The sequence below is a fragment of the Pinus tabuliformis genome, chromosome 8, assembly GCF_031772625.1.
Source record: "Pinus tabuliformis cultivar Carrire ecotype Pingquan chromosome 8, CPIR1, whole genome shotgun sequence".
Taxonomy (NCBI): Eukaryota; Viridiplantae; Streptophyta; class Pinopsida; order Pinales; family Pinaceae; genus Pinus; species Pinus tabuliformis.
This window is the reverse complement of record NC_142294.1, coordinates 1,565,031,408-1,565,103,496: the sequence shown is the minus strand read 5'-3', so window position 1 is coordinate 1,565,103,496 and position 72,089 is coordinate 1,565,031,408. Positions and strand designations below refer to the sequence as shown.

Here is a 72,089-nt window from a genome sequence, read left to right as displayed (position 1 = left end):
GACCAAAATCTTGCTCTCGGGGTGTTTGTCTATTTTTTGATTTTCCATCCCCCAAGAGCAGCTCCATCACTTGTCTCAGTTAAAGTTTGATGGTCGCGCCAAGCAATGGTGCCACACATTGTCGGTGGCTTCCATTCATTTGTTTGAGCAACTCGTCGGTAAGCTCCAACAAGCATTTGACAGGTACGATTTTCAAGATGTGTTAAAGAGGATAAATGAGCTTAGGATGAAACTTGAAGAATCTTTAGAGGATTTTTCTTTCAGATATGTGCATATTTGCTTTGAATTTCCTGAAAGTGATGTCAACTGGGTGTATTTGAATATAAATTTTCAACGATTGGTTCTCGTTTCTTTACAACATTTTCAATTAGAAACAAGTCTTGTTTCGCATGATTATCATCATAATTTGCAGATGACAAAGTGTCCAGATTCTACCCGTAATTTTGTTTTTCCTATCCCTCTGAATCTGGAACAACCTCGACCCCCCGAGGAAGAGATTATTGTTGGTGGGATTTCTCATCCTCCTCTTGACTTGTTACATAATAAGATTGTGGTCATAAATAGTTGAAGCGATGAACAGTGCTCGCTGGGAAATCAATCTCATGGTCTCGCCTCTAAATCCCTTGTACATATTTTGGATCTTGAATTTAAAAATTACATAACATCTCTTCCTGTTGATGGAACCTCGATCGAGTCCATTCAACATACGTCTCACTATATCCTAGGATCTCATTCACCTGCACATGATGGCTTTGGTCTTATCTCAGGTAAAGTTGACTGTCCTATCAAATCCACGGACCACATCAGGCCTGCAAATCCGTCTTTCTCTTTGGTGAACATAAATGGACTGAATGTGGGTCCAGGGCCAATCGATTCCCCTTCATTTGACCCTGCACATCCATTCTACCCTAATTTAGTCCATGGGTCTACTGCACCAACGGTTCCTTTAGATCATTCACATCTTTATCTTGCTCACATTGATTGCAATCATGTACATGGGGGTGATGTTTCACAGTCAAGGGATGCAGAGTCTGAATCCCTTATGCCTGATCTTTGTCACTCGCAGTCTTTAATAGGTGAAGGAGAGGGCCATGCATCTTGCCCAGCTCAAGTTGTTTCTCTCATTAATCCCTTTTCGCTCCTAATCCAAGAAAAGCCTTATGTGTCAGATACCCAACTTGATCAAACTGGTGATTTCAGAAATTCTCATTTTACCGGGAATATATTCACTCACACCTCTGGTGATTATCCTACTTATCTGTCTATTGATCCTACAAAGCCACCAGAATTTGCTGACCCACCTTTCGAACGTTTAGGGACTCATCAAGAAGTTGAGGCACTTCAGCTTTCACTGATGGTTATGTCAGGTTCTCACATTCCTGATGAGACCCCTGAACCAAGTCGAATTAGGGTTTCTGCACATCACGCTCCTCTCAACATCACCTCGCCGGATGCAAGCTCATCTTGCAAACCTCTTATTCAAGCAATGTCTCTCTGAGAAAATCTTTCCATCACCTTTCGACTGATGCACATCAACCTCTATATCCTAATTTGTTTATTGAAGGGGGTGCTCTGACCATTGTCACGAATATTTTTTGTTGTCTCCCAACCAATAAAGTCTGTCAACATACACAATCAAATGATGTCTTACAATCCCTTATAGGGGAAGGGGAAAATATCCTGACCTCCCCTCTACCTGAGACTCTTTCGATTGATTCAGTTCATTTTTGGGAATCTAAAGAATCTGATCTGTCGAGCTGCCGATTTATTCATATTCAGACGATGAATCCAATCCACAATATTTTCACTGATAGTTATCTGGTCACAACCAACAATAACCGTATACACCCATCTACAAACCTTGCAAAGATACCAATATTGGATGGCGTGTTGTTTGAAGGTTCAGAGGTTGGCCAGGACGATGAGGCACTTCAGCTTCCACTGATGGTTATGTCAGGTCCTCACGTCCTTGATGAAGTCCATGAACAATTTCAAACTAGGGTTTCTGAAATTAGGGTTTCTGTGTTTGAATCCTCAGGGATCTCAGTTACACTCGACAAAGGCCCCTCTTTTCAGGGTTATCAAGTTGATCATCCTCTTCATCATGATAGGGTTGCTGATTGGATTAATCTGGCAGATTCCTTTATTAGCCGGCAGCATCTTGCCTTACTTGCATTGGATTTAGGGTTAAGCATAAATGAATGTATGTTATGGTTGGATGACTATAAATTTCACGCTTGTGGTTTGGTTTACCAGGATTGGGTTGCAGTTTTCCCTGAAAGGTCTTCTCTAACACATTTCCCTGTAGGTGGACAAGATGTTCTTGTTGTTGTGCATGATTTACAAGTAAAATTTTTACGTTTTGCACAACTCTTTTCAAAAATTCTAATTGTTGTCATCTTTGTTTTTGCAAGTTGGGAATTGTTGCGGTGGCTGCATTGGAAGTTTGATTTCACATAACCCGACCTATGCTTTGGTTAAATTAGGATTTAGGGTTTTAGACTAGCTAGGTTTTAGTTTTGCTTATTAGTTGGCTGATTGGAATTTGATTTATGATTTAAATTTGTCATGCTTCATTTTCTTTACTATAGGTAGGTAGTTCCCTGCATGTTTATTTTGCACTCATGTCCTTGCATTTTCTTATTATTACATGGAATCTATGAAACCTCTGCATATGCATTGCATTGGTCTTTTAATTGCAATTTTATTATCTCTTTTGTACATAGCATTACATTGCATCATAAGCCATGTCTGTTGCATTACATCATACATCTTTTTCTTGCTTAACAAACACTTGCCTTGGACATAACCTGGAAATTCCCTCTATTTCGCATACCACCTAATTGAGCCTCCACAAGCCTGAAGCTTTCGAACCATTGGTACTGTGAATATATTTTTTTCACTTGCTCAAGCCTTAAACTGTGTTACTTCGACCTCTTAGCACATGTTGAAACCCTAGGAGATCTTCCCTGGTCATCAGAAACCCTAGAATTAAAGCCCGAGCCCTAATGATTGTGTGAAGTTGTGATGGTCATGCCAATGGGTAGCTTCTCTTACAACCAGCCATCAAAATTGCCTCCTGGATATCTTTCCTACAAGTCTAATTTACTTACAAGGAATATAATAATAGATTGCTCGTGGGGAACCCGAATCAATTTGAATGACCTATACCCTTAACCTGAACCTTGTCCTCACCATGGTCGTGACTGTTTTAATGACTTGTTTTGTTTGTTCACTTGTTAACTGGGGATGAGATGTGGAAGCTTGACATGAAGGCAAACCTAAATCAGGATATCTTTTAGTTTCTGTCAAACAAGAAACAACCTCTCTTGCTCGTTAATCGAAATGGATCCTAGAAAATACTCTAAGTATTCAAAGTCTTCAAACACTCAAAACTATCGCATAAGAAGAACTTGTTAAAAAATTGGATTACACTATCGGGAGGCAAAAACATGAAGAATTCAGTGAAAACAGGCTTATCATAGGCTTAAAGCAACTTTTCATAGGAGTCGTCAGATTTGGCCGATCAACGATCCAGATCCGATCGGAAAATCGCGATCGGTGATGGCAAGCAGAGGCTATTGGAGGTTACTACATGGGAAATGCGACAACGATCAGTGGGGTCAACGAGGACCGTCGATCAAGCGTGCAGATCGACGGCCCACGTTGCATCGCAATATCATGTCAGCAAACCACAGTGGAGTGATTATAATCAGCCCGGGGTATGTGTGATATGCGATTGCGATCGCAATATCGCATCAGAAATATGAAAGGGATCGGGGCCGATAATAACTATGACTACGATAGCCAGACCCGATAAATATTATGAATGATGTTTGATATAATTTGAGATCCGAAAAACAAGGTTTTCCTTTGTAAATCACATTTTCGTTAATAAAATGAAAAACAAAAAAAAATGCGCTAATGCGATGAAACCAGAACCGAAAGGGTTTATCAATGCTGTTATATATTATTTCAAGTCCGATAAAGCCATTTTACGGGGTTTTTCAATGTTTTAATGCATTTTTAAATACAAAGGGAAATCACGATATAAGCAGGATTTCGGGGGGGCAAAACGAGGTAAATGGTTTGGGCCAGGTTCTGCCCGATCCCATACAGTGGCTACCACGTGTCCAGGCTAAGGAGAGAAAAAACCACTCTCATCGGGCGATTAACTCCTGTACGAAAGAGCCGCCCGAAATAGATCTCAACCGTTGGATCAAGACCTCTCAGATCAACGGTGGAGATGCGGTAAGCGGTATAAAGGCGTACCCGATAGGAGTTTTAAGGCAGAATGTATAACATTTCAAATCTGAAAAACGGCAGATTGGCGAATTTTCACGGTTTTTACTGTGTAAACAGAGAACGCTAATTTTGGGAATTCCAAAGGCCCAATGACCCATTCCGTTACATAACAGTGGCCACCATCCATAAAAGCGTTAGAAATGATTGATAACACTCAGAGGGGGATCTGAGCGGACAAAGGTCGAGAAGCTAGAGAGCTCGAGAAGAGGAAACGAACAGGCAGCGCATTGGCTTTAAAGCCACAGATTGACAGAAAACAAAACAAGCAGTGCTGAGACAGAGTAACAAAGACAGAGAGTCAGTGAGGAGAGTCTGTGTACTCAGAAGAGACTTGGGGGATCCAAGTAAAGCCTTATTGTGTTGAATTTGTTGTGTGAGGCTCAAATTGAGCTCACTGTTGTAAAACTCTATTTTGAAGACATAATAGAGAGGTCACCGCTGAAGGCTGGACCAGGAGATGTAGCCCAGGAGTGTTGGGTGAAATCCTTCTTAAACTTGATGTGTTTAAGTTTGTTGTCTATTATGTTTCTTTTACTGCTTCATTGTCTATGTATTTCGCAATCTTATCGATCCATTACACAAAGTAACATAGGCATATCCATGCACATGAGTCTGTAATACCTTAATAATTTTCTTAGATCTCATTATCAAATCAAGTGTTATCAGATCTTTAGGTTGCTAAGTTAGACAAGCTTGTGCTGGATTGTTGAATGCTAACTAGGTCTAAGATCAAATTAGGAGAAGGAGAATTGGTTGAGACTAACCCAAAATATGAAGAGTCTATCCTAGGAGGAAAATGGCAGAAGAAATCCCCTTGGAATCAAACTCTCAGTTCATGGACAGTTTCATGACCATGAGAGCCATGGTAGAAGAGATGTATTGAGAATTTAAGAAAGGTCAAGATGAAGATACTTCAACCTCCAAATAAGACAAAGGAATAGAGGAACCTCTTCTAGATGGCCATTCATAAGGCAAAGGGAAGGGAAAATAACCTCCTCTATTGTTATATACCTAGGGGGGATAATATGGGGTACCAAGGGAGGTACCCAAGGTAATAATGTAATAATGGGATGGGCCATAGTAATAAATAAGGTGGTTAACCCATGTCATGTAAGGGACCACAAGTAGTTAATAATAATGTAATGGACCCATGGTATTAGTTGATGGTATGAGGGAACCATGGTAATGACCCATGGTATTGTATGTATGAGGCCTATATAGAGGCTAGAGACTCCACTTGGGAGATAGAGAAGGATTATTATATGAACAGGCATATGGCTTGTGGAGTGTTCTCCTCCCTTAAGGAGTGAATGTATGGTGTTGCCCTACCTTAAGGGTGTTGATCAATAAAGAATCATTTCATATTATTTATGGGTTTCTTTGCATTATCTTATATTTTCATATCAGATCTATAGTATTTCTGGGTTAGATCTACAAAAATTGGTATCAGAGCTACAACAATTGGTATCAGAGCTCCTTCTTGGGCACAAAAGTGGAGTTTTTTCTTTTTATTATTTTTTGTAGGATTTCGGGGGCGGCGACTTTGCAGGTCAGATTTGTACATTTTGGTACAATATCTGTAAAATATAATTACAGATATGGATTCTTTGTGCAAAAATAGTCGAATTCAAAAAAAAATTCAGTTGAATCGGAGTCCGGATGAAGGAGATATCACTGATCTAAAAATCAGTGGGGTTGTAGACAATTTTTAGGGCAGCGATTTTGCGGCGCAGATCTAGACGTCCTGGTACAAGATCTGCAAAATCTAATTGCAGATCTGGATTCTTTGGAAAAAATACCCAATTTCAAAAAAGAAAATCAGTCAAATCGGAGTCCGGATGAGGGAGATATCGCTGATTTAAAATCAGCTCTTTTTGCAGAAATTTTGGTGACGGCGGGAGAGTAGCAGCACAGATCTGAAATTCAAGTGCTTGGATCAAGATTTCTACCACATGGGCAGATGCAGAATGATTGTTCCATTTCTAAATACAAGTTATAATAGAGATTCTGAGCAATATTGACGAAACGGTGACAATTTCAAATTTTCGCCAAAGTAAGTGAATTTTTTTCAAACCCTCTTCATGGAAGATTTTACTGGAAAAGATGATAGCCCTACTATTGAAGAATTCATACAAAACCTAAAGAAAATATTTGAGAAGACATGGAAGTTTATGGTACCACTTTTTTTGAAAGAAGAGGCCACCATATGGTGGAACTCACTGGACCATATAGCCTTGTCCAAATTCTCGAATGAAGAAATGGAAAAACTCGTTATGGACAAATGGTCTCAGACTAGAAAACAAGATAAGGGGAAACATGTGGGGTTATTTCCTACTGGTATATCTTTATTGCAGGTTCATGGATTGATTCAGAAAGAGAAAATCATTGTTTCTATAAATCCTAGTTGCAAGCATAATTTCATCAATGTTAATTTGGCAAACAAATTGCAAGTTCCAGCTAAACAAATTGAAAGTACACAGGTTGATGATGAGGTTGTTCAAATTTATAAGGATTTGAAGCTTTCTATGGATAAGTATGTGTTGCATGGTGATTTTTATACTTCAGAGATGGATAATATGGATGTTGTTTTGGGATATCCTTGGATGGAATCTGCGGGTACTCTCAATATTAATGTGCAGAAGAAATTCCTAAAGCTCTGGTATAAAAAGAAGAAAATTACATTACAGGATATTTCCATTAATAAGCAGGTAGAGTCCAAGGAGGTTGACGCAGAAGATGTTCCAGGAACTGACATATCAGATGATGAGCAGTTGATGGTCGACAATCAAACACAAACAGAGGCTGAAGCCGAAAAGGTAACAGGTGCTGACACATCTGATGAGGGTTCAGTGGTTGAAGTCATATTGGAAAAGAAGACACAACAACAGGCACCACAACAGGGTGAATTAAAGAAAAAGACATCGTGGGTTAAAACTTGAACATATCATCACCCACATCACCCCGCAAGACAACCATCAAGATGGAAACCAAGTAGTCACATGACGGATAGTGAGGAGAGAAGATCCACCCACTACACATTAACACAGAAGAGCTGCCACGGTCAACTTCCATCTCAAGCGAGCGAGGCACCAGCGAGATCGAGGGTTCACCTTTCTCTTGGACGGCTAGATGCACGTGCATGGTACCAGTGGACTACTCTTTTGAGTAGATCTTATTATTTATGTTCTTCCCATGTTTCGGGGACGAAACATGCTTAGGGGGTGGAATGTTATATACCTAGGGGGGATAATATGGGGTACCACGGGAGGTACCCAAGGTAATAATGTAATAATGGGATGGGCCATAGTAATAAATAAGGTGGTTAACCCATATCATGTAAGGGACCACAAGTAGTTAATAATAATGTAATGGGCCCATGGTATTAGTTGATGGTATGAAGGAACCATGGTAATGACCCATGGTATTGTATGTATGAGGCCTATATAGAGGCTAGAGACTCCACATGGAGAGAGTGAAGGATTATTGTATGAACAGGCATATGGCTTGTGGAGTGTTCTCCTTCCTTAAGGAGTGAATGTATGGTGTTGCCTTACCTTAAGGGTTTTGATAATAAAGAAGAATTTCTATCTGTTTCAATCTTATTATTCTTGGGTTTATTTCTGTTATCATATATTTCTGGGTTAGATCTACAACAAGTGGTATCGGAGGGGGTTTATTTGCATTGTCTTATATTTTTGTATTGGTATATGATACCAATTGTTGTAGATCTAACCCAGAAATATATGATAACAGAAATAAACCCAAGAATAATAAGATTGAAGTAGATAGAAATTCTTCTTTATTATCAAAACCCTTAAGGTAGGGCAACACCATACATTCACTCCTTAAGGAAGGAGAACACTCCACAAGCCATATGCATGTTCATACAATAATCCTTCACTCTCTCCATGTGGAGTCTTTAGCCTCTATATAGGCCTCATACATACAATACCATGGGTCATTACCATGGTTCCCTCATACCATCAACTAATACCATGGACCCATTACATTATTATTAACTACTTGTGGTCCCTTACATGATATGGGTTAACCACCTTATTTATTACTATGGCCCATCCCATTATTACATTATTACCTTGGGTACCTCCCTTGGTACCCCATATTATCCCGCCTAGGTATATAACATTTATCAACACCTCTTTCTAGCCCTTTGATTAAATTATATGTAAAATTTGATTTGCCAATATATGATGGAGAATTAAATGCAGAAAAGCTAGATAACTGGATTAGACATATTGATGTATATTGCAGGGTGCAAAACATCGATTCAGAAAGGAGAAAGATTCAGCTGGCCAGCCTTCGCCTTGGAGGAACTTCCCTAGTGTGGTGGGAAGGCAAGACACAAGCTGATTTGAAGAAGCATGGTAAAATTCTTTCTACCTGGAGTGAATTTGATTTTCCCATTAAAAAACAATTCTATCCACTAACTTATATGCAGCAAGCGATGATGAGTTGGAAAACTCTTCGCCAATTAAAGGGGCAAAGTTTACAAATCTATACCCGGGAATTTAGAAAAAGAGCTTTAATTCTAGGCATTTCTCTAGACTCACCTGAAACTTTGTTGAAGTATATAGGTGGTCTACACAGCTATTTGAGGCACACCATTCTCATGTTTAACCCTACAAGCATATATGAGGTATCAGTTCAGACTACACATCTAGAGGCTAGAGGCAAGAATGTGAACCCAGAGATTGGGGGATCATCAAAACCCACTACAAGCAAGAACAAGGAAAAGAGAAAGCAAAAATGGAAAGAGAGGAGGGAAAACGCTATACAGAAAGACAAACCTTCATGCACTCACTACAAGAAGGATTGACATGATGATGAACACTGCTGGTCTTTGCATTCGGAGCTGAAACCCAAGAAGTTCGACAACAAGAAGAAGAAGACTACTGCTGCTATCCAGAAAGATTTGGGGTCAGACTCAGGTGATGAAACAACAGTCACAACTGCAGGTATAAAAGGTTATCCACTTTAGAGAATGCAGAGATCAAGAAGCAGGTATAGGAGCTGCTCGAGAAAGGGTTCATAAGACCAAGCACATCACCATGCGGATCTCCAATCGTGTTGGTGAGAAAGAAATATGGTTCGTGGAGGATGTGCATTGATTACAGGTCAGAGTTACAGAACAAGATGCATGGAAGATTGCTTTCAAAACAAAGCAAGGGCTGTATGAATGGCTAGTTATGCCTTTTGGCTTAACTAATGCTCCTGCCACTTTCATGAGAGTTATGAATGATGTACTCCGACCATTTATTGATGATTTTGTAATTGTAGATTTAGATGACATTCTTGTTTTTAGTAAAACATGGGAAGAACATTTGAAGCATGTAAAGCAAACTCTAGATGTTTTGAAAAAAGAAAATCTCTATGTTAAATTATCAAAATGTGAATTTGGTAAAACATCTTTGAATTATTTGGGTCATATTGTAGGGGGTGGTGAATTGAATATAGATCCCTCTAAGGTTGAAGTCATTGTGAACTAGCCTAAACCCAAATCCGCTACAGAAGTTAGGAGCTTCCTAGGAGCAGCACAATATCGGAGAAAATTTATTGCTAACTTTTCCTTGATTGCAGCTCTCTTACATGCTTTAACAGGATTGAACAAGGTGTTTCAATGGGGATGCAAACAACAGAAAGCCTTCGACACCTTGAAATAAAAGATTAGTACAGCACCAGTACTAGCATTGCCAGATCTTCAAATACCATTTGAGATTAAAACAAATGCCAATGACTATGCCATGGGAGAAGTGTTGATGCAACATGGTAAACCCATATGTTATCATTCTGAGACATTTAATTCTGTAGCAGTTAATTATCCCACATATGATAAAGAATTGTATGCATTAGTATAGAGTGTGAAAAAGTGGAAACATTACCTATTGGGCAAATAAACAATTATATATACTAATCATCAACCACTTCAATATTTACACTCACAAACTAAGTTGCAACAATCAAGACACTATAGGTGGATGGGTTTTCTACAACAGTTTCATCTTGTCATCAGATATAAGAAAGGCATACACAATAAGGTTGCAGATATGTTATCCAGACCAATCATAAATGCATCTACTATACTTAAGCATAATTCAGTATTGCATGAAAGCTACATTGAACAATATGCTCAAGATGTAGATTTTAAAGATGTATATGCAACTTTAAGTCATGGCAAACAAGTAGAAGAATTGGATTATCATGTTAAGGACCAACTCTTGTATCATTTGGGAAAGTTATGCATTCCTCAAACTGAAAGAGTTAACATAATCCGAGAAGCACATACTTCTCTAATATCAGGTCATTTTGGTGTAAGTAAAACAGTTTCACAGCTGCAAAGGTTCTGTTATTGGCCAAGAATGCATGAAACAATTTCTAGATATATTAGAGGGTGTACCATGTGTGCTAAAAGCAAGCCCAGCAATAGAAAACTAGGCTTGTACACTCCACTTCCAGTTCCTTCTCATCTTGGGGAAAGTGTTTCCATGGACTTTGTTGGGGGATTTCAAAAATCTAGAAAAGGTCATGACTATTTATATGTTATTGTGGACAGGTTCATCAAAATGTGTATTTTAATACCTTGTAACAAGCAGATTACAGCTGAAAAAACAGCAAAGTTGTTCTTTCAGCATGTATGGGTTCATTTTGGATTACCCACTCCCATTGTATCTGATCGAGATTCCCGATTTGTTGGGAAGTTTTGGTCAAGTCTGTGGGAATTGATGGACACCAGACTAAAGAAGAGCACAACCTTTCATCCACAAATAGATGGCCAAACAGAGGTGGTCAACAGGACAGTGATCGAGTTGCTCAGGGGCTATTGCAACAAGCATACCAAGCTTTGGGATGAACATTTATGTTATGTGCAACATGCTTACAAATGTGCTAAACATTCTTCTACACAAAGATCTCCTTTTGAGACTTGTTTTGGTTTTACACCAAGGTCTCCCTTGGATTTTGTCTTTAGTAAAGACATAGCAGTTGATGGACACAGTGATGTGGACAAAGCAACCAAGTTCATTGAACAAATCCAAGAAATTCACCAGGCAGTGCAGGAACAGTTGGAAAAGAGCCAAGCCAAGTATAAGGCAAGGCATGATAAGCATCAAATTGAGCATAGCTTCCAAGTTGGTGATCAAGTCTGGTTGTACATCAAAAAAGACAGAATGCAAGGTGAAGGTAAGAAGCTGAAGCCAATAAGGTATGGGCCTTTCAAGATACTTGAGAAAATTGGTGAGAATGCTTTTCACCTTGATTTGCCAGCTTACATGCACATCTATTCAGTAGTTAATGCAGAGAACTTGAGACTATTTGAACCTTCATTGATTGAAGATCCCAAAGAGCAAAGTCTGTTGCCTTCTATTCATGATATGTTGCCTGAATATCTCGATGAGTTGTAAGAAGATACAGTTCTGGACAGGAGGTGAGAACTACGTGCAGAGGGGATGTTGAGTACCTCAGAGTCGGACTCAAAGGTTCAAAACCAAGCAGTGCAATATGGATAGAGATTGGACAAGTGAAGAAGTTGTACCCTCACTTGATTGATGCTTAAAAACAAACTTTTGTTGGTCCAAAATCTTTTTCAGTGGGAAGGCGTGATCCAAATAGATCCTAGAAAACCCTCCAAGTCTTCAAAGTCTTCAAACACTCGAAACTATCACATAAGAAGAACTTGTTAAAAAATCATATTACACTATCGGGAGGCAAAAACATGAAGAAATCAGTGAAAACAGGTTTATCGGAGGCTTAAAGCAACTTTGCATAAGAGCTGTTAGATCTGGCCGGTCAACGGTCCAGATCCAATTGGCAAATCGCAATTGGCGATGGCAAGCAGAGGCTATCGGAGGTTACTACATGGGAAATGTGATAGCAATTAGCAGGGTCAACAAGGACCATCGATCAAGCACGCAGATCGACGGCCCAGTTGCATCACAATATCACATCGGCAAACCACAATGGAGCGATTATAATCAGCCCGGGGTATGTGCGATATGTGATTGCGATCGCAATATCGCATCGGAACTATGCAAAGGATCGGGGCCAATAATAACTATGACTACGATAGCCGGACCCGATAAAGATTATGAATGATGTTTGATATAATTTGAGATCCGGAAAACAACGTTTTCCTTTGTAAATCACATTTTCGTTAATAAAACGAAAAAGAAAAGAAAATGCGTCGATGCGATGAAACCGGACCCGAAAGGGTTTATCAATGCTGCTATATATGATTTCAATTCCGATAAATCCATTTTACGGGGTTTTTCAATGTTTTAATGCATTTTTAAATACAAAGGGAAATCACGTTATAAGCACAATTTCGGGGGGACCAAAGGCGGTAAATGGTTTGGGCCGGGCTCCGCTCAATCCCATACAGTGGCTGCCACATGTCCAGGCTAAGGAGAGAGAAAACCACAAAAGAGCCGCCCAAAATAGATCTCAACCTTTGGATCAAGACCTCTCAGATCAACGGTGGAGATGCGATAAGCGGTATAAAGGCAGACCCGATATGAGTTATAAGGCGAAATGTATAACATTTCAAATCCAAAAAACGACAGATTGGAGAATTTTCACAATTTTTAGTGTATTTCTCTGTGTAAACAGAGAACGCTAATTTTGGGAATTCCAAAGGCCCAATGACCCATTCTATTACAGAATAGGTGGCCACCATCCCTGAAAGCGTTATCAATGATTGCTAACCCTCAGAAGGGGATCTGAGCAAACAGAGGTCAGGAAGCCAGAGAGCCCGAGAAGAGGAAACGAACATGCAGCGTCGATTGCCTTTAAAGCCACAGATTGACAGGAAACAAAACAAGCATTGCTGAGACAGAGAGTTAGTGAGGAGAGTTTGTGTACTCATAAGAGACTTGGGGGGACCAAGTAAAGCTTTATTGTGTTGTATCTGTTGTGTGAGGCTCAAATTGATCTCATTGTTGTAAAACTTTGTTTTGAAGACATAATAGAGAGGTCACCACTGAAGGCTGGACCAGGAGATGTAGCCCAGGAGCGTTGGGTGAACTCCTTATTAAACTCGCTGTGTTTAAGTGTGTTGTCTATTATGTTTCTTTTACTGCTTCATTGTCAATGTATTTTGCAATCTTATCGACCCATTGCACAAAGTAACATACGCATATCCATGCACATGATTCTGTAATACCTTAATAATTGTCTTAAATCTCATTATCAGATCACTCGTAAAATAAGGCGAGATCCCTCATCCGCCCTAGCAATAAGTGTAAATTTACACATAAAAGAAAATGAAGTTAAATAAAGGGTAAAGGATCAAGAAAGGCTTCATGCGCAGAGATAATGGAACGACTCCGCCGGGGTACTGTCTAGGCTCACTGGCAGTGGAGCAACGTTTGTGATTTTTGGAGTGACTCCATTGGGGTACTGTCCAGGACTGCTGATAATGGAGCAACACCATAAACTTATTTTAAAATTCTGAATATTATATTCCCTCTACCTCATTCTTTGCATCATCATTGACTATTGGCACATGTGAACTCCTAATTGGATGTTTACTGACTAACAGGACCTGAATGAGACACAAAGAGAAGGCATATCTATAAAGGTCAAGGTAACAGGTACCCCTAGTAACTGTTCAATATTCCCTTGCATCGTTATCTATACTCGAACTATTGTAGGGATGTGGGCCGAGATGCTGAATTCTACCAGTGAATTGCCAATTTTTGTAGTCGGGAAACCCCAGAAAAGTCTATAAAATATTCACGTCTCTTTCATAAGCCAAATCAAGTTGCACAAGTCGCACAGGTCGCAAGGTCGCACATGTCGCATAGGTTGCAAGTCACATAGGTCGCATAGATCGCACAAGTCGCATAGGTCGCACATGTAGGAATTTACAGGGTAAGTTCCTCAGAAAGAACACCAAAAGGACACCGCTCACAACCAGATCACAGATCAATACACCAGTATTTTTGACGTGGTTAAAACCCTCAAAGAGGGAAACAGTCCACGGCCTGCGCCAACGTGGCTACTACAGGCAATTTATTAATCAAAGAATGAAAATTTACATAAGCTTCTCTCATGCACGGATTACCCAAACAATGACCCTCCATGCGCTTTAAATAGAACTCATGGACCAATCGGGTGTCAAGCCACGGATCAAGTGTCGGTAATACCGAGGAGAGAATGAACCGTCGGATCACTACATATCGTGACCGTCGGATTGTAAGTTACAAAATGTACAACGGTAAAGAAACACACTTTACCTAACTCTATACCTAACTCTAAACTAGACCAAGTTGTACTTAACTATTTCCTATGTCGGAATATCCTAACATCCCCCCTTAAGAACAACTTGGGATAGGATTGAAGGATTTACAAATATGACACAATAGGAGAAGGAAGGAGGCACTAGAGCCTATCCCCCCTTAGTGACAACTTCCTGAACTCCAAGCATATATCGAAGTTTAGTGAACTTCGCCTCTGTGAGAGCCTTTGTGAAGATGTTTGCAACCTGATCATCTGTTGAACAATATTGCACTTCAAGAACATGGTCATGAATGAGCTTTCTGATGAAGTGCATGTGTAGTTCAATGTGTTTGCTGCGCTGATGTTGGACTGGATCTTTGCATAGCTGAATGGCACTTTGATTATCACACCAAAGTGTGGTTGGATGCTGCTGCTCAAAGCCAAACTCTGATAGGATCTGACGAAGCCACAAGGCTTCCTTACTAGCTTCCACGGCACCACGATACTCTGCTTCTGCTGACGAAAGAGAAATGGCAGCCTGTTTCTTACAAGCCCATGTAATAGGTCCTGAACCAAGAGTGAAGACATAACCGGCATTAGACTTCCGATTATTAGGGTCACCAGCCCAATCAGAATCAATGAAACCAACTAATAGAGGAGCTGCTTTGGCACTGTAATGAATCCCAAACTGTACTGTACCTCGAACATAACGAAGTATTCTTTTAGCTGCTTTCCAATGACTTTCACGGGGGTTTTGCATAAAACGAGCAACAAGGCCAACAGCAAAGGAAAGGTCAGGACGAGTATGGGTTAAATACCAGAGTTTTCCTACAAGTTGACGGTATAAGGTAGCATCAACTTCAGGAGAAGTACAAGAGACTGAAAGTTTGACTCCAGACTGAAAGGGAGAAGGGGCTGGCTTACAGTCTTCCATGTGAAAATGACGAAGAATATCACAAGCATACTTGGACTGGGAAAGGAAAATACCCTCCTTGGATTGCAAGACTTGAAGACCAAGAAAATAGTGTAAGTGTCCTAAGTCTGTCATTTCAAATTTCTTTTTAAGGCTGGACTTCACATGGTTTATAAGGTTGGGATCACTACCAGTAAGAATAAGATCATCAACATAAAGAACAAGGATGATAAGAGAGTTGCCCACTTTCTTGGTGTAGACAGTATTGTCAGAATAACACCTAGAAAAGCCAGATTCTAAAAGAAAGCTATCCATTTTGGCATACCAAGCCCGAGGAGCTTGCTTGAGACCATAAAGGGATTTCTTAAGTCGACAAACAAGGCTGGAGTCTGTTTGTATGAAGCCAATGGGTTGTTCCATATAGATTTCCTCCTGCAAGTCCCCATGCAAGAAGGCAGATTTAACATCCATCTGATGGACTTCCCATTTTAAAGAGGCAGCAAGGGAAAGAACAAGGCGGATAGAGTTCATTTTGGCAACAGGGGAGAAGGTTTCAGTGTAGTCAATGCCTTCAACCTGTGAAAAGCCCTTAGCAACAAGACGAGCTTTATGTTTATCAACTTTCCCATCTGGTCCATACTTGGTTCTGTAAACCCATTTACATCTAACAAGTTTGCGTCCCTTTGGTAGAGGAACAAGATCCCATGTATCATTTGCCAACAATGAATGATATTCTTCATTCATAGCTGCTTCCCAATGTGGATGGCCTGAAGCTTCTGCAAAAGTGTCAGGATCATGATTTACTGGAGCTTGAGCCAGTAAAGAAGAGGCTCTTTCAAACTGAGAACGTGTACGTCGCTGATCTGTAGGATCACCGGCAAGATCACCTGCTGCATCCCGAGTAGCACGGACCCATCTTGGAAGTTGAGGATCCTGAGAAGGTGGGGGAGGATTATCATCCTCACTTTCATCATCTGAAGAAGAAATGTTTTCAAAAGTAGAAGAGATAGGAAGAGGTGGCACATCCGCCGGACTAGGCTCGCAGGCCGATTTATTTTCATCAAATTTTACATCTCTTCTAATGATAACATTTTTGGACTTAAATGGAATAAGTCTATAACCTTTTACATCTTCAGAATATCCAACAAAAGTACATTTCTCACTCTTAGGTTCTAAAGCTTTATGCTTTTCATCTGGAATATGGGCCCATGCTTCACTTCCAAAAACACGAAAGTGACTTACATCTGGTTTAATGGAACTCCAAGCTTCTTCTAGAGTGATATTCTCTAGAACCTTAGTAGGAGTGCGATTGATTATATAATTTGCACAATTAACTCCTTCGGCCCAAAAACTAAGACTGAGTCCTTTAGATTGCAGCATACAATTAGCCATTTCCTTTAAGGTGCGATTTTTCCTTTCAGCTACACCATTTTGTTGTGGAGTGTATGGAACAGTATGTTGCATTTGAATTCCATTTTCGGTGCAAAAGTTGATGAATGTGTTTTTAACATATTCTCCACCATTATCAGTTCTTAGCTTAAGAATTTGATGTCCAGATTGTTTTTCAACAAAGGCTTTGAAGGCCAAAAATGTGTTAAATACTTCGCTCTTGAGTTTTAAGAAGTATACCCAAGTGCGTCTGGAGAAATCATCAATGAAAGTTAAGAAATACTTGCAGCCAGAGAATGAAGCAACAGGAAGTGGACCACATAAATCACTGTGCACAAGCTGTAAAGGGGCTGAGGCGTGCCAAGAGGCACGTTTGTCAAAACTGTGCCGATGATGTTTTCCGAGTACACATCCGGAACAAACACCATCTCTGCAAGATACCATAGGAAGCCCTGTCACCATATTTTTTTTACATAGATGCTGAAGGGAGCGATAGTTTAAGTGACCAAATCGCTCATGCCAAAGTTTGCTCACTTCATCATTATGAGCAACAAATACTGAGGGAAGATTTGATGACCCAAAGTTGTGAAACTTATACAACCTTGTGGAATCATCAGCAATACCAGTAGCTAGAATCTGTTTAGGATCTCTTAGATCCTTGATTACAACATCATGAGGTGAAAATTCAACAATTTTACCTTCACCTGAATGAGTTATCTGATATACAGATAGAAGGTTGCAGGATAAGGTTGGAACACATAATACATCATTAAACTGACCATTGTCTAGATGAACAGTTCCAGTCCCGACAACATTAAGAGATCTATCATCACCAACATATATATTTTTGGTGTTACAATCATTTAAAGAAGAAAACATGGCTTGGTTTTTGGCCATGTGATAAGAGGCTCCAGAATCAATGAGCCACTCATGAGAAGGAGAGGAAGAAGATACATTTAATGCATAACCAGACTGAGATGATTGACAACGACATGCAGAAAGTGCCATTCCGGAAGTTGAAGTTGAAGTATGCTCCACATGGATGTTATGTTTCTTCATTGCGGCTTCCAAGGCTTCCATCTTCTTAAAGCATTTAGATTCTAAGTGGCCATCTCGATTACAAAAGTTACAATGTCTATCAGTCTTCTTCCATTTGTTTTTATTGGTCTTATCATTTTGCTGAAATGATCTTTCATTTTGAGGCTGAGTTGGTTTAGGACCATTCTTTTGAGGATATGACTTCTTAGGATTCTTTGAATTTGGTTGCTGCTGGGCGGCTAACGCTTTCGTGGAAGAGTTTCCAAGATTAAGAAGACCAAGGTGTAAGAGTTTTTCTTGTTCTCTTATTAAAGAATCACAAAAAGAGTCAAAGGAAGGGGCCTTGTAGTCTTTTCCTTGACAAATGAAAGCTTCCCTTGTAGAATGGAAGGTGGAAACAAATACAGAGTAGGCTGGTCCCAACTTAGTAAGGATGGAATAAATAAGGTTACTATCTTCTTTCTTAACCTTAACACCTTCCAAAAGATATCTAAGGGTCTTGAATTTGGACAAGAAATCTTCAATGCAAGAAAAATTATTAGGATCCAATGTAAGTAACTCATTTTCAAGTTGATGGGCTCTAATTTCATTTTTAATCCCAAAAACTTTAGTGAGTTTTTCCAATGCTTCATGAGGAGTCTCAAGTTCTGCAATATGGAATCTAAGATCAGGAGAAATAGACATCCCTATCAAACCACGTGCTTGATCTTGTCTATTTTCCCATTTTGCAGCCTTGTCTTCATCTTTTGGTTTCTTCTCTTGGTCTGTGGCTATTCTGTAGAGACCTTTACTTCTAAGTAAATCTTCCATGTAGGCTATCCATTGGAAGTAGTTAGTGCTGTCAAGAATGACTTGGCATGGAATTTCCATTTTTTTTTAAAACTGAAGCTGAAGATGCTGAAAGTAAGTGTTCCAATGGATAGATCTCGAAAAATTAGGCTGTTTAAAAAAAAACGGCTCTGAAAAAGGCTTCCGGATGAAGAAGTTATGGCTTTTTGAAAAACAATTGTTGAAGTTGCCGGCAAAGTGCGCGAATGTGCGGGAATGAAAAAATCCGCCCCCACAAAATGGAGACTTGAACCCAAGACCTCTACTCTCTTAAAATAGCTTTGAACCAATTGATCTATACAAAAAATTTGAGAGAGAGAGAGAGAGAGAGGGGGGGGGCCTTGGTTTGCGTGCTTGCCTTGAGAAAGCTCTTTTTCCCTACAAAACATAAAACACAAAACCCAACACAAATATGCAAAGAAAAACGAACCTTGTGGCTCGAAGTTAGCTTTAGCCAAAAACTAGATATATTAAATAAAATGAACCTTGGGGCTCAAAGCTAGCTTTAGCCGAAAAACTAAATATTTTTCTCAATGTTTCTGATTTTCCGAGATCACACTAAGGTGCAGGGAAAAGAGCATACGCATGAGAAAAATCCTTCCTTTCTGTTTCTGATTTGCCCAGATCGCACAGAGTCGCAGGGCAAAGAGCATACGCAGAAATGAAAGGTATAGATCCGGTTAAAAAAAGGCTAAATAAACCGAAACCGAAATAAGCAGAGAGAAAATAACAGTAAACTGCAAATAAACACTGTATACCTCCCGATCTGAAAAATGACGCAGCTAGGGCTACCGGAAACCTTTTCGCGTGCAAGGAAAGGGGTTCCTCACTGGAACAGATGCTCCGAACGCAACAGAGCAGTCCTCTCGGCCCGAAAGTAGTCAGAAACAGCAGATCTAGGAAACGACAGTCGGATGCAGTTCTACCGGCTTCAGATTTGGATCACCAACGGACGCGACCCTCAAATAGCTCTGATACCATGTAGGAATTTACAGGGTAAGTTCCTCAGAAAGAACACCAAAAGGACACCGCTCACAATCAGATCACAGATCAATACACCAGTATTTTTGACGTGGTTAAAACCCTCAAAGAGGGAAACAGTCCACGACCTGCGCCAACGTGGCTACTACAGGCAATTTATTAATCAAAGAATGAAAATTTACATAAGCTTCTCTCATGCACGGATTACCCGAACAATGACCCTCCATGCGCTTTAAATAGAACTCATGGACCAATCGGGTGTCAAGCCACGGATCAAGTGTCGGTAATACCGAGGAGAGAATGAACCGTCGGATCACTACATATCGTGACCGTCGGATTGTAAGTTACAAAATGTACAACGGTAAAGAAACACACTTTACCTAACTCTATACCTAACTCTAAACTAGACCAAGTTGTACTTAACTATTTCCTATGTGTCGGAATATCCTAACAGCACAGGTTGCAAAGGTCGCATAGGTCACACAGGTCGCAAAGGTCGCATAGGTAGAACAAGTCGCATAGCTTGCAAAGGTCGCAAGGTCGCAAAAGTCGCAGAGGTCGCAAAGGTCACATAGGTCGCACAAGTCGCACAGGTCGCAAAGGTCGCACAGGTCGAACAGGTCGCATAGGTCACAAAGGTTTCATAGGTCACACAGGCTGCAAAGATTGCACAAGTCCCAAAGATCGCACAGGTCGCAAAGGTCGCATACGTCGCACAGGTCGCATAGGTCGCACAGGTAGCAAAGGTCGCATAGATCGTACAAGTCGCAAGGTCGCAAAAGTCGCACAGGCTACACAGGTCATAAAGGTCCCACACGTCGCAAAGGTCGCACAGGTAGCACAGGTCGCAAAGGTCGCACAAGTCGCATAGGTCGGAAAGGTCGCAAGGTCGCACAGGTCGCAAAGATCGCACAGATCGCACAGGTAGCACAGGTCACATAGGTCGCATGGGTCACAAAGGTCACAAACTAACCTATATCAGGGCCTGCGACCCATGCGACCCCACATGCACGACCTAATAAACCGATCATTTACTTAGCACCTTTGCAAATGTTTAAAAACAACACAATGCAAAAATGCCCAACATGTACGACGAGGATGAAAAGGAGCATGAAAGGTGATATAAAAATTATAATCTAACCCCTCAAGGAAAGAAACGATGGATTTCAAGACATGGAACGTATCAGCGCACAGATTTGTGACCATGAAATTGCAAGACATGTCAAGGCTAAGAATTCTAGCTCGTTATTAATTGTGATATTTATATCTTATATTTCATCAAAGTACATTTTTTCTTGATGATTAATTTATGATTTTGTACATGTGTAGGATTGAAGTGGCGAAGCCAAGTCCCTATCATTTATGCAGACACTTGAGCTCAAATTTTTGCTAAAATGACCCAAGGGATCGTTGTTGCAGAAATGCATAATCTTGGTCAACAACAGATATTGAAGTCAAGCTAGCTCCAAGGCAGAAGGAAGGTAGAAAGATATTGCCATCTTCTGCAGTAGCATAGAACATGTTTGTGAATATGAAAGGTCATGTGGAATACCAAAAGTCACCAGGTAGATCAAAAGTCATGAGGAAGTTCAAGTGTCAAGGGTAGTCCAAGAGTCACTCTCACCCTATAAATGTACCCTCATGCCTCATTTGTCAGGGAGGGATTTTTCTAAGGACTCTTTTGGAGATATATACATTGCTTAAGAGAATTTATGTCCTTCTAATTGATACAAGGAGTGATTGTACGTTTCCACTATTGGATTCTTCATATCTTTTATGTTCTAATGCCATGAGTATTTTCTTCACTTGATGGATCGAATGTTCCTGAAAGCTCTTTGATGTGCGGTTTCCTCAAATGTTGTCTCATACTCCAAACTTTGTGTTGCTTCGTATGAATGGTATTTGATTCACTAACTCTATGCTAATGCCAGTGAACTATTTCTTTGGTATTGGTATAATATGTTTGACTGCACCTTTGTTTATGCTCATAAATGTTTGATCATTGTGAACTAATTTACAATTACTAAGTATTTTATCTTGGCAAACATGAGTCTTATTTGAAGCTTAGTAACAGTAACTTTACATAAGATTTATGTTGTTTATAGTCTGGCTATTCATGGTTTATTTGGCATAAAATATTTGTCAATTATTTCCTTGTATTTGTTGAGGTACATGCTTTCAATTGAGTTCATATTCTGCCTCCTTCCGAAGCAAGCTCAACAAAACTGAACGGCAGTCGGGCCTACATACCAGAAGGGACCCCTATCACAAACGGTGCCGGCTGTAGTTGGGAACCTACACCGGGGAGGTCCCCCTTGCTGTTGGCGGAGAATTCCAGCTCGTCAACAGTTCCATAGAACTTAATTCTATTTTGATTCCCTTCATGTGCAATAATTGATGAATTTGTCAATTATGGCTCAATGATTTTCTTTGTACCTTTATAGATTTGTTAATTGGAAATTCACTTTGATGCAGTATGTATAGAGTAGAAACTTATCTCAAGAGTCATTTGGAAGTACTCTAGAATTTAAAGAGAATGAGGTTGCACAATATGAATATTTAGTGCCAAATCCGATCACATCATTGTTGTTTGGATACTCAATATGCATATATAAACCTTAATACAATTTATTACAAAATTATTAAACTATGACTTTGGATTACTTGCAAAGACTAACAGTTGTGTTTAAAGATAAAAAAGAAAGTGTTTACAGAGTGGAAATTTCATGATTGCAAGAAAAGGGACTTTCCAAGTTAGCTAACAAGAAGCTTGAAAATTGCTCTGCACACTTAATTTCACCTTCTCGACATGGTCAAATCCTCTGAGCTACCACTATAACGCCCAATTTTTACAAGTGAAACCTGCAAACATGCACTGGGGTTAGACAAGATTTGAACTGGGGCAGGTGGCGTTAACGCTATGATTCCCGACCACTTGGTCTATCCCTGACAGGATTTTTTTATTATATATTATAATTATATTAATGATATAATTTTGTATGTTGCATCATCCTTGATTATATCTGGTTGAAACAACAAGTATTTTTTCAATTCAACCAGTGTATTTGTCTGTAGTTTTGAAGTTGCATAGTATTTGTTCATCGGGTTAGAAATAACTTTTCAAAGTTTTGTATTATGTTTTTTTAATAAGGTTACAAGCTTTTCTACAAAGACAATAATTTGACATTGTCCTTATATTTTCATTGTCTATTTTGTTTTGATAGGAATTGATTGCAAATGAAGGTGAAGGGGAGGCACCTCTTGAGGGATCAATTCCAGATATGACATCTTTAACTAAGTGAGCAGATTTTTAAAGTTCCACTCTTATAGAAATATGAAGAAAGACTGTAGACTAAAGTTGAATGCTCTGCAAAATATTTATTTAAGATGAAAACAAGCATGATTCCTTGATATTATGACTGCACCTAGGTTGGAAAATGTTAATGTTAAATAATAATCATAATAATAATCGTCTAATTTACAATAACAACATTGACATGTGAGAGCCCTTTGTTTATAACTGCAAATATGACTATTTTTTTTTATAGGTATTACATAATCTTACAAAATATCTACCAAGAGAAGGTTGAGGCATATTTCTTGTCTTTTGAGCATAGAGTAAGAAGTCTCCTAAAGAATATTGGAAGGGATCCAGATTCCATTCCAAGGGAAAGCATAAAAATCTTACGCAGAAATGCCAGAAAATTAAGAATATGCTTTCTATTCTATGGTGGTTATGTAGTTCTTATATGCAGGATTACAAATTTTTTATTTTGTTGACTTGGTAATATTGTCAACAATTTTGCTTCTCTATTTGTTTGAGATGAATTGTTTGTTTAATTTTTTCTGTCTCAAATAATGATTTAGGCATTAAAATGCATTGAGTGCCAATATGGTGTTTGAGTAGATAATTAGGTCACTTTAGTTGCAATAAAACATTGGAATCCTGGAATGCTTGTATTGCTTACAAAACAGGTGAAGTGTTGATTTTTCCATGCCACTCAAGAATCTAGTTTGAGTCTAATATCACAATCACAAACACACTCAAATGTCACAACAATTATACTTTGCACAATGGAATAACAAATAACAATGGATCAACTACTACACAAGACACTTTTTAACCTAACACTTGTTATATTACAAAATTTAATACAACAATCTTAAGGCTCCCATACTAGGGATTATGGCCCTTATAATCAACCCTGATACAAGACAAAAATTAGGGCTTGGTATCAACAACTGTGATAACCAATCTGTCCTTGAAAAATGTATACTTGACTTGCTGATGATGTGTATCCACGATCTTTTCAGTCCATGTACCTTGAACACATCTGGCAGGTACTTTGCTTCCTCTTCTGCTGATCATGCAATTTATGCTCTGTTAGAAAGTGTGCATCTCTAGCTTAAAAATCTGTCACTATCAACCCTCCTGCTGCTCCAAGAGTGACTGAACTTTGGCCCAAACAAGTCTGCCCACTAGCTGCTCTCCTCTTCCTCCAAGAGTGCCAACTCTTAGGGTCTTAACCACTGTCCACTTCTTGCCTCTCTACTGCTCCAAAGATGACTAGACTTAGGGCTTGGAGCTGCCCTCTTATCTCTGATTTGGCCCACTGTCAATCACAGAACTAGGGCCCAATAACTAGCCCTCTTGACTACCCTTTTACTCCTCCAAAAGTTAATTTTTAGGGCATAAAATGTACAACCCTCTTGTTGTGACAAATTTTCCACTTTTCCACAACACTTAGGGCTACCCAAACAACCACTAACAGTCCAACCATTATACTTAGGCTGCTTCAGAACTTTCCAAAAACAGACCTACAATCCCTAGCAAAACATCAACATGAAAGACATACAACATACCTCTCTAGGATGCCATCATCTGCCCTCAAATACTCAGCCTTGTGCACAATATCTTCTAAGGTTTTCAGCTGTATCTAGGGATTTCTGTAACAGCTATAGTGCTGCCCCAACTCGGTCTAACAGTCCTCAAAGACCTATGCAAATCCTCCTCCAAGAGTGCCAACTCTTAGGGTCTTAACCATTGTCCACTTCTTTCCTCTCTACTGCTCCAAATATGACCAGAATTAGGGCTTGGAGTTGCCCTCTTATCTTTGATTTGGCCCACTACTAATCACAGAACTAGGACCCAATAACTAGCCTTCTTGACTTCCCTTCTCCAAAAGTCAATTCTTAGGGCATACAATGTACAACCCTCTTGTTGTGACAAATCTTCCACTTGTCCACAACACTTAGGGCTACCCAAACAACCACTAACAATCCTCTAACCATTGTACTTAGGCTGCTTCAGAACTTTCCAAAACCAGACCTACAATCCCTAGCAAAACATCAACATGAAATAAATACAACATACCTCTCTAAGACGTAATCATCTTCCCTAAAATACTCATCCCTGTGCACAATATCTTCTAAGGTTTTCGGCCTTATCTAGGGCTTCCTATAATAGCTATAGTGTTGCCCCAACTCAACCTAACATTCCTCAAACACCCATGTAAATCCTCCTCTGGAAGCCTTAGACTCCTGCGATACAACTCATTCGTTATATCATAACTATTCCAGGGTTGTGCTGCAATACACACAAGATATTTTAGCCTGTTCATAGAGAAATTACACCTCAACACATGCACAAAATATGCCTCTCCAAATTGGTTAGGACGAATCCAAACACAAGAAAGATGGGCCCATAACTCTTGAAAACATTTTGGACCAAAACAATGCATCAAAATGAGTGTGCCCATAACTCTTGAAAACACTGAAACGGAGGAGGGAGGGCCAATGATAGACCATAGCAATGCTTCAAAATAAATGAGCCTGCTATTTTTGAAAATAATTGAAATAGAGGGAGGATGATGGTAGTGATATTAAAGTGTGCATCTACTAAACATACTTCACTTATATTTGAGTTGTATATTCTATTCAATATGAAGAGATACTTTCGGAGATGTCGTTGGCATTGCATAATAGATCTGCAAGATGCAACTAAAAAAGAGAAAAAAACAAAGCCTAATCCCTTAGTTTCCAGTGACTGGATCTCAAAACTGAGGGTATTTTTCCCTCACACATAATCCAAACATAACAACCCTTTGAGATACAAAATTTAATTCAAACCAAAATTACATCATAATTATGGAAATGCAAAGTTCTTCTCTCAATATAACTAAAAAAAGGTCAAACAGGGCCTTTGTAGGCATGTAACCCCGCAACAATAGCAAGATAAATCTTAACATATCTGACAAGAAGCTAAAAACCTACACTTGAGAACTTCCCCTCAATCAAAGAAAAGGAATGTTGGATTCCTATACCATTGTCCCATCCTTTGATTCTTTTCATATGCATGAACCAACTACCAACTGGAGTCCTTCCTTTGATAAAGAGTTTTCTTCACAGTTATGTTCTTTGTAGACATGGATAAGGAAATTGATTAAACACAAAAAAACATAGCTTTTTCCCTCATCATATATAGGACTAAGTACCAATTTCTCCATTTTATAGATTCATTTTATTCAATTGATGACCACTAGATTATCCCCATACACCTGAAATTTTGACACTCCTTGCTTGCAACAATTTTTAGAGAAATTTTTATAGCTAATAGTTTAGTGAAGTTATTTGAAACCCCTATCAAACCTGCTTTGAAATTGATATAATGGAAGCATTGAAAAATAGAAGGCCACCTTCCCCATGTCAAGGTCGGGTGCCTTTGTTGGCTCCATCAAAGAAACCCCAAATATTAGTTTTGGAAATGGAATCGTGTGATAAAATCCTTTGTGGAGAGATTTTGGAGATATTTTTGAGGCAATAGAAAATAGATTTGGCTTGAACTGCACATTGAAAAGGAGACATGAGTCTCTCTTCAAAAATTGCAGCATTCCTGGCCAACCATATGCCTTAAGGCTACTATTATTTCCAGGGATTTTAATTCCTTTAGAGCATATTTTTTTGCCATTTTGTGAAACAATCCTATACAAAAACCCCTTTCTAGCTATCCTTTGTTCTAGAGAGAAGGCCCATTTCAGTGCACATAGACCTTGCATAAGAGCAAGTAATTGGAAGGTGAGCAATAGTTTCAAGAGATTCTTTGCACAAGGGAAGTCTACCCAGACAATGTTTGTTCCTTCTTTGAAGGATACCCCATGTGAGTGTTTTGTCTCTGATAGGAAACCATATAAATATCTCATATTTTAGAGGATATATTATATTCCATAGTGGTTCCACTTCCATTTCATATCCTAAAATTTGTTTGGAACAAACATGGCCTTGTATCCTAGATTTAGAGTGTAAAGCTCCAAACTAGGATTTTTTCACCATATTTCTTTTGAATGCTAAAGGCCATCTAAAGCCTATTTGTTGATTTATTTTCAATTCAGAGATGGATTGCATTCGATGTTATTTTGTTTATGTGCACCCTTACATGCTATATAAATGAGAACTTGTAGTTTGTGGACCTGTGGTTGATGAAGATTATAACTACTATATGAATGATGTAATATGGTTTAATCCATGGTTTTATGTTTTTCATCGCTAATTCATCACTCTACATGCTTTTGTTTGACATATATGCATCAAAATATATAAAAATATATATTATATAAAATTTGCTCTCAAAATCTCGCCCGACCCATGAGATCTTGAAAATGTCGCTCCCCACATTTGCTTCCGCTCCCACTCCCAAGCAATTATGATCCCACATAGGGATATAACACCATACCCTTAATCGTTTAACTTTCAAAACTTGATAAATCTAGAGTTATCAAATGTAATTCAAATGAGAAAGAACTAAAAATGTACCTACATAGTTTCCTATCATAGGTTCCATGGCATCAGCGTGAGGTCCAATCACAACCAAAATTTTAATCTGATTTGTTGTTAGGGGCAACAATCCCTCATTTTTCAGAAGAATTATACCTTCCTTGGCTGCTTCAATAACCATCTCTTGCTTTTTAGCACTGTAGATTGGCATAATGATTGCCTACCTCAAAGAAACCTAATCTCATCATAACTATATATATGTTTATTGAAGTTTATCCATATTTGATTCCTTGGCCTTTCCCCGTAGAACTACAGATTCTAGATAATTTGGATAGAAAGATCCACAATCCAAGTCCAATCCTGATTCAAAGGAAAAACCCGTGCAATGGAGTGAATTATTCATTTTAATGAGACACTAGATTAGGAGAATAGATTGCCTATGCCTTATTCAAATAAAGGTGAAGTAGATCAAAGCCACAAGTATATCCAAAGCTAAGAAGCCCCTGAAACTTGAACCAGGGAATAATGACTAGGAGAAAATAGTTCATGATCATGAACTTCCTTACTGAAGGTTGGGGAGTGACCCCCCCAAGATCACAATTATCATACTATTAGTGTCGGGCTCATATCAATTGTTGCTTAGGGTTGAACATGGACTTGTGTTCCTCTGGGATGCGGGTCAATTGGCTATGACTTTGTTGTCTTTGTTTCGTTGACATCTATATGGTTTGTTGTATTGTCACGTTGTTGTTTTGTGTTAATAACATTTTTGGTGTTGAACCCGCCTAGTTTTTCGTTTCGCTATTGGTAGTTGTTTAAGTAACTTGCTTATAATTTTAAATAAAATGCTAGGACATGCATTTATTATTTGGTTAGAGGAAGCATTTTATTAAAAAAAAAAAAAAAACCAAATTTTTGGTCCAAAATAATAAATAATGGCATTTTAATTACACCTATTAATGCATCATATACTTGTAGTAAAGTAGAGTTTTTCATTATTAAAAAACAAATAATAAAAAATAAAAAATAAACAAAAAACAAAAAAACAAAAATAGTCATAAAAAATGGTCTAATCCTATCACTGCCCATAGTGATTTTCTAAAGCATTTCTAACACTACAATTTCACGGAATTATTGAGTAGAATGGTGACATTAATGTCCAAGTACAGGAGATGGTGACTGAGCATGGATTCGAATGTGTAAGTGTTTTGCCATAAGAAGGTTTTGTTCCCTTGTGAAGTCATCATGCCTACTATAGCAGTGGCCAACCTGCCTGTGATGGGTAGCTCGAACATGATTGGTTTTAGAAGACTTGTTTACTTGTGTATGTTTTGTAAATATTTGATTCTATTGAACATCCAGTAGTTGCCTCTACAACTTCGGATTCTATCCAATCACAATGCCCTTATGTTCTTTGTCATTTTCTGACTATCCTAAAGCACAGGATGAATTTGTGTTTGACTGCAAATCTCCCATGTCTAGTGTTTTGTTCCTTCAATATAGTTTTATTGGCATCTCCTTGTTTACTTACCAGAGATCAATCATTCTCCCTAACAATCTACAACATGTCCATGTCTTAAACGTGTTAGTTCAGTTTGCATTATGTTCGATCTCAATTCAGTCATGAATAATTTGTGTTTGGATGCAACTGGTCCACATCCAGTGTTCAGTTGCTTCACTTAGTTTTGGTGCCATCTTTTTTTCCTTACTGGAGATTTTCATGTTGTAGTAGACTGATTCTCCAGAAATATCTGCAATTTGTCCACATCTGATAGTGATCTGAGTTTTTACCTAGAGTCTTAGTGAGTTAGCTAACTTGTGAGTCAAAACAACTAAGTTGGAGAGAAACATAACCCTACTCCAAACTAGCTCCTTTCCCTAATCCAAGTTAAAAGTCTTACTACTTCAAATTAAAAATTTCTCCTTCAATCACAAGAACCATTTTTGTTGTTTAGAAATTCTATTTTTTCTACTGAAAAATTCCTTACAAGCTACTACTCTGGCTTCTCTTGCTTCTCTTCATGTGAAAAATGAAAATTTAGAATTTTGGGAGCTTGTGGTTTCCTGAAAAGTGTACTTGGACCCATACTAAAAGTAACAAAAACAAAAACAAGTGTAATTTCCACTTTTTTGGCCATTAGATTTGAAAGGGGATAATTTACAGGTGTCCCTTTTAACATGTGACATCCCTGGAACAGCTAGGAACCTCCCCAAGGTGCCCCCTACCCCCAAATTGTAGGAAACATAGACAACGCAGCTGGTGCCATCCCTTGTGAAACCACTGTTGGAGTGAAATTCAGTGCATCAATGCTAGAGGTGGTTGTCATCAAATAAGACACTTTGATCATTGGGAAATTAGGGACCTTATTCTACCATTGTTTCATGTTGTATGGAGCTTCTTGACCTTTTTGAAATGTTAAGTTTTGCAATGCATATGCAGGTGTTCATTGAACTACTATTCTTTGCAAACATGCCCATGTCATATTTCTATGTTCCTATGTGTTTATTCTAGTATCATGGGTTTACTGAACACTTTGTAACATGTATTGTAGAATTTATGGCTTCATTACTACTAAACATTTTGTAACATGTATTGTAGATTATAAGGCTTCTAGTAATGTGAGGACGTCTGCATCTTTTACTATTAGAAATTACATCTCATTTGGCAATATAAAATTAGAATGTGATGGACCCTTAGCTTTCAATATAGGCTTTTCTAGTGTGCTTTTATATTCTAAAATTAGGAATCTGTTTCACCATTGAAAGTCCACCTTTCCATTAATATGTAAAATTATGGCATTTTTTCTCTTACACATATTGTACCTTTAAACAAGTGCATTATGTCTATATTTGAGCATGGAAGTCTTTAGAGAAGGATGTTCTGAATATGGAGATTAAATGTCAAAAACTGGTCTTTTTACCTTCGTAGAAAAGTCTTGTGGTTTATGTGAAGTATATTAAATCACTTAAGAAAGTCTAACTTCATATCTTGAGCCTTAGTTTCTGCTCTTCTCCCTCCTATCTCATCATGTTGTATTCATCTAGCATTGCTAAAAGTGGAACTTGAGTATTTCAAGGACATAAAAGGAAGTGAATGTAGATGGAAACCTGCCATGAAAAACTATCCATAAACATACTTAAATAGTTTAAGTTAATTCAAATAGTAAATGCTCATAAGCTCTGTAAATGGATTCCTTTATTTTGTACATGATTTGGGTTTTCAATCTATGTTAGGTCCTCAAGTGGGTATACAATGCTTAATTGTGCATTGACTCAACTAGTTTGGGTTACAGATTACATGCTTTACCATCCAAGCATCCTTATCATTTATACGGTTTACACAAAGTCCATTTATATATATATATATATATATATATATATATATATATATATATATATATATATATGCAAGACTCGCAACCTAGATTTGTTTTTGGTCTGTAAGAGCTTCAATCCATTTGTAATTCATTCAGGGTGCAACAAGGCATTGTGCAAGGAAAAGGAACATTTACAGTGTCATATAAGTCAAACATCTATTGGAAACTGACAATTCTTCATATTTCTAGAGAACGTGCTTAAATCTAAAAGTTCTTTCAAAGGAAAGAAAATCTGATCCAGTTAAATATTGTTTCAGTGATGGCAAGTCTTAGATTGTTTTATCTGTTGTTTAACTTCTTTTATGTTTTAGAGCATTCAAATCCATTGTTTGGTTGTTATACATCATCATTAAATTGTAACCCTCTCAAGACATTGTATGAAAATACTTCTTATATGGAAGTTTTGTTTATGAAAATACTTCTTATATGGAAGTTTTGTTTGGTATAATGGTATGTCATGAGACCATAACAATACATGACATGCTATTCTCATTCCATCATTGTATTCAATTATTTTTTTTCCTCTTTATTAATATTATTTATTTTTGTTCATGGAATGCAATGTCGGAAGTCAAAATAGAGGAACTCAATACTTGAGATTAGAACATGTTGATATTGAAGGTTAGTTTTCAAGTTTTGACAAATGCAGTTTGTGTAAATTAGGAGTTTAGTAGCAAGCATGCTATTTTTCTGTTGAAATGTTGCTTCATTCCTAATTTTATTTTGTAAGTCCAATATACAATTGGCTTGGAAATCATAAGTGCTATGATTGGAGTGCCAACATTCGAGTATATGAAGCAATGATGAATTTATTGAGTTTCCTATTCCTAATCAAATATTATTAATGCAGAAAAAGATTGAAGAGATTATCCCACATTTGAAAGGAAATTGTATATATCTTATTAGTAAGTTGTTGGTAATTAGAGATCTGTGAGTTCTAACTAGGAATGACAACTTGTGGTGGCTAGTTATTCGGGCAATATATAAGTTATTCCCTATTTACATCGTTGGGTAAACCAAAATATTCCTTTTTCAGGTATGATGGGTAGTGGTAAGAAGACTGCTGGAAAGATTTTAGCATAAGTCTTGGGATATTACATTTTAACTCTCTGATTATTGTGGTGTCTTTTCATTCACCCTAATTTCACGCACTCTAAAAAAAATTTGTTACATTGATTAGTCAGTGAAGGAGGCCTCAGGGGGTGCACCTGTAGCACTGATTTTCAAAGATCACAATGAACGAGGCTTCAAAGATTCTGAGGTAATTAGACTACAAATATTTTAGAGTTCTTATAGCACCATCCTCTAGAGTTATGACTCAAAATTATTCACCTTTAAGACATTGTCTTCCATGTTGTTTACATCGTTGTGTAATCTTCCAGTTCATATCTAGCGAAGATCCTTAAATTGATTTACTCGACTACATTGTATGAATAGAAAATATTTTCATTCTCTTTTGTTTTGTGTTTTAGTGTTAGTAATTTCATGTTGATTTAAAAAATAACAACTACTTTATTTTCTGTTTGGTGCTTTCCTATATTACAAATTACCAGAATCCTTAAATCTTGTTTTCACAGTTAGAATCTACAATATTTAATGTTGAACTGATTGGTTTTAGTGTCTAGTTGACAAAGTGAAGTGTTGAAGCAGTTATATACTATGTATCATTTAGTCATTTCCATTAGAGGTGGTGTTATAGTTTGTCCTCAAAATTGGATAGGAATATGTTCTGTTTTGATTCAGATTTCATATTCAACCTTCATATTTTTGTTATTATATGGTGGATTGATGCAACCCTTGTATTGTTAGTAACATGTATTTTCAGATGAGTAATGGAAATATGGAAGCATTAGGTAGCATTATAAGAAGAATATAAGTGTAGTTATCCTGAATATCATAACCCAACAATTTATTCCAACTTGCCCAATTTACTTGGGTCATGAAGGGGCAACCTATTTATGATCCCTCCACTGAAGGGTCATACAAAATGATTAGATGCCCTGAGCATTTTTCCTTTTTCGTGTTACTCTATCTTTTCTCTACGGCTTCTCCATCTGGCTAATCATTCTTTTAATTTTATTGAAATAATTCACCATTTCACAATCATAATTCGTCTGCATTGCCAACAATGCTTTGGTTAATTGGTGAATGGTGAGGTCAATGGATCATAATTAACTATCGACCGACGTTTCATTTTTTATTTTTTTTTGGCCTGCATCTAATCAAACGGTGTGTCTAAAAAGAGACAAAATGGGGTGCAAGACCTAGACATTTTTTTTCAAATAGTTACCTTTTAGATCATGCACCGAAGCCAAGGAAATCCCTGTTACCAGGTGCAACTCCAAACCTCAAGGTGTGCTTCTGGAAGAAATATGAGTCCAAATAAAATTAATCTTTTTGAAAAAAATTAACAATATTTTCTACAAAATATATAAACCCCCATAAATTTCAAGTTGTTTTGATAAATTTTTCTGAGAGACAAAATAGTTATCTTTCAGATCTTGCATCGAAGCCAAGGAAATCCATGTTACCTCGTGCAACTCTAAACGTTAAGATGTGCTTCTAAAATAAATAGGAGCCCAAATAAAATTAATTTTTTGAGAACCTTTATTAGCATTTTCTACAAAATATATAAACCCCCAAAAATTTCAATTTTTTAGATAAATGTTTCCCATATCTTCTATTTTACATGATTATAAGTATTTACTATTTACCATTTATTCTACACTTACATGAAAAATGGTTCCTTAATTTTTCTTTATACAAGCATGGTTCCGTAATTCTTTCCTTCTGCATTCTCCTACTCTTTGTCGCTGATTAAAAGTAAAAGGATTTTTTGTGAAAATATATTTCTTCTCGAAATTTTGGCATCAATATTGTGCAAACAATCCCATTACAACAATTTACTAAATTTGAAAATAAATATACACCTTTTCAAGTCGCAAAATATAATGTAAACTTTCGTTTATCAGTGATAGATCAACTATCTACTAACATAGGCTTGATTTTTTAAATTTCTTTGCTTTACTCAGGTTTAGATGGCTTTTATGTTTGCAAAGATTGATTCTTCTTCCTGTACGAGGATTCCTCCCTTACTACCACCCTTTGTTACTATATCAATTCACTGTAAATGTGTTCCTCTAATTTTTAGGAAAAAAAATTAACACTTCAAATAAATCAGATATTTAGGGATTTGATGCTTATTTAGAAAGAAAGTTAATTGTTCTGAATTTTGCACATTCTTCCAAGTCAACAATAATGATAGAATAGCTATTTTTTCTTGTTTAAGAAATTGCTAGAAATCATATTTTAGTTAACTCTTCTTTTGAACGTTGTGCAAATGACTTTCATGGACAAATGCCTCAACCCTGTTTAATTCCCCTAAGTTTAAGACGTTCATATTTACAAATGCCTCAATCCTGTTTAATTCTCCTAAGTTTAAGACATTCATATTTTTTTTGAACTAGTTGATATCAAATTTCAACCACCTTCATCCTATCCATTTCATCTTAGAAACCCTCCTGAAGTTCATCATCAACTCTTGTATCTGTGCCATGTCCTCCAACCAAGGAAAATTTTAAGGATGGAAAATTTTCTTGAAGTTTAAAAACATTGGTGAATCTCACTAATCTTTAATATGCAACCTATAAGATGTTTATTGATATATTTGTAAAATTATTCAAATTTATAATGATTTTATATATAGTCTCTATATAATGTTGGTGATTTTCAAGGTAAAATAATTTTATATTCTAAAATTTGGGCGAATCGTCTTTTATAAAATTGGAAATTGACAAAAAAAAATTGTGGAAAAATCATGGAAAATTAGCCCACTGGGCAAACATTAGCGCTTAAAATTTTCCATGCCTCCAACTTGCCAACTTGATTACGTAATTTTTTAAAGGGTACTAGCTCAATGCAAGAGCACCTGCTTATAAGCAGAATGTTGGTGGCTCGATTCCACTGTGCCCTATCATGAATTAATCAACGACATAATAATTTATTTTTAATTAAATGTATTTTCTATTGATTTATATCAATGGTCAAATATTTTTCTGGATTCATTGTTTTATATTGTTTTTAAAGAAAAAAAAAAAGAGAAATTGTCTCTATAAAGATAATGTGCCTTTAATCTAAACTATTGGTTGTGGAAAGACGAAAATGAAACTGTCTCTAGAGAGACAATAACATTTATGTTATATATTGTCTTTATAGAGACAATTTTTTGAGACATTAATTTGAGATCCCCGCTTAAAGACAATATTTAAGACAATACACAAGTTTCTTTTTGTCTCTATGTTGTAGTGGTAATTTTCTCTAAAGAGACAAAAATGGGAGTGTCTCTACCAAGACAAATGAAGTTGTCTCTAGAGAAACAATAATTCTTGTGTCTTTATAAAGACAATAATAATGTGTTTTGTATTGTCTTCATAGAGACAAATTTTTAAAACAATAATTTGGACACATTTGCTTAAAAACAATATTTAAGACAATACACAAGTTTTTTTTGTCTCAAGTTAAGACAATTGACTAAAAAAATGCCTTAAATATTGTCTTAAAACCCCCCTACATATAGTAGTGATATATAATGAAAATACTATTTAAAAAACAACATATAGAGGTTCTTAATTTTAAATAAAAATACTTTTAAAAAAAATAAACTACTTCTTACCAACATTCTACTATATACAACCATGATCACTAAGATTAATGTTAGAAACTGTTCTTAAAATAATCAATTTTTAAATAATAAAAACAAAAACAATTGTTTTTTCAATATAATGGAAATATATTAGAAAATACAAAGATTACAGTGCCCCAAACTTAGTCAAAATAAATAATAATTTTATGTGAAAATAAATATATAACTATTATAAACAAAAATCAAAATCATCATGTCATTTTTTCATAAATACATTTAAAATAAAAAACCACAATAACCATGCTCATTTTGTATATGAACAATGAAAATTAATAATGATTCTCCTTTACAAATATAAACCTACTACAAACACAATATAAACTTACTACTAATACAAATAAAATTTCTATATTTTATTTGGCACAATTCTAAATAGACCAAAATCAAAATCATCATATAAATTTTTCATAAATATATTTAAAATAAAAATAAAAACCACAAAAATCCATTTTTCATAAATACATTTCAAAAAACCACACTAACCATGCTCATTTTGTGGATGAACAATGAAAATAAATAATATTTCTCCTCTACAAATATAAATACTACAAATACAAACTATATTTATTTGGATTTCTATATATAAACCTACTACAAATACAAATTGAATTTCTATATTTATTTGCATTTCTATATATAAACCTAATATAAATACAAATTAAATTTCTATATTGATTTATATTTTGCATCATTCTACCATTCTAAATAACAAATACAAATTAAATTTATATATTTATTTATATTTCTATATTTTATTTCACAACATTCTACCCTTCTAAATAATAATAAAATACAAATTAAATTTATATATTTATTTATATTTCTATATTTTATTTCACAACATTCTACCATTCTAAATAATAATAAAAAACAGTGGATCCTCAATCAATCCTCCATTGCAAATATAAACCAACTCCAAATACAAATTGAATTTCCGTAATTTATTTCACATTCTAAATTTGACAAAAACACACCTACAAACAAAACACCCCAAATAAAAACCAAAAATAAACAGGTTTAATTTTGCAATAAAAAAATACATATCAACATAATTGATATAATGTGGTGCGTGATGAAAAGTTTAGTATTATGTTACTAAAACATAATGTGATAAAAATGCATATCATCAACACAATTGATATAATGTGATGCAGTATGAAAAGTTTAGTATTATATTACTAAAGCATATGTGATGAATAATTGATTAGCATCACAAATAACTTGTATTTATAATGCATAAAGCATTAAAAAAGGGACAAGCATTGCACATTAAAATTAATATCAATGTCCTTAAACATTGAATGTTCTAAATTTGACAAAAGCACACATAAAAACCACACAAAAACCAAAACACGGCTTTAATTTTGCGATAAAAAAAAATTGAATATCATCAACATAATTGATATAATGTGATGCATAACGAAAAGTTAAATTATGAACATAATGTGATGAATGATGAATAATCGGCTAGCATTACAAAAGAGTTGTATTTATAATGCATTAGGCAAAATGACTAGCATTGCACATTAAAATTAAAATTAATGTTCCTTAAACATTAAATTTTTCATTAATTAAATATCAAACAAATACATAAGCTAAAATCAATGTTTAATGTGTTCTTTAAACATGGAATGTTTTCATTAATTATCAAACAAGTACTGTTTTCATTAATTAAAATCAGAAAATACATTGCAGGTTTTCATATCAAACAAATATTATCTTTCTCTGAAAAAAATCAAACAAATATTATCAATAATCCTCAAACATTAAATGTTTTCATTAATTAAATATCAAACGAGGTTTTCATATCAAACAAATATCATCACATTGATCCTTAAACATTGAATATTTTCATTAATTAAATATCAAACAAATATCAGTAAATACATTGCTAAAATCAATGTTTAATATGTTCCTTAACATTGAATATTTTCATTAATGAAAATTAAGTTTTCATATCAAACAAATATCATCAATGATCCTTAAACAATGAATATTTTTATTAATTAAAGCTAAAATCAGTGTTTTAATATGTTCCTTAAACAATGAATATTTTTATTAATTAAAGTTAAAATCAATGTTTTAATTTGTTCCTTAAACAATGAATATTTTTATTAATTAAAGCTAAAATCAATATTTAATATGTTCCTTAAATCTTGAATATTTTTATTAATTAAAATTAGAATCAATATTCAATATCTGATATGTTCTTTAAACATTGAATTTAATTATAATTAAAATCAATATTTTTTATTTGTATTAATTAATCCAGGGATTTTAATCCTTTAGAGCATCTTTTTTTGCCATTTTGTGAAACAATCCTATACAAAAACCCCTTTCTAGTTATCCTTTGTTCTAGAGAAAAGGCCCATTTCAGTTCACATAGACCTTGCATAAGAGTAAGTAATTGGAATGTGAGCAATAGTTTCAAGAGATTCTTTGCACAAGGGAAGTCTACCTAGACAATGTTTGTTCCTTCTTTGAAGGATACCCCATGTGAGTGTTTTGTCTCTAATAGGAAACCATATAAATATCTCATATTTTAGAGGATATTTGATATTCCATAGTGGTTTCCACTTCCATTTCATATCCTAAAATATGTTTGGAACAAACATGGCCTTGTATCCTAGATTCAAAGTGTAAAGCTCCAAACTAGGATTTTTTCACCATATTTTTTTTGAATGCTAGAGGCCATCTAGAGCCTATTTGTTGATTTATTTTCAATTCAAAGATGGATTGCGCTCGATGTTATTTTGGTTATGTGCACCCTTACATTCTATATAAATGAGAACTTGTAGTTTGTGGACCTGTGGTTGATGAAGATTATAACTACTATCTGAATGATGTAATATGGTTTAATCCATGGTTTTATGTTTTTCATTACTCTACATGCTTTTGTTTGACATATATGCATCAAAATATATAGAAATATATATTATATAAAATTCGCTCCCAAAATCTCGCCCGACCCATGATATTTTGAAAATGTCACTCCCCACATCCGCTTCCACTCCCACTCCCAAGCAGTTGTGATCCCACATAGGGATACAACACCATACCCTTAATCATTTAACTTTCAAAACTTGTTAAATCTAGAGTTATAAAATGTAATTTAAATGAGGAAGAACTAAAAATGTACCTACATAGTTTCCTATCATAGGTTCCATGGCATCCGCATAAGGTCCAATCACAACCAAAATTTTAATCTGATTTGTTGTTAGGGGCAACAATCCCTCATTTTTCATAAGAATTATACCTTCCTTGGCTGCTTCAATAACCATCTCTTGATTTTTAGCACTGTAGATTGGCATAATGCTTGTCTAACTCAAAGAAACCTAATCTCATCATAACAATATATATGTTTATTGAAGTTTATCCATATTTGATTCTCTGGCCTTTCCTCGCAGAACTACATATTCTAGATAATTTGGATAGAAAGATCCACAACCCAAGTCCAATCCTAATTCAAAGGAAAAACCCGTGCAATGGAGTGAATTATTCATTTTAATGAAACACTAGATTAGGAGAATAAATGGCCTATGCCTTATTCAAATAAAGGTGAAGTAGATCAAAGCCACAAGTATATCCAAAGCTAAGAAGCCCTTGAAACTTGAACCAAGGAATAATGGCTAGGAGCCAATAGTTCATGATCATGAACTTACTTACTGAAGGTTGGGAGTGACCCCCCAGGATCACAATTATCTTACTCTTAGTGTTGGGCTCATATCAACTGCTGCTTAGGGTTGAACATGGACTTGTGTTCCTCTGGGATGCGGGTCAATTGGCCATGACTTTGTTGTCTTTGTTTCGTTGACATCTGTATGGTTTGTTGTATTGTCACATTGTTGTTTTGTGTTAATAACATTTTTGGTGTTGAACCTGCCTAGTTTTTCATTTTGCTATTGGTAGTTGTTTAAGAAACTTGCTGATAATTTTAAATAAAATGTTAGGACATGCATTTATTATTTATATTAATGGTTAGAGGAAGCATTTTATTAAAAAAAACCAAAATTTTGGTCCAAAATAATAAATAATGGCATTTTCATTACACCTATTAATGCATCATATACTTGTAGTAAACTACAATTTTTCATTATTAAAACAAAAATAGTCATAAAAAATGGTCTAATCCCATAACTGCCCATAGTGATTTTCTAAAGCATTTCCAAGTACAGGAGATGGTGAATGAGCATGGATTCCATTGTGTAAGTGTTTAGCCACAGGAAGGTTTTGTTCCCTTGTGAAGTCATCATGCCTACTATAACAGTGGCCAACATGCCTGTGATGGGTAGCTCGAACATGATTGGTTTTAGAAGACTTGTTTACCTGTGTGACGTTTTGTAAATATTTGATTCTATTAAACATCTGGTAGCTGCCTTTACAACTTCTAATTCTTTCCAACCACATTGCCCTTATGTTCTTTGTCATTTTCTGACTGTCCTAGGGCACAGGATGAATTTGTGTTTGACTGCAAATCTCCCATGTCTAGTGTTTTGTTCCTTCAATATAGTTTTATTGGCATCTCCTTGTTTACTTACCAGAGACCAATCATTCTCCCTAAAAATCTGCAACCTGTCAATGTCTTAAAGGTGTTAGTTCAGTTTGCATTATGTTCGATCTCAATTCAGTCATGAATAATTTGTGTTTGGATGCAACTTGTCCACATCTAGTGTTCTGTTGCTTCACTTAGTTTTGGTGCCACCTTTGTTTCCTTACTAGAGATTTTCATGTTGCAATAGACTGATTCTCCAGAAATATCTACAATTTGTCCACATCTGATAGTGATCTAAGTTTTGACCTAGAGTCTTAGTGAGTTAGCTAACTTGTGAGTCAAAACAACTAAGTTGGAGAGAATCATAACCCTGCTCCAAACTAGCTCCTTTCCCTGATCCAAGTTAAAAGTCTTACTACTTCAAGTTAAAAATTTCTCCTTCAATCACAAGAACCATTTTTGTTGTTTAGAAATTCTATTTTTGCTACTCAAAAATTCCTTACAAGTTACTACCCTGGCTTCTCTTGCTTCTCTTCATGTGAAAAATGAAAATTTAGAATTTTGGGAGCTTATGAATTCCTAAAAAGTGTACTTGAACCCATAGTAAAAGCAACCAAAACAAAAACAAGTATAATTTCCCTTTTTTTTGGCCATTAGATTTGAAAGGGGATAATTTCCATGTGTCCCTTTTAACATGTGACATCCCTGGAATAGCTAGGAACCTCCCCAAGGTTCCACCTACCCCCAAATTGTAGGAAACATAGACAACGCAACTGGTACCATCCCTTGTGAAACCACTGCTAGAGTGAAATTCAGTGCATCAATGCTAGAGGTGGTTGTCATCAAATAAGACACTTTGATCATTGGGCAATTAGGGACCTTATTCTACCATTGTTTCATGTTGTATGGAGTTTCTTGACCTTTTTGAAATGTTAAGTTTTGCAATGCATATGCAGGTGTTCATTGAACTACTATTCTTTGCAAACACACCCATGGCATTTCTGTGTTCCTATGTGTTTATTCTAGTATCATGGGTTTACTGAACACCTTGTAACATGTATTGTAGAAAAGTCCTATGGTTTATGTGAAGTATATCAAATCACTTAAGAAAGTCTAACTTCATATCTTGAGCCTTAGCTTCTGCGCTTCTCCCTCCTATCTCATCATGTTGTATTCATCTAGTATTGCTAAAATTGGAACTTGAGTATTTCAAGGACATAAAAGGAAGTGAATGTAGATGGAAACTTGCCATGAAAAATTGTCCATAAACATCCTTAAATAGTTTAATTTAATTCAAATAGTAAATGTTCATAAACTGTGTAAATGGATTCCTTTATTTTGCACATGATTTGGGTTTTCAATCTGTGCTAGGTCTTGAAGTGGGTACAATGCTTGATTGTGCATTGACTCAACTAGTTTGGGTTACAGATTACATGCTTTACCATCCAGGCATCCTTATCATTTATACGGTTTACACAAAGTCCATTTATCCTTATATATATATATATATATATATATGAAAGACTCGCAACATAGATTTGTTTTTGGTCCGTAAGAGATTCAATCCATTTTTAATTCATTCAGGGTGCAACAAGGCATTGTGCAAGGAAAAGGAACATGTACAGTGACATATAAGTCAGACATCTATTGGAGACTGACTATTCTTCATATTTCTAGAGAACGTGCTTACATCTAAAAGTTAATCAAAGGAAAGAAAATCTAATCCAGTTAAATATTGTTTCAGTGATGGCAAGTCTTAGATTGTTTTATCTCTTGTTTAACTTTTTTTATGTTTTAGAGCATTCAAATCCATTGTTCGGTTGTTATACATCATCATTAAATTGTAACCCTCTGAAGACATTGTATGAAAATACTTCTTATATGGAAGTTTTGTTTGGTATAATGGTATGTCATGAGACTATAACAATACATGACATGCTATTCTCACTCCATCATTGTATTCAATTATTGTTTTTTCCTCTTTATTAATATTATCTATTTTTGTTCATGGAATGCAATGTCTGAAGTCAAAATAGATGAACTCAATACTTGAGATCAGGAGATGTTGATATTGAAGGTTAGTTTTCAAGTTTTGACATATGCAGTGTGTGTAAATTAGGAGTTTAGTAGCAAGCATGCTATTTTTCTGTTGAAATGTTGCTTCATTCCTAATTTTATTTTGTAAGTCCAATGTGCAATTGGCTTGGAAATCATGAGTGCTATGATTCGAGTGCCAACATTCAAGTATGTGAAGCAATGATGAATTTATTGAGTTTCGTATTCCTAATAAGATATTATTAATGCAGAAGAAGGTTGAAGAGATTATCCCACATTTGAAAGGAAAATGTATATATCTTATTGGTAAGTTGTTGGTAATTAGAGATCTGTGGGTTCTACCTAGGAATGACAACTTGTGGTGGCTGGTTATTCGAGAAATATATAAGTTATTCCCTATTTACATTGTTGGGTAAACCAAAATATTCCTTTTGCAGGTATGATGGGTAGTGGTAAGACAACTGCTAGAAATATTTTAGCAGAAGTCTTGGGATATTACATTTTACCTCTCTGATTATTGTGGTGTCTTTTTCATTCACCCCAATTTCATGCACCCTAGAAAAACTTTGTTACAATGATTAGTTGGTGGAGGAGGCCTCAGGCGGTGCACCTGTAGCACAGATTTTCAAAGAGCGCAATGAACGGGGCTTCAAAGATTCTGAGGTAATTAGATTACAAATATTTTAGAGTTCTTATAGCACCATCCTCTAGAGTTATGACTCAAAATTATTCACCTTTAAGACAGTGTGTTCTATGTTGTTTACATCGTTGTGCAATCTTCCAGTTCATATCTAGCGAAGATCCTTAAATTGTTTTACTCAACTACATTGTATGAATAGAAAATATTTTCATTCTCTTTTGTTTTGTGTTTTGGTGTCAGTAATTCCATGTTGATTTAGAAAATAGAAACTACTTTATTTTCTGTTTGGTGCTTTCCTATATTACAAATTACCAGAATCCTTAAATCTTGTTTTCATAGTTAGAATCTACAATATTTAATGTTGAACTGATTGGTTTTAGTGTCTAGTTGACAAAGTGAAGTGTTGAAGCAGTTATATACTATGTATCGTTTAGTCATTTCCATTAGAGGTGGTGTTGTAGTTTGTCCTCAAAATTGGATAGGAATATGTTTTGTTTTGATTCATATTTCATATTCAACCTTCATATTGTTGTTATTATCTGGTGGATTGATGCAACACTTGTATTGTTAGTAACATCTATTTTCAGAGGAGTAATGGAAATATGGAAGCATTAGGTAGCATTATAAGAAGAATATAAGTGTAATTCTCCTAAATATCATGACCCAACAATTTGTTCCAACTTGCCCAATTTACTTGGGTCATGAAGGGGAAACCTATTTATGATCCCTCCACTGAAGGGTCATACAGACTGATCAGATGCCCTTAGCATTTTTCCTTTTTCATGTTACTCTATCTTTTCTATACGGCTTCTCCATCCGGCTAATCATTATTTTAATTTTATTGAAATAATTCACCATTTCACAATCATAATTCGTCCGCATTGCCAACAACGCTTTGGTCAATTGGTGAATGGTGAGGTCAATGGATCATAATTCACTGTCGACTAACGTTTCATTTTTTTTGGCCTACATCTGATCAAACGTTGTGTCTAAAAAGAGACAAAATGGGGTGCAAGACCTATACATTTTTTTTCAAATAGTTACCTTTCAGATCATGCACCGAAGCCAAGGAAATCCCTATTACCAAGTGCAACTCTAAACCTCAAGGTGTGCTTCTGGAATAAATATGAGTCGAAATAAAATTAATCTTTTTGAAAAAAATTATCAGTATTTTCTACAAAATATATAAACCCCCATAAATTTCAAGTTTTTTTGATAAAATTTTCCAAGAGACAAAATAGGGTGCAAGACCTAGACATATCTTTTTCAAATAGTTATCTTTCAAATCTTGCATCGAAGCCAAGGAAATCCATGTTACCTGGTGCAACTCCAAACGTCAAGATGTGCTTCTGAAAGAAATAGGAGTCCAAATAAAATTAATCTTTTTGAGAACTTTTATCAGCATTTTCTACAAAATATATAAACCCCCGAAATTTTCAATTTTTTTGGATAAATGTTTCCCATATCTTTTATTTTACATGATTATAAGTATTTACTATTTACCAGTTATTCTACACTTACATGAAAAATGGTTCCTTAATTTTTCTTTATACAAGCATGGTTCCGTAATGTTTTCCTTCTGCATTCTCCCACTCTTTGTGGCTGATTAAAAGTAAAAGGATTTTTTGTGAAAATATATTTCTTCTCGAAAGTTTGGCATCCATATTGTGCAAACAATCCCATTACAACAATTTACTAAATTTGAAAATAAATATACACCTTTTCCACGTCACAAAATATAATGTAAACTTTTGTTTATCAGTAATAGATCAACTGTCTACTAGCATAGGCTTGATTTTTTAAATTTCTTTGCTTTACTCAGGATTAGATGACTTTTATGTTTGCAAAAATTTATTCTTCTTCCTGTACGAGGATTCCTCTCTTAATACCACCCTTTGTTACTATATCAATTCACTGTAAATGTGTTCCTCTAATTTTTGGGACAAAAAATTAAACACTTCAAATAAATCAGATATTTAGGGATTTGATGCTTATTTAGAAAGAAAGTTAATTGTTCTGAATTTTGCACATTCTTCCAAGTCAACAATAATGATAGAATGGCTATTTTTTTCTTGTTTAAGAAATTGCTAGAAATCATATTTTAGTTAACTCTTCTTTTGAACGTTGTGCAAATGACTTTCATGGAAAAATGACTCAATCATGTTTAATTCCCCTGAGTTTAAGACGTTCATATTTACAAATGCCTCAATTCTGTTTAATTCTCCTATGTTTAAGACATTCATATTTTTTGAACTAGTTGATATCAAATTTCAACCACCTTCATCCTATCCATTTCATCTTAGAAACCCTCTTGAAGTTCATCATCAACTCTTGTATCTGGGCCACGTCCTCCAACCAAGGAAAATTTTAAGGATGAAAATTTTTCTTGAAGTTTAAAAACATTGGCGAATCTCACTAATCCTTAATATGCAACTTATAAGATGTTTATTGATATATTTGTAAAATTATTCAAATTTATAATGATTTTATATATAGTCTCTATATAATGCTGGTGATTTTCAAGGTAAAATAAATTTATATTCTAAAATTTGGGCGAATCGTCTTTTATAAAATTGGAAATTGGCGAAACTTTTTTTGTGGAAAAATCATGGAAAATTAGCCCATTGGGCGAACATTAGCCCCTAAAATTTTCCATGCCTCCAACTTGCCAACCTGATTAGATAATTTTTTAAAAGGTACTAGCTCAATGTAAGAACACCTGCTTATAAGCAAAAGGTTGGTGGTTTGATTCCATTGTGCCCTATCATGAATTAATCAATGACATAATAGTTTATTTTTAATTAAATATATTTTCTATTGATTTATATCAATGGTCAAATATTTTTCTGGATTCATTGTTTTAAATTGTCTTTAAAGAGAAAAAAAGACAAATTGTCTTTATAAAGACAATGTGCCTTTAATCTAAACTATTGTCTGTGGAAAGACAAAAATGAAACTGTCTCCGGAGAGACAATAACATTTATGTTATATATTGTCTTTATAGAGACAATTTTTTGAGACATTAGTTTGAGATCCCCGCTTAAAGACAATATACAAGTTTCTTTTTGTCTCTATGTTGTAGTGGTAATTGTCTCAAAAGAAACAAAAATGGAAATGTCTCTACAAAGACAAATGAAGTTGTCTCTAGAGAGACAATAATTCTTGTGTCCTTATAGAGACAATAATAATGTGTTCTATATTGTCTTTATAGAGACAAATTTTTAAGACAATAATTTGGAGACATCTCCTTAAAAACAATATTTAAGACAATACACAAGTGCTTTTTGTCTGAAGTTAAGACATTTGACTAGAAAATTGCCTTAAATATTGTCTTAAAACCCCTTACATATAGTAGTGATATATAATTAAAATACTATTTAAAAAACAACATATAGAGATTCTTAATTTTAAATAAATATACTTTTAAAAAAATAAACAACTTCTTACCAACATTCTACTATATACAACCATGATCACTAGGATTAATGTTAGACACAGTTCTTAAAATAAGACCGAAAAGAATCATTTTTTAAATAATAAAAACAAAACAATGTTTTTTTCAATATAATGGAAATATATTAGAGAATACAAAGATTACAATTCCCCAAACTTAGTCAAAATAAATAATAATTTTATGTGAAAATAAATATATAACTATTATAAACAAAAATTAAAATCATCATGTCATTTTTTCATAAATACATTTAAAATAAAAAACCGCAAAAATCCATTTTTCTTAAATACATTAAAAAAAACCACAATAACCATGCTCATTCTGTAGATGAACAATGAAAATTAATAACGATTCTCCTGTACACATATAAACCTACTACAAATACAATATAAACTTACTACTAATACAAATTAAATTTCTATATTTATTTGTATTTCTATATTTTATTTGGCGTCGTTCTAAATAAACCAAAATCAAAATCATCATATAAAATTTTCATAAATACATTTAAAATAAAAATAAAAACCACAAAAATCCATTTTTCATTAATACATTTAAAAAAACCACACTAACCATGCTCATTTTGTAGATGAACAATGAAGATAAATAAAATTTCTCTTTTACAAATATAAACCTACTAGAAATACAAATTGAATTTCTATATTTATTTGTATTTCTATATTTATTTATATTTCTATATATAAACCTAATACAAATACAAATTAAATTTCTATATTGATTTATATTTTGCACCATTCTACCATTCTAAATAACAAATACAAATTAAATTTATATATTTATTTATATTTTATTTCACAACATTCTACCATTCTGAATAACAATAAAAAAACAGTGGATCCTCAATCAATCAATTCTCCCTTGCAAATATAAACCAACTCCAAATACAAATTGAATTTCCATAATTTATTTCACTATTCTAAATTTGACAAACACACACATACAAAAGAAAAACACTCCAAATAAAAAGAAAAAATAAACAGCTTTAATTTTGCAATAAAAAAATACATATCCACATAATTGATATAATGTGGTGCGTGATGAAAAGTTTAGTAGCATGTTACTAAAACATAATGTGATAAAAATGCATATCATCAACACAATTGATATGATGTGGTGCAGTATGAAAAGTTTAGTTTAGTATTATATTACTAAAGCGTAATGTGATGAATAATTGATTAGCATCACAAATAAGTTGTATTTATTGTGGAGGTCGCTGCTATGTCTAGCGTGCTGTTAATACTGTTTATTTGAGCAAAGCGTGAAGAGGAAGTCTGCATGATTGAAGAAATTGCTTCGAAATTTGGGTGTGAAGAACTTGTGTGGAAAATCTTGGAGGGAGGCGAGAGTCCGTGATTTGAAAGTTTCAGAGGTCTGCTGGTCGAATCTTTTTTGTGTCGTTCTACTTTCGCACACAAGCCAAGGAGGAGGCCTTTGGCGTTTTTGATATGAGCTGCGGTGCGGGAGCAGGGAAATTTTTGGTCTTTAGGTTCTTCACTGTGCGGGGGTAGGGAGGCTGCCCTAGCCACCTCTGCCCCCGGTCTCGCCTCTGCTTTAGTTGGGACCGGATGGGTTCCTTTGCTGCCGCAGATGGCACTGTTTTGGACACTCGTTGGCTTATCCACTGTTGTTATTTGGAGCGTCGAGGGAACAGGGGTGTAGAGGTGACTGTCTCTGCATTGTTTCGTGCTGTTACAACATGGCTGGGTTCTCCGGGGCTTCTGCAGGCTACTGAGGAAGTATGGGGCAATTTTGTTTTCTACCTCTAGTTTCGTCTACTTCAGGAGGAGAGTTCTGAGGGGGCGGGGGAAGAGTGCCTACCTGAAATGCTCTCTTCTTCATTTCCTGCCTCTCCTATTTGTATGGGCCCCCAGATCTAGAGCTGACTGTTCTCGTTTTCCCTCCTCAAGAGCTTTTATCCACTTGTGGTTCTGTGCCGGGTCTGAGCTCACAAATGCTTCTTTCTTGGTGTTGCACCTCTACTCTTATTTGTTGTTTTTTGTAATGGGTATGGGTATCCTCTACATGTCTGTTTTTGGGGCTCAATATTGGCGTGTTGGCGTTTTTTTTTGGGTTTACATACCCATTTGTTTGCTGCCCTATCTGAAAGCTTTTCTGGAATACTTATTATGAAGTATTGTTTTGTAAGTGACTCTGCCCACACTTTTGCATATGCTTTAAGCATCTACAACATGTAATTTTCTAAAATTAATGAAAATTACGAATTTTCTCTTTGAAAACAACAATAAAAAAACAACAACAACAACAAGAAAGTTGTATTTATAATTCATAAAGCATTAAAAAAAAACTTGCACGACACATTAAAATTAAAATCAATATTCCTTAAACATTGAATGTTCTAAATTTGATAAAAACACAAATAAAAAACCACACAAAACCAAAACAAAAAAACACACAAAACCAAAACACAGCGTTAATTTTACAATATACAAACAAACAAACAAAAAATGAATATCATCAACATAATTGATATAATATGGTGCATAATGAAAAGTTAAATTATGAATAGTGTGATGAATGATAAATAATTGACTAGCATTACAAATAATGTGGTGCATAATGAAAAGTTAAATTATGAACCTAATGATGAATAATTGACTAGCATTACAAAAGAGTTGTATTTATAATGCACAATGCAAAATGACTAGCATTGCATATTAAAATTAAAATTAATGTTTCTTAAACATTGAATTTTTCATTAATTAAATATCAAACAAATACATAACTAAAATCAATGTTTAATGTGTTCATTAAACATTGACGTTTTCATTAATTATCAAACAAGTACTGTTTTCATTAATTAAATATCAGAAAATACATTGCAGGTTTTCATATCAAACAAATATTATCAATAATCCTCAAACATTAAATGTTTTCATTAATTAAATATCAATAATCCTCCAACATTAAATGTTTTCATTAATTAAATATCAAACGTATATTAGAGGGTTTCATATCAAACAAATATCATCACTGATCCTTAAACATTGAATATTTTCATTAATTAATATCAAACAAATATCAGTAAATAGATTGCTAAAATCAATGTTTAATATGTTCCTTGAACATTGAATATTTTCATTAATGAAAATTAAGTTTTCATATCAAACAAATATCGTCAATAATCCTTAAACATTGAATGTTTTTATTAATTAAATATTAAACAAATATCAGTAAATACATTGCGTAAATCAATGTTTAATATGTTCATTAAACAATGAATATTTTTATTAATTAAAGCTAAAATCAATATTTATTTTTATTAATTAAAGCTAAAATCTATATTTATTTTTATTAATTAAAGTTAAAATCAATATTTAATATGTTCCTTAAACATTGAATATTTTTATTAATTAAAACTAAAATAAATATTTAATATTTAATATGTTCTTTAAACATTGAATATTTGTATTAATTAAAACTAAAATCAATATTTATTTTTATTAATTAAAGCTAAAATCAATATTTAATATGTTCCTTAAACATGGAATATTTTTATTAATTAAAATTAAAATCAATATTCAATATCTAATATGTTCTTTAAACATTGAATATTTGTATTAATTTAAAGTTAAAATCAATATTTTATTGAATATTTGTATTAATTAAAGTTAAAATCAATATTTTATTGAATATTTGTATTAATTAAAGTTAAAATCAATATTTTTTTGGTAGGTAAGCATCCATAGGATTTGAATCAGTGACCTATCACAAGGAATGCTTTAAATAGGATGACCTATCACAAGGAATGCCTTAAAAATGCACCCATTCACCATCAATCCGAAAGCCCCCTAATCAGCTAAAATCAATATTTGATATTTAAATATAGAATATTTTTATAATTAAAAACTAAAATCCATATTTAATATGTTCCTTAAATATTGAATATTTTAATGAATTAATTATGAAAGAATAAATATTTTCATTAATTAAATATCAAACAAATATGAGTAAATACATGACAGGTTTTCATATCAAACAAATAATATATTTGATAACATTGAATATTTTTATTAATTAAAACTCAAATCAACCGCAAGTAACCGAATACAGATGTCTCTCACTACCTACCTTTCAAATATCAGAAATGATATCAGATACAAACAAATAACGTCTCCCAGTACCCTTCAACCACATCACACAAAAATATATATGCAAAAACTGCCATAAATGGATCCTTAATTTCCACAAATTAGTATGGTACCAAATTAGAAACTTACAATTTCCAATATAACACAAACCTACACAACCACTGCACATGGTCTGAGTCTGAATGATTAAACACATACAGACCATTTTTTCAAATTTCCAAAATTTGAAACCTACAACACACCATTTCTACTCTGAAATTTCAAATCCGAAATTTGAAACCTACGCAACCACTGCACGTCGTATGATTCAGACAATAGACCATTTCTACTCTGAAATCTCAAAATCCGAAATTTGCAATCTACAATTTTCAATTTTGCAGTAGAGCAGTCCTTTCATATAAATACAAGAAAACTTTCACATGGTCAGAATCATTCAGACAACTAAAAGCTCAAGAACCAGATTCAGACAAATGTAGTTCAAATCCCATTCAGTCAAACTTCGATTGTCATGAATATAAACATTCTCGAGTTTAAGTCGCAAGCCAAATTGATAGCCCAGCCGACGGCTTACATATACAAAAAGCACAATGAAGGGGATAGCTACAAAAGCAAGTGAATCATCAATCAATCAATCAATTCCTAAATATTAATTGATGGCGACAATTAATTCTGTATTGCGTAGATCTGCCAAATGATCAAATCTTTTTTGCAGAACAGATATTAATTTATCGATAACTGCAATTACGAACAGACTGGCTGGAGCCGCCTCCAATACTACCACTTCGAAACGCCATAAATGCAAAATCAGTTAAAGGACAGCCGTCTTTATTTCAATGAATGATGGCGATCATCTGTAATGATTACCTTAAAAATAGCGTACCATAAATATCGGCAAATATGGTGGTGTGGTGGAGCAGGTAGATATGTGTTGGATGAAATCCCCAGATTTGGACGATGTTCCACGTTTTAGTTGTGGTTTTTAGAAAACGTGAGTGGATTCCGTCAGATCTGTAACTTCTATGTTGTCCACCTTTCTTGGTTCTATTCACGGTTAAATTTGATCCCCGTATACTCGTATATAGCTTTTTTACACGTAAAAGACATTCTAGTTTCAAATCTCCGCGTCAAAGGTAACTTGCTAATAATTTTTAAGAACGTCACTATAAGGTCATGTTTAAAAATAAAAAAATAATTAATTTGATATATATATATATATATATATATATATATTTAACATTGCAAGTTGTGTTGAACGGATGATTTATTGACATTTAATTTAATAATCCATGGTAATTACTAATAGGTATAAATATCATTGATATTATATTAGTTTTTAATTTTCAACATGTAAAACTGTAAATGGTATGATATTAGCAGTAATTAATTCCCAGCTACCCACTGCAAAGTTAGGTTACGAATTTATGGTGATTTTTGTAAGTTGTAACTTCCAGTTCCAAGTTCCAATTCGTCTCAATTTTCAAATTCCAATCCACTCGGTCCGCAATCTATAAGTTATACAACAATGTGGTGAATCGGTGACTTTGGTGAGGACTCAGTGAGTCGATGACTTTGGTGAGGACTCAGGAGCAGGGCATAAGAAAAACCTGTTGGAACTTCGAATTCAGCGGAGTTTGTGCAGAGAATTGGTGTAAATGGGTCAAATAGACATTTGAGAGGGATATCAAAACCAGCATATCGACAATCATGGGTTTCAGTTAGAGTACCAAGAGGACGACACCGGATAAATGCCTTCTTCAATCCCCCCTAAATCCTGATGATCTCATTGTGCAAAAAGGTATCAAAAAGGTATCAGGTTAGATCCCAAACCATAATGAGCTAGCTACTATACCCAATTTATTTATATATATACACGCTTCAGCGTGGCTGTATATTCATTAAACATACATTCGGATGTTGTTGTGTATACTAGGCTATGTATTGTAATTATTCTGGCTCATAATCAAGTAAAATCCATATGATAACAGGGTTGATTTAAAAATGGCCGCATGCATCAATTAAAAGACACATTTCTTGATAGAGGGTAGGATTTATCTCAACATATATGCTTTATCTATGAGAGGAGAATTTTTGCATTCAACTAAACGTTTAAGTAATATTACCAAATCTTTAGGATATGGAAGTAAAATTGAATGTTACATAATGAAATAATGAACCTACTCATATATAGTGTCTTGTGGAAATACTTCCATGTACATTCTTGCTTCCAGTCTCGGCAGATTTGTGTGCCAACCATACTCCAGGCCCTGGACTACTAATTTGCTAGTGTCCCCTTAACATGGATCTATTCTTGGATTGCATGTTTCACAGAGGGAAGTGAGGTGTTTTACAGCATGTGTAGGGGACATGGGGAGATGCCCACCTGGAGGAAGACTATATATCCTGTAGGTTGTGTTTATTAACAATCCAAAGTTCATTTAGGACAATCTTAGATCAGTACAGTGAACACGTGAACGCTAGCAATAAGCAATATCCAAAACATCAAGGCTAATGGATTATGGATCCCTTACCTGGGTTGTAGAATGATACTTGATTTGCAATCATAACAGGCATGCATTGAAAGCTATTCTGGAATCTGACCCATATTGACAACCACAGTCACATCGCAGTCAGCTCCAATGGTTGGGAACATATTGTTCTCAATACAATTTGCAACTCCAAATGTAGTGAACACAGGAGGACTATTGTTTTGAGTAAAGTAACAAAGTCCTCGTTTAATATCATATCCACAACCGACGGTGGCTCCGATTCTATTCCAGGGATTTCCAAAGAAACATACTTCTCCTGCACCTGCAATGAAGATCTCCCCCTTCTTGGAATGAAATCCAATCGAAACATCATCTAGACCAGGAAATCTGAAAGGAGGGGTTGGCCTGCAAGCCAACCCAATAGCCAGATTGCCATCAACAATCCCAGCACTCTTCGTCTTCTTCTTCACATTAGGTCTGTAGGCAACTATGGAGACCTCAAAATAGTTACAAGCAACCCTAAAGCCCATACTCTCATTCCCATGCATCAAAGGAAGAATGCATTGAACTGACTGTGGTTTTCTCTTGGAGCCAATCAAGGGATTGAAATTCATTTCCTGCAGATCACGCGAATTTAATGCAATGAAAGGCTCTGGGGACTGGAAGTTTTTCGTGTTGAGTCCATTGAATTCATTGGGAAGTCTATGGAATTCGAAATGCCAGGCTTCCCAGCCCTTGTCTGCACTGATCCATTCCTTTGAACTGTCAAAGGGAATTATAGGATTCTGTTCTCTCCATTGCCCTGCAAAGTTGGTTCTTCGCTCCCGTAATGTTTTCTCTCTTATTTACAGGAAATGTAAGGCTACCCAGAAGCAGCAGCAGAGAGGGCAACACTCTAGATCATACTCTATCTGCCATCGATAAAATTGAAACTATAAAACACAGATGCCAACCAATAATGATATATGATGTTTATTAGCGGATGTGAAATTCATATTACTGTCTCACCTCTTCTGGAAGACTAGAGGACGCAATCTTTTGTAGGGCATCATTTAAATACTTTTGAGAGAAAATTTCAGCCTCTTCCATAACTTTTTTCACTGGGAAAAGCAATGAGGGATGCTCGAAATAAATTGAGGACAGAGGAAGGTGTTAACAGCAGGAAACAAGCCTGTAGCACTCAGGCTTCCAGGGTACACCTTCGACATGAAGTTTTACACAACGCGAAAAAGAGAAATTGCTTTTAGTTTCATTCATATATAGAAAATTGCTAGCCCAATACATTAGACACGTGGCTTTGATATATAGACAGCTGGAGTCTTTATTTGAGCAGCAATTGTCTTGTGTAAAACCTTATTGTTCATGGAATTTTCCACGTGGCGGGGACACACAGCCATAATATATGGGACTTACAATAGTAATCTAAACCAGAGTCAAGCCCGCCGCAGAGTAATCTGATACCATAGTAATGATGTCAGACCGTTTTTCCCCATTTATCTCGACATAAAAAGATCTCGATTTAGACGCATTTAACATCTCGATCTCAGCAAAATATAACACCAGTAAGGTTTTCCAGAACCCAATGCCTGATCCTAGAGTGAATCCATAGGAGTCCAGGTTCATAACCCATGCCGTTTGCATGACCTTAGTTGGAGGAATATTTTTGGTGTTTTTCGTTGAAACGGGCTCTTGAGAACTTGCATACCATACAACATTTGAATAATTAGGATTTATGTGCCCTGTTACCCAGATGCGGTCGAAGTTGTCTTGCGGATACCTGCTCAAATCACCATCCAAAGCTATTCAGTGCAGTCGGTCCTTAATAGAAAGAAAAAATAGCGCAACAGAGTAACTTTAGTACATCAGAATTGACCTTTACGCATCAAAATTCTTTACATCTAGTATCAATATGAAAGGATGTCTTAAATCTCATGCCCTTTTCCACTTTGCTAAGAAGTCACAAAAGAAATACACATTTCACTCGTATTGAATATACTCTTAAAAATATTCGAATAATTTAAATTTACAGCTGATAATTTCCGCATATAAAACATGTACGAACTTGAAAATGTTCACCTGACCGTCGAATTTCCACCAATATCAACCCTCCATACTCCATTCAACATTGTTGTCGGCATAACTTGTCCATACATTCCATCTCGGAGGGTCCTCAACCCAATAGCATTGATAAAGGGATCATCAGTCTCCCGAGTTCTGATCAAGCAAATATACAACATTCTGCCAAAACTAACCAAAATTCGGTCATAATAAACTGGACCTTGGTTTTTTATTGTTAGGTTAGTCGTAACCAATATACCAAGTGTCTCAACAGTGAAAGCAAAGGAGTTTTCAAATTCATCGTAATTTCCAACGGCAAACCATAGCGTTAAAAGGTAAGTCTTATTGGGAGCTACAGGCAACCCATAACATGACCTGTTGAGAGGCTTTGGGAAGAAGCGTAGTCTTCTCAAGTAAGACGGATATGTTGCATTCCCAGTGTCTGTTGTTTGACCGTCGTCTATATAGTTAGTATCAGTGACCCATGTTATATAGTTTTCATCAGTGTGACTCGTTTTCCCGCCACAATCGATACTCAGAAATCCTGCTATCCGGAAAATTCAAATGATTAATGAAAGAATAGTTCTTCAATCAAAGAATATGAGCACTAAATACCCAATATGCAGTCAGGAAACAAGTTTCAATGACCATTCAAAACACTTAAAAGTTGCCGAAAACACAAAAAATTGCTAGTAAAACTATCCTAAGTTGTTTTAGAATGTTGGATAGTACCTGGTTGAGCAACGACATTAACAGCAAATAAACATAACAGCGTGCTCATGGTGATGCAAGCGAGGTTACTTGTTCTCCCCATGGTTGTATCAATTTTCATAAAATCCCAGGGAGTAGGTCAACTACTGCTGCTTAATCAGGGTCTTTTTATGGCATCAAAACGACTTGCACTTGGCATCATCAGCCTTCTTCAAAGAGTTTCGAACCCGGATTTCTGTAATAATACAAGCCCAGACTTACCAGCTTTCACCAAAGGAGGTTTACCACCTAGATTCCTGTATTCATACAAGTCCAGCCATCTAGGGCAGACAACTCTGAGCTTCATACAAGCCCGACCACGTAGACCACAAAGCTCTGAGCTTCATACATGCTCGATCACCTACACTGCAAAGCTTTGACACATAGCCATAATATATGGGACTTACAATAAATAAAAATCACACATATTACGCAAAATATTATATAACACAAAATCTAAACACCAAACTGTCACTTAGTCTACCCATGAGGAACATCAAGAGTTAAAAATGGTCAAACTGCTAAGAATTAAACTTGAAGACTATGCAAAACATTTTCTACTAGTAAACCAGTACTGCCCATTTCATGATAAAAGGAAAAGTATGAAAAACATGACAAAAGGAAAAGTCTGTGAGCCAATTGGTTGCCTAAGGAGGCCAGCGTCCAAAGTCACAATGACGTATATATGTTCTGATTCTGGTTAAAATCTAAAAGATATGATAAGTTTGATGGAATTAATGGACTCGGCAGACAAAGTTGAGTTACATTCATAGTTTAAAGAAGGTAAGTGGCACTTAAATGGCAGAAGTCTAAGTGGTTTCCAAAGACTCAATGTTTCTTTTAAAAGACTATATACTGATAGCGTAGGTATGCGACATAGCTGAAGCAATATCTTATAACTAATGCGAGGAGGTGGATTGTTTGGGTGGGTAGAATTTATCCAGTTGTCAACTAAAAACGATGAGAACTAACGAGATATGGAAATTCAATTCTTCCACGCCACTGGAAGCCACAATCCCTGCTTTTCAGGAAGAATGTGAGTCTTAACTGATGATAATTGAAGCACAACGTGTTTGTTATCATGTATTATCATTAACCGTATGCAGTTAGCAAATTCAGAATTAATTGTCAAAACAAACACAGGGATTATTCCCAATTTCCCCGAAGGCACCGAGTGGCATTTATTGCATTCTCAGTTTAATTAAATAATTTGTAGAGGCATCTGATTGCATGGACGGGTAATTATATCAGAGATTCAGAGGGACAAGTGATTCAGGAAAAGGCCAAAGACCTTTCTGGTCAACAGATCCTCTAGAAATGGCTTCTTGTATATCCTTTGCATGATGGCTTTAAAAGGGTGTCTTGAAATAGTCAGACGGGACGGGACTGTAAATGAATGTTGGGAATAGAACCGGCGCCTTTGTATTCTGCACCCCGCTTTGAGCTGTGCGTGAGGTGTTGCAGTGAGAAATCTATTCTTCATTGCGAGTAGAACAACCTGTTTCGAGTACTAAAATACAAAACTATTTCGAGTTCAGGGAAGCTTCCAGTTTCCCGAGATTTTTGTTTTATTTCTTGAGTTCTGGGAATAGTCTAATAAGTTAAAAGTGTTGGAGATATTTTTTATTTTTCCTGATATTTCCAATTTCTTCCCATTTTCAGGTAGCTGATTTGTCTTATAATTTCGGAGTTTTAATGTCCAAGTTTATTCTAGCCACTGTGGAAGTTTTAGTGCTTATCTGTGAAAGCTACTCTTGAGAAAATATTAAATACTATAAAGAATTAACAGGGATTTTTTTAAATATTATAAAGAATAAATAGGTATATTTTTTGGTTAATATCATTTCTTGTATCATTGCAAGATTATTTTTTTAATATGGTTTTAGTTGATGAAATGAAATTCATATATACTAAATACTTTATTTTTATTATATAGGTATTATATATCAAAAATGTCTTCAAAAAAGGGGAATCAACTTTCTATCAAAAAATTCTTTGGATGGTCTAATACATCTCAAGCTTCATTGCCCGATAAAGAAGATCATGATTTTGATTTAAATGAAGATTTAGATGTCTTGGGGCATAATGAAGAATATGATATCTTGGAGCATAATGAAGAAAGTGATGAAGAATTTCACCAAGCAGAACCTAGCACCCAAAAGAAAAGAAAAATGAAAGTAAAAAGAGAGTTTCGTGATCAGTGGAAAACTAAGTATAAGTGGTTGAGAGAGGCAAAGCATGAAGGAAAAACAGTTATGAAATGCATATATTGTGAAATGCATAAGGCAATGGGGCCATGGGGAATTGGAACTGGTTGCTCTACATTGCAGCATGATTCTATAATTGTTCATGCTAATTCAAGCATTCATAAACTTTCACAAGCAAAGTGGATATGTGGAAATGAGAAGAAGGCGAAGTCTATTACAGAACACATTGCATGCATTGATGATATGAACAAAGAAAGAGTCATCACTACTATGAAATTAGTATATTGGATGGTGCAAGAGGATCTACCACTCTCAAAATATGAATCTCTTTGTTTGTTTACAATGTCTTTACACACGCCAAATATGCCAAAGAACAAAGATTATACATCATATACAAATCACATGGCTGCAAAAGAATTCCTTTTTGCTATATCTCAGTATCTTGAAGAGCTACAAACTTCCAAAATGCTAGATAGCCCTTTTTTCATTGATGTTAGATGAAAGTACATATCGTAGTTTAGAAAAACATCTTGTGGGATGCCACGTTTTTAAACTCAAAAGGATTGGGTCCTCCAATTTCACAGTTTTTAAAGATCATAAATGTTTGTGATGGAAGAGGGAAAACAACTTATGGTGCAATCAAACATTTAATGGAATCAAGGGTCCTTTCAACAGAAATATTGATAGGAGTTTCCACAGATGACGCTTCTTCAATGGTTGGTAATGAAAATGGTTTTATCACTTTCTTGAAGAAAGATGTACCTAATCTTGTAGGTGTTCATTGCATTGCTCATCGTGAAGCCTTAGCCGCATCAGATGCTTCAAAAAAAATACCTGAATTATTATCTATTGAGAAATTAGCAAATAAGGTATATTATTGGGTGCAAAATTCTACGAAAAGAAATAGTCAACTTATTGCTCTACAGGAACTTATGCAACTTGAAACTCTTCAAGCTCTTCAAATCCATGGAGTTAGATGGCTTTCAAGGGGACAAGTCATTGAAAGACTTGTTGTACTTATGCCTCCCATATTAACATTGTGGAAAAATGAAAGAAAAGACTCATGGTATGATAAGGCAAGAATCTTTTCAGTACAATTTTGTTTACATATGCTTGCAGATATAATGTGTGAATTAAACAAGTTGAACAAGTAATTTCAAGAAGAGTACATTGATGTCAGCTCTTTAGGGGCAGCGATAGATGTCACAATAAACACTTTGAAAAGGTGGTTTTTAAGAAGCGACACATTTGCAGATGGCACATGTTATTTATCTAAATTTATAGATGCCTCTAAATTTGGCTTTCTAGAAATTTGTGATAAGGAGGGGCTTGTTCACAAGCATGAATTACAATTTGTAGCAATTCCACATGCATATGTTGATTGTGTTGATATACAAAAACAATCATGGAAACCGTGTATTGAAGGTTCAATAGAAAGTTGCAAACAACTTGCAAAAGATTATGTTCAAGCTCTCGTAGAGAATTTGAACGGAAGATTCCCTGATCTTGCATTTTTCAACTCAGCAAGGTTGTTTAGCCCTTGCCATTATTTAGAGGATGTTCATGGCAGAGAACAAAATTCAAAGCATTTGCTAGAAAATATTTTTCAACACTTACAACATCCTTATTATCAAAGTGAAGAAAACAAAACTACATTTGATTTTGAGGCTTGTTTGAAAGAGTTGCATCCATTTGTTGACACTCTTCGTGTTAATTGTGAGGGATCATCCATGAAAGATGCATGGAGGATTTTTTATGTTACAGGGTTGCATACAAATTTTCTTAACATGTCAAAATTATGGCAGGCGATACTTACTATTCCTGCAAGTACAGTTGCTTGTGAGAGAGGATTCTCAAGATAAAACATAATAAAGGATGTCCGAAGAACAAAGCTATCATTAGTTGCATTGGATGCCTTGATGCGGGTGTCTCTAACAGGGCTTGATTCATCGATGGTGGAATGGGATAGGGTATTTGACATCTGGAAAGATGCTAAATAAAGAAGAACCTTAAATATTCAAAGTTTTTGCTTTTATTTTTATGTTTGTAATAGTGGTGTTTTGACAATTACCTCTTTTGGTGAAACTATCCAAAATTTAGTTTGTGTACATGATGATATTGAATCTATTTTTTGAACATGTACATAGTTCATGCACATTATGTTTTTGGTTTGAAAATTATTTCACAACTATTGTTCTTTTAATGGGATTAACATGGTAGTGACTTAAATAGAAAACATGGTATGTGTGAGTGAATTATTTTTGTAAAATTTGTTGCAACAATATTAACATTCATTATTTTCATGTGAAAGTAATTATGAATATATATTTTTTCACTTTATAATATTATTTTTTGTTGTTTATATATATATATATATATATATATATATATATATTTCCCATCTATTTTATCACTATTTCCATCTTTAAAACAAAAACAAAAAACAAAAAAAATCAGAACATTTGAACAATCTGGAAAATTTGCAAAAAAAATTTGATCAACAGGTCTCAAAACAAAGCGTAGCAATGAGACTTGAGCCGAATGGTACAACAAAGAATGGAAAATTTGAACAATTATGAGTACAATTTGAAATTAGATGAAACTTATACAAATAAATTTTAAAAGTCATATGATGGGCAGTTTAAAAATAAAAATGTCATAAAAAAATTCCTTGACGGGTAGGGTCACCCGTCAAATTTAACCCCTGGTCCCACTATTAAAGTTACCCTCATCCTTGGTTTTGGATTTCTACTCTCTCCCCCCATTGAGCTAGTCCCTTATTGTTGCTGGCTAGTGTCTTTGCTCTTGGTCATCCCATAGTCCCTTAGTTTGAGTCAAGGGACTTTTGACTAGTTAAACTCACATCTCATCTTAGTTTGTGTCCATCTCCTAGTCCCCTCTCCTCTATATGCAAAATTTCCCTCTCACCCATTTGTGTGTGTCTCCTCCCTAATTACATGATTTTTTCCTTTCACCATGTAAGTTTTGATTTATCCACACTACCCTTAAGCATACTCACCCTAGTCATTATATTTGATTTTGAGAGGATTCTTCCAACTACCACCTATGCTCAATAATTAAAATGAGACACTTCAACAAACTAGATTTCAAATTTAATGATGTAAGCAAGAGGAAAAAAATGAGTGGAGCATTTCAAATTCAAATATTAGCCAAAATGATTTTGACAAGGTTGACTTGGAATATTTACAATGTGAACCCTCAAAGGTCCCTTTGTTATTCCCTGTTGATAGTATCATGGTCCCTATAAGTGCCCATGCCTCAATTGATTGTTTGGTATCTTCATTCATTTAAAATAAAGTACATATACATTGTCTTGATTTATCTAGTTCAACTTGGCATGATAATGAATATATATGTTGAAATAAGATAGCACTAATCATAATTAATTACAAATTATGAAGGGATAAAAATGGAGACATTACAATTATGCTCTCAAATTCCACTCCTAGATACTTCTTCCTGAGAGAGACCTCCTCCCAATGCTGATTTCGAATGGCTAAAAGTTGTAACAGACTTGGGGTCTTAATTGTCTCAACTTTATTTTGTTGAAAAACCAAACATTCTACCACAAACTTCTAAATTTTAGATTTAAGGCCATCCCAAAAAAAATCCTTCTTGACACTGTGGTAAGTTTTTAAAAATCTCGAGTGCCCTCCTAAGGGGGTGGGGGGGGAGACGGGGGGGTTTGTGCAATTCTAAAATAATCTTTTATTTGAATTGGGAATTCTTACAAAGATATAAGCAATCTTTTTACCATAATGAAATATTTTTCCAGATAAATGTATAGATGTACTAGGATCTTGTTGTAACTCTTGAATGAGTGTCCATACCTCTTCGTCATTCTTCCATTCATCCCTTACTTCAGTTGTAACACCCTCCTCTCACGTCTACCTAAGCAACCGACCAGCCGGGGTAAACATGCGATGAGATGCCACTATGATATGATTCGATCTCCTAAGTCACGTTAAGGAAGTGGAACCGATGAAAACACACCATACAAACATTAATCATCAGCTATAGGACCCTCAGGAACCAATCCAATGCTTTAGACAACTTACCTTGGGGTCCCACTGAACGTTTGGACAACTTAAGCCTCAGTCATTCTCATGTTACAGGCATGAAGGCGACTAGAACCCAAAGTCGCTCTCACAGGCTTGCCTACCAGCAACCAGAGACCAAAACTATCAGTGTTATGCCAGCAACTCTGGGATTTGAGCCACTTTTTCAGGTCCAGAGCCCAGGTCACTGCCCAGAATTGAACCATCTCTTCAAATCAACAAAATAATGTGGAAATGACAGTATTAAAGAAATCACTTGTTCAAGACCTTGACTGGACCCCTACTAGCCATGACAGGGATTTCGTCAAACATATTGCAAATGTGTAATCTACAAGTGTAATTAACAGTTTCGAGCACAGGGGTCTCATACTTGGCTAAGAATTGCTAAGAACAATTGATGCCTCAACACATCAACTGTCATTCCATACATTAGGTTATAGATACATTAATCATTCAATTACAAGTAAAAACATGATGAGAGCCACACATGGATATTGTCATAAAACACATACGTAACTAACATAATAACAACAAAAATACTCATGAAAGTACAGTCATATAGACCACATATAATCCATCAAAATGATCATAGAAATACAAAGAGAAATACCCTTTCATTATTGATGTAAAATCCAAACCCGGGATGGGACTTCCACGTTCCACACGACCGTAGAATGGTTGAACCAAATCTCTCTTTATCCATTCACCCCCGTGGCATATTCCAAACATGAATGTGGGATCTCATAGAATACATCAATCAAAACTCATCCAAGGCTTCCAGAGGCTATCAACCTCAAACAATGATTCCACCTCATAGTCGGACATCACAAAAACCATTATTAGATTGGTCTCCATCCAAGCTTTCCAGGGCTTCCAGGACTAGTAACAAAGCTACATTTGTTGTCAGGCTTCCAGAGCACTTGTCTAACCAAGGCTTCCAAGACTAGTAACTCAACCCAAGTTGTTACAACGCTTCCAGAGCGTTTGTCCAACCAAGGCTTCCAAGAACTAATAACTCAACCAAAACTAAGGAAACATGAGAACCAACCAAAACAAATAATAAAAGTAAACCCACAATCACCATGGCTATCCAGGAAATGGCAAGGCTAGGAAATCCATTGTCAATCCAGGTAATCCTCCATGCCAATGACATATCACAACCAAGCAACTGCATGCATGTGTCATGCATGCCAAAACTAGTGAAGGAAACATACATGCAACTCGGTACCTACAATAAAATGTGATGTAGCTACTGATCATGATGCCTTCTTGCTCCAAAAATCCAAGTATGCCAATCCCACCAAGAGTGCTCCAAGAAAACTCTAAGTCTCCAAGAGTAAGAGAGAGAGAGAGAATAATGAGAGAGCTCCAAAATTGAACTGACAAAGGTTATCAATTGATCTTCTGAAGCCCTTTTATGAATGACGCCTCTATTTTCTTCATTTTCCATTATTTTCCTTCATTTTCTTCCTCACATGAAACCTATGACCTTTCACCTCCCTTTTCTCATAATTTCCATTATTTTCATAAATAATTGTGCCAAAAATGTCATTTTTCCTTTCCAAAGCCTTGGCCATTGTCTTTGCCAATTTCCTTAGCCATAAACAATCACAAGTGATCTCCATCACTAGGATTTTGCCCAACATTCAACTTGGCATAAGTGTCCCATCATCTGTGGTTATTATTTTTCCTTTATTTACTTTTATTACATCGAATTTTCACCAGTTGTTACAGAACCCTCCCCCTTGGGAGAACATTGTCCTCAGTGTTCAACAACGCTTATAACCACAAAATTTTGTAAAATATATATATATATTGTTGATGGAACTTTATAACTTAGCTTGATGCAGTATTTACAATAATCACCCAGCTGAAAAACAAACAAACATAATAACATGACATCATAACAACATACCGCATAGTGGAACTTTATAACACAACTCGTGGTGGTATTTACATCCATATACATATGTACATAAACCAACATAATCAAAACATATACCACAACATACACCAAAATCACACCAAAACACCAAGCCAAAGTTTCTTTGCCTCAACCGGCGAACAAGGAAGGATACATAGCCCGCATCTGATCCTCCATCTCCCATGTAGCTTCATCAGGCCCAAAGTGCTTCCACTGCACCTTAACTTGTTTGATTTCTCGGTTCCGAGCATGAGCACATTTTTCTGCAATATAAACTAAGGCTTTGGTTGGAATTCTCCATCTGGTTCCACCTGCAATACAGACCAGTCAATCGCATAATCAACATCCTTAACATACTTCTTAAGCAAAGATACATGGAATACATCTTGGAATTTCACTATCAGAGGTAGTTCAAGTCAATAGGTTAGTGACTCAATCCTCTCAATGGTACTAAAGTGTCCACAAAACCGTGGTGCCATCTTGGCATATGATCCAATCTGCAAGGAGCTCTTCTTCAGTTTGATGCACAAATACACCTGTTCCCCAACCTGGAACTCTTTGAACAACCTGTTATAATCTACATATATTTTTTGCATATCCTATGCTGCCTTTAGATTCCTCTTTATAACCTACATTTCCTGTTCCATGTCTACCAACATGTCTAGTCTAATCAACACCCTATTATCCAAATCACTCCAACTTATGGGAGTGTTGCAACTCTGCCCATTCAATACCTCAAAAGAACTCATCCTCAATGATTCCTAATAAACATTGTTGGATGTGAACTCTACCAATGAGAGATACACTTCCCATTTCTGTTGTTGATGCATCATCTACATCCTAAAGAATTTAGAAGCCCCTTATCCCCTTCATTTCGCTTCATTTCAACAAATCCCATGTTCCACATGTCGAGATAGGTTTTACTCCAATGATGTTTCTGAGCAAGAAAAAATGAATTTGGGAAACCTGAGAGAGGTTTTCGTCCAAAATAGGCCAAGGAAGAAAAACCTCCTTCACTTTTTACACAGGTGTCATGGTTTAGGATAAATGTCAAAAATACATTTGCCTCGGGAGAATTGATGCACCTCTGAAGTGACATTGGGAAAATCAAGTTTTCTCCTAGCTTGGTTGGCCAAATGACTTTCTTGATGAGTCAAATGATAACTAGAAACAAAGATATTTCCAATGAGCTATCATGAGCTCAATTTGGAGTTGAGGAAGACCTTCAAAAGTTGACTGCAACAACACTACCTTTAGGCAGCCTCATTCTGCACATTTTGACCAGTCTTGGGAGATTTGATTTTTGATAGAGCAAATGAACTCAAAATTTAAAAATTCCAGTTGGGTTGGAAAGTAGACTCAATAACCTTTCCAACGAGCTATCCTGCGCCCAATTTGGACACCGGTAAGGCCTCCAAAAGTCTCCTACAAAAAGTGCTACGCATAGGGTTTGGTGGCGCGACGCATTGGGTTTGTGGCGCGACGCATAGAGCTGGAAGCTTGATTTCACTCACAAACTCTCCCAAATTGCAAAATTTGCTCAATATTCTTGTGTTCAAGTAAGTTAACACCTCCATATTTCCAATGTATGAGTTTCCATCAGTGTTTATGGTGTTTCAATCGGTTAAAAACAAAACCCTAGTTCCTTGCAAAGTTGTGTTGAGAAAATTGCCTAGGGTTTGCAAAATTGCAGTTTTGCCGTTGTATCCCCATTTTCATTTTGCTTTCACTATACTTCACTCATATTAATTTCCCTCTCCCCTTTCATTCACACTCACCTATCCCCTTATCCCTAAAACTAAAAACCCTAATACCTATTCAAATATCCCCAAACCCTAATTGCTATCCCAAAGCCTAAATACTATTCCCTAAACCCTTTTATTTCCCAAAACCCTACAACTAGCCTCAAATCCTCCCCTCATCCATGGAGCTCAAAAACATGCAGGCAACTGGCAAGTTGCTAAGAGAAGGAAAACCAAGTCGACAACACTTGAAAGTGAAATTCAAGCTGAGCATGAATCTTGGCTTGAGAAGAAAAACTTGCACCTGGGAAAGGATGCTAGAGAAGGCCAACAAAGAGAAGACATTGTTGAGACACATGGCCTACCATTACTTGGCGAAAAACAAAAGTTGCAAGGCAAGAATCAGGAGCTTGAAAGCAAAGTTGAAAAGGGCATCGAGGAGGCGAAAGGAGCATGATAGACTTCAGATATTGGCTGAGGGTTCCTTGGCCCATCACAATGTTTGATGGAGAAGACTCAGCCCAAATTTCAAAAAATTTGGGGCACTTTTTGCATTTTTGGAATTTTTGGCACTAAAACACAGAAATTTCTACTCTATGCGTCGCACCACCCGGCGCTCGCTTTTGATGGAGGCATCATTTTGAGAAAAACTCAACATATTTGGATTTGTAACGAAAAAATATGCATGCTCACAAATGGCCAAGAAATTTTGATAGGTTTTGAGCCCCCAAAAAGGTCAAAAACACCCTAAAAATGGCCTTTCTGCCCCTATTTTGACACACAGGAAGCAGTGTTGGGAGAATTGACTTTTGGAGGGGCAAATGGAGGCCAAATTGAAAAATTCCACTTGGGTTGGAAAGTAGACAGGCATACCTTTCCAACAAGCACACCTAGAGCTCATTTGGACATCGTGAAGGCCTCGAAAAGTGGGTCCAAACAGGCGCGACGCATAGAGAATCAAGCGCGACGCATAGAGGAAAAAGTGCCAGTTTGACCAAGTTTTGCTCTGTTTTTTGCCTAGTTCGACTTTTTACTTTCCTAATGGTAAATTTATGATGTAATTTGAAATATATTGATGGATCATGATATAAATATGTCAAATTTTCACTTATGGAGGTAGATTCATTGGTTAAAATGTTGTTTGAAACTTAATGAATCAGTTCCCTAGTTTCTAGAGGCAAGCTGTTCCACTGCGTAATTTCTAGTTCTCAGTTTAGAATTAGTTGGAATAGCTCCTAAATTTGTGAGCTCGACCCCTAGAGGCAAGGATGAGCTATGTTTGTCTATATTATGTTGTTTTTCACTCATTAGCATGGTTGGACTCTTGAGAAAGAAAGGAACTTCATTGTACACTCATATTTTCATTTTGGCTAAGGAATTGAGACCAGGATTTGCAGCACTCTTTGGGATTCATGTGGCAATTTGTCTTAGTACAATGCTTCTCTTTGTAATTGTGAATTTGTTTATGTATGCCATTATCTATCTTATTTCTTCTGAACTAAACAAACAAAAGTGTAAGTAGAATCCATTGAAATTGCAGTGCTCTACTTGAAGTTTGCTTTAGTTATTTGATGTTTTCCACTGTTTGGGGAGGATTCATGATTGCCCTTGCCCTCTTCAACACCTCACCCGTCTATTCCTTCCATCTCATTCAATTTTAAGTGCCAAAACGATTGCCTACCTTGCCCCATTGAGATCTTTGCAGGACTGAGCCTCAATCCCCGCACCCATCTGAGCCTTCTTTCCATCTGAGCCAACAAAACACTATTTTATCAAATCAATTCTCTTGCACATATACCTAGCCTAAGATTAGAAGATATTTCAGTCATATCAAGCCCCCATAGATCATTATTTGCTGAGATTGACTCGGAGAGAGCTCTCTCTTGACCTGGTAGGGCTAGCTACCAGGCTAAGCGTGGTTTGATGTTGGCCCTGGATCCTACCTTTTCAGCCTGAGGTAAATCTAGGCACTAACATCCGGTACATATATTTTGTCTCGGAACCTGGCCAACTCATCTACTATAAGACAATAATCCATACCTTGTGCACCTGCACCTATACTTGTACATGTATTTCCACCTGTACCTGTACCACTACATGTACATGTACGTGCACTTGTACATGTACCAGCATCCTGCTGCAACTTGTGCACAATCTCCATATACCTGACATCTTTTTAACCTGCCTGCAAGATCATATTTTGTAAGTCTGTCCCATAGGTGCTCATAACTGCCAAGTGATTTACCTGTACCCATCTGTTGAGAGCATCTTCCACCTTGTTCTCTTTACCTTTGTTGTACCTAATCTCGAAATCAAACTCGCTAATCGTGGCCAACCATCTAGCCTGCTTGGCATTCAGATTCAGCTGGTCAAACATATCTCAATACACAAATTTTTGTTGAAGGAGTTCACCCTTCCTGGGCTACATCTCCTTGGTCCAGCTTCATAGTGTGGGCCTTTGTATTAGCTTCAATAGTGCTCAAATTGTTTTTACATGCATCTAATGCTCTTGGTACCTATTCTGATGAGTTTAAAACATTCAAATCTATCAGAATTGACTATTTGTTTACTCAATTTGGTTACCAGCTGCTCTGGGAATGACCTCCAACGCCTGGTGGCCTTAGACTTCAAAAATATTTAAGTGACCAAAAACACCTATAGATGATCTCTTCTGCCTCTGAAAACTACTCCAAAGAATTCACAGCATGCCAATTAGTCAAAAATGACTATTCGTTTTCGAAATTTGGTTGAGAATTGAGTAAGTTATGGCTCAAATAGTTTTTCCTATAAAACCTCCTCTAAATCTAGAGAACTATTAGTTAAATCCGCCAAGTTTGGTGGTGGTTCTGAATTTAGTGGCTCCGCCATAAATTCCGCCAACTTAATTACAATTTAATTAAATGCTAAACTCATTAGTGGTACACTAATCCCGCTTAACAATTGGCCCTAAGCTCCTGGTTCGGGCGCTTGATCACATGGCGTGGGGGCTGGCCCCGGGGGTTTTCTTTTTACCAAACTTGCAAAAGCTCTAACTTTTGCATACAATGTTGGTTTTTCGAACCATTTGCGACGTTGGAAATCTAGAGACGAACTCTATCCATTAATTCAGGTCCGAAGCAATTATGAGCACTTTAATTTTTTAGCTAAAATACCAATCCCTGATTATTCCTCCCCACTAGAAGCCTTTTGGACCACAAAAGCTCTCTTGATCACTAATTATGTGGATGAGGGGATTGTTCCCTCATCCTTCCAGTATTTATCCATTGAAATTTTCCTAATTTCATCATTTGGATCTTTTCATAAAAAGTCAAAATTTTCCTTGATTTTGACAACCATCTATTGTTGTCTTTGACACTATCATGCTGCAATATTTCTGAATTTGCAGAACAACAATCTAATTTTGTAGAAAACATCTTGTTCCTACCTTGGTAAAAAATCAAAGGAAACTTGGAATCTTTCTCACCTTGCACTTTGTCTCTATGGCGATTTTTAGTTGCTTTTTCCTTGTACTTGAGTCGACTTTTGCCCAAGTTTCTTCGCCATTGTAATGTGCCTTTTGGAGACCAGCAATGAACATTTGTGAAACCCATGCCTTCTTTGCCAAGCTGTTTTTTCCTCTTCTCTTTGACCTTTGCAACTTCTTGTACCAGCACTTGGTTTTCAACACCGCTCAACACCAATGTTGGTTGCTGCAAATGTTTTTCACCTTATTTCAAAGGCAACCTGTTATCATTCTGAAATAACTAATTACAAATATAAACATCTTTATGAAAAGTATGATTCAAAACATCTCTTTGTTTGATCATCAACAATGTAAAATTCTGACTTGCATTCACTAGCCTCTTCATTTGCCCTGCATTAACTAAAGAAATGTTCATTTTCTTGCGACAAGCTCTCACAATATACTTCACCCCATCTTTAAAAAATGATATTTGTGCGCATAGCGATTAAACAACGCTTTCTTGTCATACAAATATGGACTTCCTAAGATAATTCCAGAAATGTCAAGTGGAACCACATCTAACTCGACTTCATCAACAAAGTTTGTAGTAATAGCAAATCTAAAAATGCATTTCCTTGAAACCTGTAAATTAGCATCCTTAACTATCCAACCCAAAGGGTATGGTTTATGATGTGGTACGGTTTCAAGTTTAAGCTCTTTAACTAAGTCTTCTAAAATCAGGTTTGCTTGTGATCCACTATCAAAGAGTGCATCAATCTTGGTATGATTTGAGATTACTCTGACAGTGAACAACTCTTCCCTTTTGTCTTCATTTGGAGTGTTGTTGTGACTATTTGAGGAACTAGTGCTTTCAACATGTTGACGTTTCAAACCCATAGTTGTAATTTTTGTCTCATCTCCTGAATCTAACTCTATGTCTTTTTCAGCTATAGCAACAATTTTGCCCTTCTGTTTGGCTTTCAATGTATCTGGTTTTAAAATCTGGATGAAGTTGCCAACAATGGTCTTCATCATGGCTAGTCTTTAAACAGTTTTTGCATGTGAGTTTTTCCTTCTCTCTTTTTTTATACTTTCATTCTTTTTTCCCTTTCATTTTCCTCCCTTCTCTTTTCCCTTACCCTTGCTTTCACCTTTCTCCTCTATATTTTGTTTTCCCCTTGCCTCAAGATGCGTGGCTTGCACACATACTTCGTCTAAGTTGCTTAGGTTAAACATAAGGACAGTATGCTGCAAATTGGAATGTAAACCTCCAATATATTTCAAGAGTGTCTTGTGAATTCAAGTTTACTCCTAATAACAAAGCCTTTTTCCTAAACTCCTGTGTATAATCTTGGACTGTTTGGCCTTTAAGCTGCCTAAAATTCTGCCAACTCAAAATAGCTTTTTGCATATAGGCTAAAGGATAAAACTGTCTTTTAATGGAAGAAATGAATTCAACCCAAGAAATGGAAATCTTACCATGGATTTGCATTTCCTCTTGTGTCTTTGCTTCCCACCAAAATAGTGCAACTCCTTCTAGCCTCAGTGAAGCCAACTGGATCTTTATGTCATCCTCTTGAAGGTTTTGAATTTTGTAGTATACCTCCAACTGTCGAATCCATTGTCCAACTTTTCTGCATTCACTTCTCCATTGTACATGGGAAGTTCAAATTTTATGTCCAATTTCAGTAATGGAGTTTTTCCTTTTGGGGTTTTGGAATGAGTATGGGCAGTGGTGGTTGTGGAGATCATGCCGTGTGAGATGGTGAAGACGATGAGGAAATTGATGAGGATGGTGGAGATGGAGGTGGCTTTCCACCATTCCCTTTGGAATCCTTCTTTTCATCTTTTTTGTCCTCTGAGCTTCCTTCTCCATGTGGAGGTTTAAAACTCTTTCCAACCATTCTAGTGTTCCTCTCTTCATAGAGGACTTTAACCATCTTAGTCAAAGTGTAGAAAGCTTTCTTGAATTCTTCCTCTTTTGAAGAGGGACCTTCATGCTCTCTTTCTCCAGACATAATGACTATGGACTCAGGCTCAAAAATTTGCACTAATTGTACCTCTTCAATCACTTCAGCCTCTTGTGCAATTTGTGCCTCTTTAATCTCAACTACTGGAGATGGAACTTGAGGTGATTTAGGTGTTGCCTTGAGTGGTCCTTTGGGTGAAGATGGTGTTTTCTCAGCCTTCTTCCTTCTTGTCCTAATCTCAGGACTAGCTATTTGTATATTCCCTTCTCCTCTCTGTAACTTCAACCTTGTAATCACAAAAACAATTGCAACTATCAAACCCTTCAAGCAAATCAAGCAATCAACCTTGTGCTCTAATACCAACTTGATCTGAAATTGATTTTTAGTTAATGCTATGCTAGTATCATTTCCAGATATAAAATTTTCTTTGCTTTTGTTTGCTTACCCATAGAGAGTTTATCCATGAGCATGTGATTGTCAATTCATTTAACTTGGTGAAATGTAGTGTTTTGCATGAACTTAAAAGCATGAATTTAAATGGCTGAACAACAACATATAAAAAAATAGCAAGCACAAATAACAGAGCTCAATGCACAAATTTTTGTTGAAGGAGTTCACCCCTCCTGGGCTACATCTCCTTGGTCCAACTTCATAGTGTGGGCCTTTGTATTAGCTTCAATAGTGCTCAAATTGTTGTTAGATGCATTCAATGATCTTGGTACCTATTCCAATGATTTTAAAACATTCAAATCTATCAAAATTGACTATTTTTTTACTCAATTTGGTTACCAGTTACTCTGGGAATGGCCTCCAACACATGGTGGCCTTAGGCTTCAAAAATCGTCAAGTGACCAAAAACACCTGTAGATGACCTCTTCTACCTCTGAAACCTACTCCAATCAATTCCCAACATGCCAATTAGACAAAAATGACTATTCATTTTTGAAATTTGGTTGATAATTGAGTAAGTTATGGCTCAAATAATTTTTCTTAGAAAATCTCCTCTAAATCTGGAGAACTACCAGTTAAGTCCGCCAAGTTTGGTGGTAGTTCTAGATTTAGTGGTTCCGCCATAAATTCTGCCACCTTAATTACGAATTAATTAAATGTTAAACTGATTAGTG

The 72,089-nt window shown here is 35.7% G+C and overlaps 2 protein-coding genes across 2 annotated transcripts; both read right to left on the bottom strand.

The window, feature by feature from the left end:
• Nucleotides 1–52,888: 52,888 nt before the first annotated feature.
• LOC149241984 (SPRY domain-containing protein C285.10c-like) lies at nt 52,889–53,323 on the bottom strand. Its single transcript, XM_089370738.1, has one exon. The coding sequence runs from the start codon at nt 53,321–53,323 to the stop codon at nt 52,889–52,891; it is 435 nt and encodes a 144-aa protein (XP_089226864.1).
• An 892-nt stretch (nt 53,324–54,215) lies between these two features.
• Nucleotides 54,216–55,665, bottom strand: LOC149241983 (uncharacterized protein At1g24485-like). The gene is made up of 4 exons (XM_089370737.1): nt 55,584–55,665; nt 55,227–55,395; nt 54,870–55,007; nt 54,216–54,570 (listed from the first exon to the last, which is right to left on the bottom strand). Exons 1-4 carry the CDS (start codon nt 55,663–55,665, stop codon nt 54,216–54,218), a joined length of 744 nt encoding a protein of 247 aa, XP_089226863.1.
• Nucleotides 55,666–72,089: the final 16,424 nt, after the last annotated feature.

Bases quoted from the DNA above. Each gene is read 5' to 3' on its own strand.
- LOC149241983 (XM_089370737.1), bottom strand. From the start codon at position 55,665: ATGGGGAGAACAAGTAACCTCGCTTGCATCACCATGAGCACGCTGTTA. The intron at 55,396-55,583 runs GTACTATCCAAC...TCCGGATAGCAG, and splicing joins TAATGTCGTTGCTCAACCAG to GATTTCTGAGTATCGATTGT. The intron at 55,008-55,226 runs GTCATGTTATGG...TTGCTTGATCAG, and splicing joins TTCCCAAAGCCTCTCAACAG to AACTCGGGAGACTGATGATC.
- LOC149241984 (XM_089370738.1), bottom strand. From the start codon at position 53,323: ATGGGCTTTAGGGTTGCTTGTAACTATTTTGAGGTCTCCATAGTTGCC.